Genomic DNA, 61,904 nt, shown 5'->3' on the forward strand with positions numbered 1-61,904 from the left:
AGCCCTATCACAGCTACCTCACAAACTTCGAACCAACCAATAAGAGACCTAGACCTCCTACCATAGAGAGCCTCAAACAGATCCATTTGAATACTCTAGTGGTAACTATTATTATAAGCAAACTCAATCAAAGGCAAATGATCATCCCAATTACCCTTTAAGTCAATCACGCAAGCTCTCAACATATCTTCCAAAGTCTAAGTAGTACGTTCGGCTTGTACATTGGTCTGTAGATAAAAAGCCATGCTAAGCTTCACTTGGGTACCAAGACCTTTTTTAAATGAACTCCAAAACTGAGAGGTAAACTAAGTACCATGATCATAGATAATAGATAAAGGAACTACATGCAATCTCACTATTTCCCCAATATAAAGCTTGGCATGTTCTTCGACTAAAAATGAAGTCTTTACGCGAAGAAAGTGTGTTGACTTTGTCATTAGGTCCACAATAACCCAAATTGAATCAAAATGATGAGGGGTACGAGGTAAACTCGTGATGAAATCCATATTTAAAATTTCCCATTTCCATGTAGGAATGATAATGTCGTGAGCCAAAGTGCTCGTTTCTGATGCTCAACTTTTACTTGTTGACAATTAGGACATTTAGCTACAAATTCCATGATATCTTTCTTTATTCCATTCCCCAAATAGACCTCCTACAAGTCGCGGTACATCTTGGTGGCTCCGGGGTAAATAGAATACCGAGAACTCTGAGCTTTCATCAAAATCTGATTTCTTATTTTGCCAACATGTAGAACATAGAACCGGCCTTGGTAATGAAAGACACCATCTACCCTTTTGGATAAAGCCTCAATGGATTTTTTAAAAACAAACTTCTTCAAATTGACCATAACCAGATCAAGATCTTGCTTAGCCCTCACATCAAATACAAGAAACAATTTTGAACCATTTTGAACAATCACACCACCCTCATTAGAATCAACCAAGCAAACACCCAACTGGGCCAATCTATGAACATCGTGAACTAGCTCTTTCTTACCATCCTCAATATGAGCAACACTATTCATCAATAGTTGACTAAGATCATTTGCCACCACATTTGCTTTACCTGAATGATAAAGGACACTCATGTTGTAATCCTTCAATAACTCAAGCCACCTCTTTTGGCGAAGATTCAAGTCATTTTGAGTGAACATATACATCAATCTATGGTAAACACATCTACATGAACATCATATATGTAATATATGCCTCCAAATCTTTAAAGCAAATACTACCGTTGTTAACTCCAAATCATGAGTCAGATAGTTCTTTTCATGCACCTTTAATTGTCTTGAAGTATAAGCAATGACTTTTCATGTTTCTTCAAAACACAACGAAGACCAATTTGAGAAGCATCACAATAAACCACAAAATCATATGATCATTTCGGTAATGTCAATATGTAGGCTGAAGTGATTCTATCCGTTAACTCTTGGAAGATTTTCTCATAAGCTTCTGACCATAGGAATTTCACCTTCTTTCGGGTCAATGTCGTCACGGGGAAAGCAATAGATAAAAATCCTTTCACCAATATTCTATAATAACTTTTCAAACCCAAGAAACTTGGTATGTCTGAAGCGAACAAAGGTCTAGGTCAATTCTTAATCACCTCGATCTTCTTAGGATCAACTTGAATACCTTCATCGGAGACAATATGGAAAAGGAAATCCACAGACCTCAACCAAAACTCATATTTGCTAAACTTAGCGTACAATTCACAATCCTAGAGAATTCACAACACAATCCTCAAATGCTCAACATTCTCCTCCTCACTCCGAAAGTAAATCAAAATATTATCAATAAACACAATCATGAACATGTCAAGATATTGTCTGAAGACCCTATTCATTAAGCCCATGAATGTTGCTGGGGCATTAGTCAAACCAAACGACATCACCAAAAACTCATAGTGACCATACTGAGTCCAAAACGCTATTTTTGGGATGTCACCTTCTTTTACCCTCAATTGGAGATAACCTAACCTAAGGTCAATCTTGGATAAGAAACTCGCACCTTGGCGTTGATCAAACAAAACATCAATCCTTGGAATATGATAATTATTCTTATGGTAACCTTATTCAATTACCGATAATCAATACACATTCAAAGGGAGCCATCCTTATTTCGAACAAACAATACCAGAGCACCCTATGGAAAGATACTCAGTCTAATAAAACTTTTATCTAACAAATCTTTCAACTGATCATTTGATTCCTTAAGTCTTGTTGGGCCCATACGGTAAGAGAAATAGAATAGGCTACGTATCTGGGAGAAGGCCGATACCAAAGTCTATTTCCTTTGAGGAGAAATACTGGAAGATCATTGGGAAACATTTCTAGAAACTCATTTACAATCGAAACTTAATCAAGATTAGGGGTTTCAAAATCTATATCCCTAACCTAAAAAGGATGATAAGTGCAAACCTTTGAAATCATTGTCCTAGCCTTTAGGCAAGATATGAAGTGACCTTTAGGAGCAGAATTTCCCCCTTTCAATTCTAAGATAGGTTCGTTCAGAACCTGGAATGTGACCAATTAGGTCCTACAATCTATGGAAGCATAGCAAGAGTTGAGTCAGTCTATACCAAGAATAATATCAAAACCTAACATATCAAGCTCTACAATATCAACATGAGTGACTCTATGAGAAACGGAAACAGGAAAATTTCTATAAACTCATTTAGCAACAATAGAATCACCAACACAAGATATAAAAAGGGATTAGAAAGGATTTTGGAACCAATATCAAATCTCATGGCCACATAAGGAGAAATAAATGAAAATGTAGCACCTGGATCAAGAAAAACATATACATCAAGATGAAAGACTTTCTTCCACATATCGGTCACAAGATTTGGAGAACCCTTGTGATCCTGTCAAGTATGAAGAGCATAGAATTTGTTCTGACAAGGAGCACCCAAATCAGAACAATTAGGCTGAGCTTTCCTACAATCCCTTCTCTTAGTAGCAAGCAACAGAAAGATTATCATCTTGTGACCATTTTTCCCATAACCAAAGCCACCATCCATACTTGCTAAACATTTTCTTGAGTTACTGTTGCCACACTTTTGGCAAGAGAGAATAGAAGATCCACTACCACCACCTCTTTGAGACTTAGGGTTAGGCAAGCTATCTTTATTGAACTTAGGAGCTGGAACATCAGAACAACCTTGACCAGAAAAATTTTGTCGAAATTGAGCACGACCATGTCCACCGGACCAAAAATGAGAAAATTCACCATCATTGGTCCTTGCCCTCTTTAAATCCCTATATTTCTCTTATATCTTTTCCTCTTCAATTTGTTTGGCATGTATCATCAAACGAGAGATATCAATCTTCTTGATCAACGTGGTGGTACGATACTACTTGACTACCATTTTGGACACTCTTGATACAAACTTGCTCATCCTTTCCCTAGAATCGACAACCATAGTTGGAGCATACTTATCCAATTGAATAAACTTAAAAGCATACTCCTTCACACTCATATTTCATTAAAGAATATTAATAAACTTAAGAACATTTTCCTTTCTCATATCAAGAGGAAAGAAATGATCAAGAAAAGCTCATTTGAATTTAACCCAATCAAGAGGACCCGCATCAATAGCCCTCTCTTCCTTCCATTGGTTGAACCAAACTTGAGCAACACATTTGAATTGATAAGCAGTCAATTCCTCCTTCTCCGCCATTGAAACTCTCATAATTACCACTATCTTATAAATCTCGTCAATAAACTCTTGAGGATCCTCATCAACTTTCAACCCATGAAACTCCAGGGATTTATCCTAGTGAAGTCCTTCATCCTTATCACCTCCATACCCACATTTGATTTCACGGGATCAATGGTCTCTCTATTAGCTTGGGGTGTCATATCTTGAGCCAATACTTGGAAAGAGTCTCAAAATTTGACATTAATCACTTGCTCAGGAAACGGATCGATCGACATTTAAGGAACCTCGGGAACCTCGGGCTCCACATTCCTTCTTTCGTTATCTCCTTGAAGAGGCATATCCTAAAAATAATCTGACAAGAGTAAGGAGGAAGACCTTTATAGAGATGAACTCTATGGCACGACTTTAGAGTAGTGAAAGAAGTAAAGTTTCCAAAACGCCTTGTAGCCTCCATTCATAAATGTGGCACGTTGCAAACTCATTTGTGGAAATGCATAAAAATATAGGCATGACAACATGATGAGCTTAAACATGATATGCAAGACAAAGTAAAATACAGTAAGAGCCTTTAAAGAGAAATCAAAAATTATATACGAGGTCAATGCATACTTAAAACCATTTAAGAAGCATTCATAAAATCTTTGAAGAAAAAAATAGTTCATTTGTGGTATATTTACCACTAACTGACAATAAGACTGTGTGAGCTATAACATGGAATCTGACATGACCCTCACACCGAAAAGGAGAATCTACTTGCCAAGGTAGAACTTCTCCATTCATAATTTCTATTGTGGATCCACTAGCTAGGTCATTTAAGATAATCCTAAAGGGGAACGTAGTTTGGGATAATGATATTTCTTCTACAGACCTTGCCTCTACTAATGGGAAAGCCTCTATCTCTGTAACACCCCATATGCTAAAACTACCAAAATGCAGGTTTCAGGAGTTTCAAGTGGCACCAACGGGCACCACCCATAGACCGTAGGAGGACCCACAGTCCGTTCTATTGGTTCGTGGTTCACAACCTGCGACCCTTCCCCTAGATCCCTCCGAAATTTTGGCCAAGTGTCGACCCACGGCTAGACCTACGGGCCGTAGGCCAAGCCACGGACCGTGGATCGAAGCCCCAGATTCCAGTCCCAGTCACTGATCGACAGTTGACCAGCACGAACCGTCGGTCGATCCGCGGTCCATGGGTCTGGTCCATCGGTTGGCCCCAACAGCAGTAAAGTCAGGGGTCGTTTGGTTTTTTTCTTATGCGTTGGACCCCTAAACTATGTCGTTTAACCCCTAAACTATGTAGTTTTGGTCAGTTTTAGCCCAGCAACTTGAATAGAACCTACCCTAGTCAATTCTTTCTCAAAATAATTGATCAAACCAGAGGAATAGAGGAGAAAAAGTCGACCAGCTCTAGTTCCAAGAACGCAGCAGGTTTTCATCAGATTCTATTACATTGACCACATCATCAGTTATAGTTAGATTTCAGTTTCAGCATGTTATAAACTTGGTCATTGTATTTAGTTATTTCATGTGCAGTTTTCTCAGTTAGTATCATGCTTATCTCATTTCATTGCTCAGACCTTATGCTTTGGTTCAGTTATGTTACTGTTCAGCTTTACTCTATCATGCATGCTCACTACCTTTCAAGTACTGACGCATATTCTACGCTACATCTTCTCGTGATGTAGGTTCAGGTTCTCAAATTCCAGATCACGCTTAGATCGAGTTCCGATCTTCAGTTCAGCAGCATCAGTGGTGAGTCCTCATTCTTCGAGGACGGTTGAGATGATTGTCTCTCTTTGCTTTCAATTTTGTTAGATTTAGCTAGGGCATGTCCCAGTACTTCTAGTCAGTTAAGAGGCTTATTTCAGACATAGTTAGATTCAGCTATAGTGTTAGAGTTTGACATTTCAGTTGTTGTTTAAACTCTCAGTTTTCATTTATTCAGACAGTGTATAGGTATTCCCCATCATTTCAGATTATTCATGATGATTTAGCTTCCGCATAATATTTACCTTTTCAGTTCATCTTTAGTATGCTTATGATATGCCAGCATGGTTAGCTTGGGGTAACTAGTGATCCTAGGTCCCGTGTCCGCGTCCAGGGATAGCTTCGGGGCGTGACAAACTTTGCATGAAAGCACTAGGTTTAAGAGTCCTAGGATGTCTGAAAATCCGCACTAAGTAGAGTCATTTTCATGGGTGTGAAATGCACCACATCTAATGAACAGGAGGCTGTGAAGTGTTTTAGGAAAACTCAATTTCTTGTTACTCTTATCGTGCGTAAGGTATGATCTAATTCCTCATTTCTAACTGACGTTATGCGTTTTAGATCAAGCCTCCTCGTAGAGCTTATGGAAGGAATGCGAATGCACAAAATGCTTATGCAGCTCCTTTAGTACCCAGATCAGAATGTTTCTAATGCTGAGTTTCGGAACGCCATTCAGCTTTTGGCTCAGAGTGTGACTACCCAGAACAACCAGTAGGTTCCAATTCCTGCAAATGCTAGTGGTGGATCAGCAGCAACCAAGGTTCGTAATTTTGTTAGGATGAATCCACCTGAGTTCTTAGGATCACAGATTGGTGAGGATCCCCAAAACTTCATAGATGAGGTCAAGAACGCCTTTGGAGTAATGCAAGTGACAGGTAATGATAGGGTAGAGTTGGCATCCTATCAGCTGAAGGATGTAGCTCACATATGGTATACTCAATGGAAAGAGAACAAGGATACAAATGCAGTTCCTATCACTTGGGAATGCTTTAGTGAAACTTTTCTAGACAGGTTCTTCCCAAGAGAGTTAAGAGAGGCAAGAGCTCAGGAGTTTATGAATTTGAGGCAGGGTTCCATGTCCGTCTAAGAGTACGGGCTCAAGTTCACCCAACTCTCCAGGTATGCTCCACACATGGTTGGTGATTCAAGGCTCAAATGAACAAGTTTCTTTATGGGGTATCTGACCTAGTGAAACAGAGTGTAATAATGCTATGTTGCTGGAAGTTATGAACATCTCTAGGCTCATGACTCATGCTCAGCAGGTCGAGGGTGATATGCTTAGGGAACAGGATGAGGAGAATAAGAAGGCTAGGACAGGCAACTATGCTTATTCTCAATAAATCGAGTGGTGGAAATTGCTCGTAGTTTCAGCAGAAGTCTTCAGCTCTGGCACCTTCATCAGCTAGTGTTCGATTCTCTAAGTTCTGAAATGATCATAAAGGTAGGGCAATAGGCTCTAAGTCTCAAGGTAGTATTTCGGCACCAAAACCTACCCAACTTGTCCAAAGTATGGTAAGAACCATCCGGGCGAGTGTCTCGCAGGAAAGGAAGGATGATTTAGGTGTGGTCATTTTGGTCACAGGTTGAGGGATTATCCTTCTGCTAAACAAGGTCAAGGGGACAACAATGGTAGAGCTCAGACTACAACTTCAACAACACCAACATGTCGCCCGACTCAGCAGGGTAACTCATCCGGTACAGGTGGCGGACAACACCAAAACAGGTTGTATGCTCGCCAGGATCAGGAAGATTCTCCTAATGTAGTCACTGGTACGTTACGAGTTTTAAACTTAGATGTGTATGCATTGTTAGACCTAGGGGCTACTTTGTCTTTTGTAACTCCCTATATAGCAGTCAACTTCAATGTTAGTCCAGGAACTCTTTCAGAACCCTTCGCAATCTCAACTCCAGTTAGTGACCCAGTCATAGCTAGACGGGTATACAAAAATTGCCCTGTCACAGTCTCCCAGAAAGTCACCTCAATAGATCTTGTAGAGTTAGAAATGGAAGATTTCGATATCATTCTAGGCATGGATTGGTTACATTCTTGTATGCCTCAGTTGATTGTAGAACTAGGATTGTTTGTTTCAGTTTCCATACGAACCAATATTAGAATGGAATGGTAGTAGCTTAGTGCCTATGGATTGATTCATTTCTTACCTTAAGGCCAGAAAGATGATCTCTAAGGCTTATCTCTATCATCTAGTTCGGGTTAAGGATTCAAGCTCTGAAACCCCAACTCTTGAGTCAGTTCCAGTAGTTAATGAATTCCTAGAAGTGTTTCCTGGAGTTCCTCTCGAAAGGGAAAGTGACTGGAATTGATCTCCTTCCAGATACCCAGCCTATTTCTATTCCTCCTTACAGAATGGCTCCAGCTGAGCTTAAGGAATTGAAAGAGCAGTTGAAAGACCTTCTGGATAAGGGCTTCATCAGACCCAGTATTTCACCATAGGGTGCACCAGTGTTATTCGTGAAGAACAAAGATGGTTCTCTCAGAATGTGCATTGACTATAGGCAATTGAACAAAGTCACAATTTAAAATAAGTATCCTATCCCCAGAATTGATGACTTGTTTGACCAACTTCAGGGTGCTAGTCATTTTTCAAAGATAGATCTCAGATCCGGTTATCATCAACTCAGAGTCAAAGATAGTGACATCCCAAAAACAGCATTTAGAATTCGGTATGGTCATTATGAATTTGTAGTTATGTCATTTGGACTAACCAATACTCCTACAGCTTTCATGTATTTGATGAACAGAGTTTTCAAGAAGTATTTGAACTTGTTCACTATCGTCTTTATTGATGATATCCTCATTTACTCTAGGAATGAGGAAGAACATCCAAATCATTTGAGGGTTGTTCTGCAAACTCTCAAAAATCTCCAGTAATTCGCTAAGTTTAGCAAATATGAGTTTTGGTTGCAGTGTGTTGCTTTCATATAGTGTGTAGCGAAGGGATCCGAATGGATTCTAAGAAAATAGAAGCAGTGAAACAATGGCCTAGACCTACCTCTCCTACAGATATCAGAAGCTTCTTGGGTTTGGCTGGATATTACAAAAGGTTCGTGGAAGGATTTTCATCCATAGCTTCTCCATTGACAAGGTTGACTCAAAAAAAGGTCAAGTTTCAGTGGTTAGATGATTGTGAGAAAAGCTTCGCAGAACTTAAAACTAGGTTGACTACAACTCCCATTTTGACTCTACCAGAGGGTTCAGACGGTTATGTTATCTATTGTGATGCATCCAATCGGCCTAGGTTGTGTGTTGATGCAGCGAGGTAAGTTTATAGCTTATGCTTCTAGATAGCTTAAGGTGCATGAGAAGAACTATCCAACTCATTACCTCGAGCTCGCAGCAGTGGTATTTGCACTTAAGATTTGGAGACATTACTTGTATGGTGTTCACATAGATGTGTTCACAGACCATAAGAGCCTTCAGTATGTGTTCACCCAGAAGGAGTTGAATCTTCGCCATAGGAGATGGCTAGAGTTCCTCAAGGATTACGATATGAGTGTGCATTACCATCCTGGTAAGGCTAATGTAGTAGCAGATGCTCTTATTAGAATATATATGGGTAGTATAGCACATGTTGAGGAAGAAAGAAAGGAACTAGAGAAGGATGTTCATAGACTTGCTCGCCTAGGAGTTCGTCTTATGAGCATATCATATGGGGATGTAACAGTCTAGAATGGGTCAGAATCGTCATTGGTAGCAGAGGTTAAGGGAAAACAAGGCAGTGATTCGATATTGCTCCAACTTAAGGGTGAAGTCCATCAGCAGAGAGTTGAGGTTTTCTCCCAAGGGGGAGATGGTGTACTATGCTATCAGGGTCGATTATATGTTCCTAAGGTGGGTGAGTTGAGACAGCAGGTTCTTCTAAATGCCCATAACTCCAGATATTCCATTCATCCAGGCACCACTAAGATGTACCATGATCTACGGGAGGTCTTTTGGTGGAATGGTATGAAAAGGGATATAGCGGATTTTGTGCCAAAGTGCCCTAATTGCCAACAAGTGAAGGTAGAACATCAGAAACCAGAAGGTATGACACAATAGATCAACATTCCTACTTGGAAGTGGGAAGTGATCAGCATGGACTTCATCACAGGTTTACCTCGTACTCGCAGACAGCATAACTCCATTTGGGTGATAGCTGATAGGGTCACTAAGTCTGCATGTTTTTTGGCTGTTAGGACTACAGATTCGGTGGAGGACTACACCAAGCTTTACATTAATTAGATAGTCAAGTTGCATGGAGTTCCTTTGTCTATCATCTCAGATAGAGGTCCTCAGTTTACCTCTCATTTCTAGAAGTCATTTCAAAAAGGTCTTGGTACTCAGATTAATCTTAGCACATCATTTCATCCACAGACTGATGGCCAGGCAGAGCGTACTATTCATATCTTAGAGGACATGTTGAGAGCTTGCGTGAATGACTTCAAGGGTAGTTGGGATGATCACCTTCCTCTCATAGAGTTCGTCTACAATAATAGTTATCATTCCAGCATTCAGATGGCCCCTTATGAGGCATTGTATGGGTATAGATGTAGATCTCTAGTTGGTTGGTTTGAAGTAGGTGAAGCAGCCTTGGTAAGTGCCAGATTTAGTTCATGATGTTATGGAGAAACTGCAACTCATTAGAGATAGACTTACGATAGCCAGAGTCACCAGAAGTCCTATGGAGACGTAAGAAGAAGGGAATTAGAGTTCCAAGTTGATAATTAGGTTTTCCTGAAAGTGTCACCTATGAAGGGGGTGATGAGATTTGGCAAGAAAGGGAAGCTCGGTCCTAGATATGTAGGCCCTTACAAGATCTTGTAAAGGGTTGGTAAATTGGCTTATGAGTTAGAGTTGCCAACAGAACTAGCAGCAATGCGTTCGATTTTTCACATTTCGTTGTTGAAGAAGTGTGTGGGTGATCCAACATCTATTGTACCTTTAGAAAGTGTGGTTGTGAAGGATAGTCTCACTTATGAAGAGGTACCAGTTGAAATCCTTGATCGTCAGGTTCGAAAGTTGAGAAACAAAAAAGTCGCTTCAGTCAAGGTATTGTGGAGGAGTCAGTTCGTAGAGGGAGCTACTTGGGAAGCAGAAGCAGCCATGAAGACCAAGTATCCTCATCTCTTTCCTTTCGATTCCATTCCAACTTGAGGTAATAACTCCTCTTCCATTTTTTAGTCATTCATGCGCAGTTTCAGTCTTAGCATCATGTTCCTTCAGTTTGTACTTGCATTTTCAGCGTATTTGCATGTCCTTGGAACTTAGTTCAGACAGAAATCAGTTTTCAGTGTTTAGTGGTAGAGGTTACAACTTTCTCCCTCCATTTCAGCTAGTTTAGTCTTCATTCGAAGACGAATGTTCCCAAGGGGGAGATAATGTAACACTGTGTATGCTAAAACAACTAAAATGCAGGTTTCAGGAATTTCAGGTGGCACCACCCATGGACCGTAGGAGGACCCACAGTCCGTTCTGCTAGTCCGTGGTTCACGACCTGCGACCCTTCCCCCAGAACCCTCCAAAATTTTGGCCAAGTGTCGACCCACGGCTGGACCTACAGGATGTAGGCCAGGCCACGGATCTTGGTCCTAGTCGGTGGATCGAGGCCCCAGATTCCTGTACCAGTCACCGATCGACAGTTGACCAGCACGGACCGTCGGTTGATCCACGGTCCATGGGTCTGGTCCGTCAATTGGCCCCGACAGCAGTTAAGTCAGAGGTCGTTTGGTTTTTTCCTTATGCGTTGGACCCCTAAACTACGTCGTTTAACCTCTAAACTACGTAGTTTTGTCCAGTTTTAGCCCAGCAACTTGATTAGAACCTACCCTAGTCAATTTTTTCTCAAAATAATCGATCAAACCAGAGGAATAGAGGAGAAGAAGTCGACCAGCCTTAGTTCCAAGAATGCAGCAGGTTTTCATCAGTTTCAACCTTGAAATCAAAAGATTTTTCTGTGAAATTCTTCACTAGGTATGTGGGATTTCACTAGTGGGTTCCTTTCACCCATTAGGTTCTTAGATTTCAGTTAGATTCTTGATTCCCTTAAGATTATGTAGATCTAGGGTTTCTAGAATTTCAGTGGATTATTATGAATTAGTTACTTTAATGTTCCTAATCAGATTATCATGTTGTAGTATCGTTTTTACCCAGATTCATGGATAAACTCAGAACCCTAGATATATAGTTCTTTTAGTTCATGAATTACACATGCTAGGTCAGATATTTCAGTTATACATGCCTCAGATTTAAATGTTTCATTATCAGCACATTAATGTTGCATTCTAAGTTAGCATGTCATTATTTTGAGCTTTCCAGTATTACAGAACTTCAGTCATGAATTGTTAATTACTTAATCAATTTGGAGAAGCTTAATACCGAGTGGACTAGGGTCATTCACCCTGAAGTCCCAAAACTACGTGCCCCGTAGGTTGTAAGTCCCCTCTGTGGGCATTATTTTAGTGATCACGCCAACATGCCTCTATACCTCTGGCCAGGTACATTAGGTCCTCTCGATGGGATATATACATCGGACTCCACATTTAGCTTATGTGGTTTTATGTCGGTTATTAGTAGCTCCCTTACAGACAGATTCTATTACATTGACCATGTCATCAATTAAAGTTAGATTTCAGTTTCAGTATGTTATAAACTTGGTCATTGCATTTAGTTATTTCGTGTGCAGTATTCTCAGTTAGTATTATGCTTATCTCATATCATTGCTCAGACCTTATGCTTTGGTTCAGTTATGTTATTGTTCAGCTTTACTCTATCATGCATGCTCAGTAACTTTCAAGTACTGACGCATACTCTGCGCTACATCTTCTCATGATGTAGGTTCAGGTTCTCAGATTCCATATCACGCTTAGATCGGTTTTTGATCTTCAATTCAGCAGCATCAGTGGTGAGTCCTCATTGACATGATTGTCTCTTTTCGCTTTCAGTTTTGTTAGATTTAGCTAGGGCATGTCCCAGCACTTCTAGTCAGTTTTGAGGCTTATTTCAGACATAGTTAGATTCAGATATAGTGTTAGAGTTTGACTTTTCAGTTGTTGTTTAAACTCTCAGTTTTCATTTATTCAGACAGTATATGGGTATTCCCCATCATTTCAGATTATTCATGATGATTTAGCTTCCGCACAGTGCTTACCTTTTCATTTTATCTTTAGTATGCTTATGATATGCCAGCAGGGTTAGCTTAGGGTCACTCGTTATCCTAGATCCCATGTCTGCGTCCAGGGGGCATCCTCGGGGCGTGACAAACTCAAAGTCCTCTTGGTGCTAAGTAATTCCCAACAGAAAATACATAATCATATTCATATCAAAATACTTGGAAAGGCAAAATTAAACTATCAAGCCAATCATAAGTCATCATAGAGTAGCTCCTTTCAAATAATGATTTCATAAACTTCTTCATAATAGACACTTACCCTTCTAAGCATCTAAATCTTTATTTCATTTATATATAAGAAAAACTTTCATAAATCATTGATACTTATCTCGAAAGCATCCATAGTTCATAAATCATTCTTTTCATAAAACATGCATAGCAATTTAGAAGTTCATAAGCATAATACATAATTCATGTTCATAAAGTAGACATGGGCATGGGTCCATATTAAATAAATTGAAAACCATGTAAATGAATCAAATCATGCATAATAATATTGAAAATAAACAATTGAATCATAATGAATAGGACCCATGGAGATCTGCATGAAATCCTAGATAATTAGGTGAAATTAAATTGGAGATTAAGATTATTTTGAGATCCAATGGATGAAATGGATGCATTGGTGAATACCCACATACCTTGATAATCAAAGTCCAAAAGCAATGGAGAATAAGACCTTGAAGCTCTTGAAACTCTAACCTTCACCTTGAGAGCTCTTGAGAGAATTTTGAGAAGAAGACTTCAGAGATTTTTGGTATAGTTGTGAGGGTAAAAACATTATCGGGGTTGTTATATGTGAGTCACATACCTTTTTTCTATCTTTTCATAAAATATGTGGCGTAGTGTGGCGTAGTTATATGACTTATGACTTGGTAAAGTAAATTCAAGAATAAGACTGCAAATGGGTGGCAATATCAAGGAACTAAACTAGAGCTTTAGGTCAAAGAAATCCCTCATACAGAGGTTGGGGTTAAAGAAATGGCTTGGGTAGCACCTCACCCGTTTGAAAGGTTTAAATTAACTCATACCACCGGAATAAGCCTATGAGTTTCTAATATGCAAAGAATATTATTTTATGAGGTATTATAATATCAAAATGGTCGTATGTTAAGTTTTGAAGTCAATAAAAATAGCGAAACAAAGGTCGGCAAATATTATCGAAATTTCTTTAATAAAATTTTCTGAACTTTGGGTCAAATGTCTTGGATCTCTTCTACCAATATATAAAAAGTTAAAAGGCCCATTACCTATAAAATAAAAGTTCTACAAGTCTAGTTTGCAACGTACAAAACCTCACATCAAACCGACATTGGAGTAAAAAGTTATGAGTGTTGTACTACAGACTGTCTGGGAAAAATTTGTGTCGCGAACTAGGTCGGGTAATAAAATATGGTATATCGTCTATTCGATGTTTAACCATAAAATCATTTATTTTTAGTTCCTAACCAGAAAGAAAGCTTATGAAGGGGTTCTAATAGAGTTCTTTGATGATGAAGGTTTGTGATAGCATATTCTACCATTAAAGATTGCCCCCGTGCCTAGAAACGTGATCTCTACACTTGGAAATCATTTTCCCCTTTTATTAGCTGCGTTTGGAGCTAGTTTTGGAAGACAGCTTGGTAATTATTGAGTTTTGTTCAAAGTTTACACTTGGTTTGCTAAGGTAATCATCTTGGGACTCTTTTATTATTGTTTTTACGAAGTTCTATGGACGTTTCGTCGACTTAGGACCATATGGAAAATCTTTCGATTTAAGGTCAATTATAAATGGTTTATAGGTGCGTACAAGTATAGGAACTAAGTGAAGCACCTTAAGCTTTTTATGAATATCTTCAAGGTTAAGTTATCTTTCTAAAAGTTGAGTTAAGTTTTCAAGCTTATTCAGAAAAACATGAGGTTTCATGACACATTTACATGTTATACAAAAGTGATTAAGGAATTATGAGAACAAGAGTACAAATGGACCAAGATTGGCAACATGATTATGGTAACATACATGCATTATGAATCCATGACATGACAAGGCATGTTATGCATTCTACTCCTGAGCTATAATTAGGAGGTATGGGGCCTATTGCCTATATTTATATGTATGAGACACAGATGGCCACAAGTTGGTGAATATGATGTTGGTTAGCTATCGGGAGACACCCCCATTGGTAGCATTTGGTTGGCTATGTCATGCATTTGAATCTATATATATATATATATGTATGTATACATGACATACGATTACATGAGCATATCATACATATTTGAATAGTAGGTCAAATGTTAGCTATGGAGATTATTTGAGTTTCAGTTTCAGGTGTATCTCTATTACCATTTTTATAGCAGCTCTTTATGATTCTACTTTCTGCCTTACATTCAAGTACATTTTTCTTTGTACTGACATCCCATTTCCTGGGGACGCTATTTTTTTGTTTCGTGCAAGAAGTTCCATGTAGGGATTCTAATCGACCCACCCGCTAGGATTCAAGTTCAACTGTGAGTTGGTAAACTTCATCTTATCTTGGGGATATTAGAGGATGTTTACTTTTGTTGTACATTTTGGGTATAGTCGGGGCCTTGTCCCAAAAGTGCTTATGTCACTCGTACAGGCTATTGTGGACACAGTATTCTGGGTTTCTTCTATAGGTTTCAATCTTCAGTCCATAGGCTTGGCATGTATATATATTAGAGGATGTTTACATTTGTTGTACATTTTGGGTATAGTCAGGGCCTTGTCCCAAAAGTGCTTATGTCACTCGTACAGGCTATTGTGAACACAGTATTCTGGGTTTCTATTATAGGTTTCAATCTTTAGTCCATAGGTTTGGCATGTATATATGTGTGTATGTGTGTGTGTGAGTATGTATGTCTTCAATTGTAGGCTCGTCATCAGGCTAGTACTTCTTTATTTTTGGCTTGTCTATCATTGTTTATATGGTTTACTATTATGTCATGACCTTAATGGTCTAAGCTTCATATTTCAGATGTTGTGTTTCCCAATCTTTTGAGCCCGCAGTTTAGATAGCTAGTATGTTTCACAGTTTTAGTGGCTAACTCGATTGAATACGATATCGAGTGTCAATCGCACCTCTCTATTTTGGGACATGACAAACTTGGTATCAGAGCAGGTCGTATCCCAAGGGTCCACAAGTCGTGTCTAGTAAAGTATTGTTTATGGATGTGTTGTGCACCACACTTATGATCAAAAGGCTACATGGCATTTAGGAATGGTTACATTTCTTTCAATTGATAGATGGTGCTATGGTGCAAAATTATAAGAACATATGAAATCTAAATCATGTTTTATGTTTCTTATCTAACAGGCTACACACGCTCTGGAGATGGCACAACGAGAGATAGGTATGGATCCAGGGGAAGATACTAGTTGTTCCCCACCAAGTCAAAGGGATAGATTTCCCTTGGAGGCACAGAGTGAATCTCCAGTACCCCTAGTACCAGCTTCCCTGGCACATGTTGAAGCTCTAGGAGATGCAGTACCCCAGCCCTACCAGTTCCATTGTAACCCAACGAAGCTAGGGACACAGGACCTCCAGAGTACCTGTTGTTCCTCCACCAGAGACTGGGAATAGGGGATAAGGGAGGTTGTTCAGTTGCAGACTAGGATGGTTTCTATTCATGAGTGACAGCTAGAGTTTGAAGGTATGTGAGTTTCTTCATTTGGCCCCTCCATTATTTACGAGATCTAGTTCTACTGAGGATCCCCAGGACTTTAGAGACCATATATACAAAGTATTGAGGGTGATGCATGCCTCCGCACCGAGGCTGTTGAGTTGGCTTCTTTTCGGCTACGTGATGTCTACAACATCCGATAGAGATGCTACCCTGCAATCTCTGATCAAATGATCTGCCAAACCATCCACATAAGATGACCTCTGGCTCCCATGGTACGTACAATATCTAGTACATATCTGTCAAAGAGTTAAATATGTGCCTATAATTCTTCATACTCATGTTCCCTTGCTTCAAACTGATAAGCTGGTCAAGACGGGCCTCTCGAACCTCTCATGGCAAATAGTGGAATATGAAGGCCTTAGAGAAGTCCTTCCACTACCGAAGCATCAGGTCCTATAGATCTCTCACATGCCTCATTGAAAAAATCTATTATTTTGGTATCAAGTATTGAAGCATTTTAGAGATGGATTTTCAATCTTTGTTTGACATTTTCTTGTTCAGAAAACGTATAAAAAAGATGAAATAGTAGTATTAGGGTGTTATTTTTGCGTAACAACATGAGTTCAATGAATGCTTCAAAGATTGTTGGTCTTGTTTTTCTTTTTATTGATTTGTACAACATTTTTCAAAGAGGTTTGAAGAGGGAATTCTTGTTTGTTTGTTGTTTAGGTGGCTGGTGGCTTATTTAAGCAGAGGAGAGTTATTGTGGATGAAAGGTAGGGATGGCAATGGGGCGGGGCAGGGCAGTCTCTAAGCAGGAGTGGGGTAGGTCAAAGCCTTAATTTTTTAAAAATTATGGGGTGCGGGCATCCTCCCTTCTTGTTTTCTACTGCTTCTGGTTCGATAAAATTTTCAAATAACATAAGTCTTCTTGCAGGTCTCATTTTATATTTCACTTGCCAAAAATTTAGAAAAAGATTTATATGCATTTGGCTATGGCTGGCACTTCAGAATTTTTTATTGCACAAACTATCAGGTAAAAAGTATCAAATTTTAGAGAAAAGATTTTCTTTTTTTAAAAAAAATTCAAACCTCAATTATAAGCAAAAGCTTCTTTGTTATAAGACCAAACTATTAGATTTAACAAGTATTTATGATTTCAAAAGGATGAAAAAGTCATATTTTAAAAATCCTAATATGAAAGACAGAGGTCACAAAAATGGAAATCAACTTTAATTTGTTTTCAATATCAACGTGCAAAATTTACTTTTGAGTTTAATTTATTAGAGTAAAATCATTATTTTTTTTCTCGTTAATTCAACAAATCTCATGGAGAATTTAATGAAAATATAATTTACTTTACGTATGTAGCAACAATAACTTAAGTAGGGCGGGGCAGAAAACCAGGTTCAAAATTTGATTTGGTGGGTCACGGATCAAATGTAAATTGAGATCCGTTCAAAATGGGTAATTTTCAATTGAAGCGCAATTGGGGCTGATATGGGAGAAATAGTTAATTTTGGGGTATATCTGTTGAATTTTGAAACAGCAAGGATAATTTTGACGAAATAATATAACGACGGATAAAGCCAACCAATAAATCATTTCGACCCTTTTTCCCACATAAAACATGTACACTCTATTCTTCCAAAATAAAAACATCGTCAGGTTACTGCATAATGCTCTATTCAAAAGACCAACATCTTCAGCAAGTGGATCTATCAGCCTTAAGTTCATGCCACAAATAAAACAATGTATCAAAAAGGTCATTGTCATTGTCATTGTCAAATCCACCATCCATCTTCGAGATATCCAGAAGAGCCATGAACCATTGCTCATGCAGTGTTGAAAAGTTAGCTCTTTGTTCACATGACTTAAAACTTTCTCCGTTCATTTTCTTCATTACTTGCCCTGCACTCGATGCAGATTCAACCACAGTTTTCGGTATTCCAGCCATGAGGGCTACTTGCATCCCATAGCTCTCCGGGCATGCTCCAGAGGTTAGGCGGTAAAGGAACACCAGTTCTTGCTCTGTTGGAGATGAACTTTGAGATTTCAACTTGAAAGAGCAGGCCATGTGTTGTAATGTCACATGAGGATGAGAAGCAAACTCTTTAGTGAGTGGATGATAATGTGTGGCAAACAGTAAGCGGCAGTTCACCATCTCAACAAGGTGTCGGAATACCTGGACAGAATTTATAACATGTCAAAGAGTACACCTCACAGTTTGAATGTATGAAACAAAACCAAAGATGTCATGACCAAAATGACTCAAAGACAATCAACAGTCTCTTTCAGTAATGACTAATGCAGAGAATCTTAAGGTCATTGGGTGACCCCCCCACAAGTTTGCTCCATTCTATATCTTGTGATCTTATACCTTTGGAATAGATCACATACATAAAAAGCTAATTCAGATGGAAAAAATGAACACTTCAGTAATTGCACACAAACTAATATAGTATTTCATACCATATCTTTAGGTAATACTTATTCTGAGTGACTCAATTAAGCTCAAGATATTATACTAAAAAGCTGCTAAACTATAATCATGTATATGTGGTAGGCACCTATCATTACACCAGTTTACTGGGAAAGACAGATCAAGTATCAGGTAAACAAATGCAAAAAAAAGAAGACTCCCACAATCTATCTCTAGAAAGAAAATAGAACTCTTGCATGTAGCTAATCAATCATCCAATAAAAGAAAATAATGGGGAATCTCACAGCATATGCAATAGCATATCCATCAAAAGTGCTTGTTCCTCTACCCAATTCATCCAAAAGAACAAGGGAATTATATGTAGCATTTTGAAGAACTGATGCGGTCTCCGTGCATTCAATGAAGAAGGTACCTGCAAAATGTATACAAGATAATCAAATAAATTTTATCCTGCATATTTGGTATAGATGTTTCTTGCTTAAGCTTTACACAGAACACGGTATATTTTCTTCATGATGCACTAAGAAAGTGGATGATAAATGTGAAACCACAACCATCTGGTGTCATTGACTTAAACATCATCTTTATCTGTGATGCAAGCCAAAAATGAAAACGAAACCCTAAACTATGTTAGAATATAAATAAGTATTTCCTACTTAGAATAGGAACAAGAATAGGAATAGGAATCCTAGTTGGAAAAGGATTCCAATGTAGTGTCTATAAATAGGGTTTCAATGTAACTATTTAGATACACAATTCAATAATATTTTTCCCATATATTTCTCACACTAAGAACAAGAAAAGAAAGAAAGATAGCTTGACACAGGAAGATTCAAGCTTGACTTCATGTTTTGAGGCCTTTTCATCATAAAGTCCAATTCAATTTCTTACCACACGATTTTCTTGGTACAAATCTTGATAATTTAGGTTCTTATACATCTAATTCTCTTTTTTGGCTTTGTAACTTGATTTAAATTAAATCAAGTTATGTCTGACTTTGTTTCAAGCAATTTTTCTTTCTTGGGTTTATTTCATTTCTTTTCATTGTTAATTTTATTGATTCAAGTCTGTTAGATTTTCTTTGAGTCGTCCATTTTGACTCTTGGCAAGCCGTTGATCGAATTGAATAGCAATTTTGGCCGAACTCTTGAGTGGTAAAAGGCTAAAGTGTGAGAGTATATTTGAGTGGTGCTAGCCAAGCACAAAGGAGTGCAAATATGAGTGATAGTAAGGAACTTTAATTACTAATCTTGTCTGTTCGTATTGTAGGTCTTGGAATTATAAGATCCCAATTTAAAATGGCCTACCTTGTTTATGGAAGCTAGTGGAGAAAAGTATGAAAAGTGGGAATCCATGATGGAAGTGGCTCTTGGGACTCTTTAAGAGAAGCTTGTTATTTATTGGAAGCATAATAGCAAGAGAACAACGAAGGTGGGAAGCCCGATTGAGACATGGGATGCATTGAAAAGGAACTTGAGGTACCATTAGTAGGGGCATAGAAGAATCAAAGGCACTTCCCAAAAGAAGAAGCAAGATTTCTCAAAAAGGATTTTCGGAGTTTCTTCCAATGATAATGAGAGGCAAAAGATAGAGAGGAGCAAGGGAGTGAATCATGGAAACTCTAGAGTGGAAAAAGGAGAGGATGTGAGGAGTGAAGTGACTAAGTTGGCACAAACACCATCTAACATTTTTGCTTATCCTCTCTTTATAAGGATTCTTGTGTAGGTATAAGCTTGGCGAATGGAGGAATACAAACTCCAACAAGGAGCCTACACTTAATGATGTGATCAATATGATAGTCTCCTTGAACAAATAGTTTGACATGCTTGAAAATATGTGAGTCGAAGCTCTGCTCCAAGGTAAAGAAAATCCTTCTTGTGAGACTGAAGTTATCATAGCTAAACTTGACACGTTAAAATTTTCAAATGAACAAAGTGTGAGAATAGCTTGTCTTCATGTGAGCTTAATGATTCTTTATAATATAGTGATAATTTCTTTGTTGAGAATGTTCATACACTAGTTGATCCTATTGATGACCGGATTGATCCTTCTTGCAAGATTCATTTGTGTCCACCTAGTGTTGACACTTGTGCTTTGAATGATAGTTCGTTGTCATGTGATGAAGAGAGTACATAGAGTGATTTGTTTGAAAATAAAGATAGCATACTTGAAATTCACTTGTTCTCCTATTTCTTGAAGTCCATTAAGAATTTAGGGTTGGCTGAAGATTGTGCTAACTATCCAATTGTTGATATCGATCTCTCACTCTTGAAAAAGGATGATCCTCTGGGTAAAGATAACCTTGATTTGCTTGATTATTTGAGAAAGCCAACTAGTGATGGTCTTCATTGTGACTCTTTGTATGACACCCCACCTTTGTTTGATGAGGACAAGGATGGATTACTTAATTCATGTAATGACTTGAGTTATAACCACATTGATGTTAGAGGAGGTTTGTGTCAAATTGGGTATTATTCTTTTGAGGAGGGTGACACTTGTTTTGAAATAGGGTACTTCTTTGGGTTGTCCTATTCTTGATAATATGCTTGATGATATTTTTTAATCTAATAGTGATCTTATGGGTGAGGACCCCATGGATGAAGTTATTTTGCTAGACACTTATCTTTATTATCTATTTGCATATGATGCTCTTATTTGTGTTGAGTGTGTCTCTTATGTTGATATGAGATCTAATGGGGTAGATGGTTGTTGTCTTGACCATGATATGTGGATCTCCTTTCCTTTTGACCTCGGTGATTCCTTAAATTGTTGTGATTGGGTCATGGTATCACCTTGGAAGTGGCTTTATCTTGAAATAGCGGATCAGTTGTGTTTTATGTCTCTCTAAACCAATGTGATATTGCCTTCTTGGTATTTTGACACCATTAGGACTTTTAGGACATTCTTATTGCATGATCGTGGGAATAGCCAAGCATTTTATGCTTCATGTGAGGATTTGTTCTTTGTGAGTAAAGTTGATGCTTGGATATATCACAAATTTGTGCATCCTTGACATGTTGGTAGGTTTGTTAACCCTCATGCTATGAGGTTCTTGTTGTTGTTTGTCTTCACTATGCATTTGCAAGGTTTGGATTCAAGGACAAATCCTTTCCAAGAATGGGAGAATGATGCAAGTCGAGTTTCATTAAAACCTTGCACACGAAGCCAAGCTAAGGAGTTTGTACATACGTCTGAGTTGTTGCTTTGGAAACTTGGAGGGTGCTTGGAATGGAGAGTTGAAGCTCAAGAACATGCTCAAGTCGAAGTACAAAGCTCCACTTAGAACACTACTCTGAAGAAGGGAGAAAGAGGCTAAGTATGCAAAGTGGCTATTTCTAAATTGCAAGTATTTTGTCTAAGAAGAACTTTATTTCACAAAGGGTATTTTGTAATAATTAGCCTAGGCTATAAATAGTGGAGAATAGCTCCTATAGAATTAGATTATTTTGGATATCATTGATATTCGATTGAATAGTGATACTCTTGAGGGAGTCACGGCGAAGGCCATTGTTGATTGAAATGTTGATGGGATTGCTTGCTTGAGGATCATTCCTCTTGAGGATGTTTCTATAGTATAGGTGCTTGTTTGGTGTTCTTAATAGGAGGTTTTGGATTTAATATAGTCATTGATGCCTATTAGTCCCATGCTTGTGTATTGCTTCCTATAGAACTGGTGTTTTGAAATATGGTAAATGGGGGGAATTGGTTGTCATATAACCATTGTTCTCAACTATGTTGCTCGGACTCTTCAAAAATGTCAATAGGTGCGTGTCAGATCCTCCAAATTAGTGCATTTATGGAGGATCCGAGCCGGGTGCAGAAGCATTCAGGAGAGTCCGAGTAACATAGGGTCTCAATTCTTATCCACCTTCTGTGTTTCTTGTATTTTTTATCTTTTGTTCATCTTTGTTCTTGTTCTTAGCATTAATATTTTGATTTCCACATCTTGATATTGCATCAAAGGTAATATTTATGATATGGAATCCCTGAGATGGCATCAAAGTGTGTTCAAGTACTTCCATCTTCATGAATAATCCTTGTAGTGCTTAGAGATCTCGAGTTTGACTCCTCGTGAATGGCCTTGATGCAACTTAGCTTGCATCAACGAGAGCAAGGAGCTTTCTACTTTCCAGCCCAAGTTCACAGCTATACTTCGACTCACTTAAAAATTCTGTGACAAAGTAGGAACTATGTATACATAAGAAGACCACCTATCGCATTGAAAAGAACAGGCACCATTTTATCATTGTGTTAATGATGGGATGTTCACAAGCTTAGTCATGACGAGGAAGACTATCACTTGAATATTCAAAAAGCAGCAAATTATAGGCCTCTTCGGGTCCAACTAAATTGTCCTTTACCTCTTTTCTCTTTTATTTTTCTGATTTTCATTCCATGCAGACAGTGGTCCAGTACAACTTGGAGACGGTGGCTGACATCTTAAACTAGACTTTTCCTAGTAAATTAGAAAACACATTCGTCCAAAGAATGAATGACTGTATAGATAATAAAACAGAAGGTAAAGAGGGGTAGGACAGATAGTTCAAATTCTTTTATATTACTCACTTTCACCAGTCATGATTCGATCAGTGGCTCCAAGACGTGTAAAGATGATGTCCACAAGTGAAAGCACACATGTTTCTCCAGGCACATAGCAACCCAACTGCAATAAAACAGATATCTTTAAACTCCAGAAGCCAAGTACTATTTAAATAAATAAGTGAGAGAATCTCTAAACCTAGAAAAGAATGAACCTGAGCCATTATGACGGCCAGACAAGTGGCACGTAAAAGAGTCGACTTTCCACCCATATTTGGTCCAGTCAATAGTAAAGTACGAGGATAGCGGATATTCGTATTCCCTCCAAGATGGAGATTGTTAGGAACGGGAAGTCCCCCACTTTCGCCAAGAGCATATGGATGCCACAATCCTTTGATGTTTAGTGTTGGTCCACTAGTCTCATTGCAGAAATTTGACGGCTTTGAAAGAGGAAAGATCACTGGTCTACACATAACTCCAGAAGAATATTTTGCAGTAATGGAAAATGATCTTAATACATCAACACAACTTATGGCATAAATGAATTGAGACCACTCAGTAGCCTTCTCAATAAATAACTCCATCAAAATGGATAGCGTTTCAGCATCAAAATCAGTACCATTATGGTCCTGACACAGCACAAGAAAAATGAATTACTGACACAGCCCTCTGAAGTCTGCAGCATGAGGTTAGTAAAACAAAAGGTTCATCATAAGGACACACTCTAAGCATTGTATGATTAGATTTACAATCCATATAACTACGGCTAAGCATCAAACTAAAGTACTGAACTGGTTATGTGTTCCTTTTTTTTTATTTTGCAGGGGGGGATATAGTGGTTGTTGACAGCTGTGGGGAAAGGAAGAAATTCCAGAACAAAAATGATGCTTTTATGTGGAAGCAGCAGATTGTTATTCACACTGGGGTTTGAAGACATGACCACCAAGCAAGGTTCCATATTATACATACAACTTAACGAGAACCTAACCTGTCCATAGTATTTGTCTCCAATTTGCTTAGGCTAGCTAATCCATAAAAGTTTCGAAAAATAAGCATAAACAATATTTTGATTATAGAAAACAAGAAATAAAGTTGTGAACTGTCGAGTATAAAAGCAGATATATAGGTCAATCTTACATTATGTTTCCTAAAGCCTTCAAACACCTGCTTCTTCCAAAAATAAAGGATTGTGAATGTAACAGTTCCTTATCAATCACATAACTTGAAAATGCAGCTTTAAGAAAACTGTGACTAGATCAACAGCCAGACTCTAACACACATAATTAGACAATCAACAAGCAAGCACTTTTTCTTTTCTTAGAGGGTAGAGGGTCGAGGCCAGGCCTACATTCTCTGGAATTTTGAACCTGTATGCTGACTAGAGTCTGACTAGAAGCCCAGAGGAAATCTCCAATACTTACCAAAAAAAGGTGAAAAACAGAAGAAAGGAATAGTGAGCACATTCACATACATTGAAGATTAAAAGCGATTTAAATATAATTGTCAAAATATTCTTGACATGGAAAGAGCCAAAAGTATATTGTATCACCAACCTGAAAATTGGGGAAGTCACTATCAATTGCTGCTTCAAATTGGGTGAGGAACTTATCAAGGCCATTGTCACCATCTAGAACAGGCAAGGATACAACTTTAGCTAGGGAAGAGGTTAGACATTCCTTCTGCAACAATCTTAGCAAGTCCAGCCCAATCCGTAGCCCTTTAACGAGCAACCCAAACACTTTGACCTGTAGTAACAAGAAAACAAACTTGGGTGAAACAGAGGTTAACTTGACTACATCAATATATATGAAATGGCCATTTTAGGTGATCGAGAAAAATTCTTCATTGAGGAGAAAAATACCATGGAATAAATCGTGCAAAAGCACATAGAATGTCATACGAATATTCATTATTTATATTCAATGAACATATGAAATTTTTAATTAAAAAGAGAAGAAAGCTATTAACTTATAACAAACCAACCCTTAATCTGAATGCCCCAATTTACGGTTTGAGACTCTGTACAAGTCAATATTACAATTTGGGACTTGTTGGGATGGTTCAGGTTGGGACACGAGAGGTCCGGGTGAGTTTTGGGCAAGAAAACCCAGATTTAAACTGTGCATATTTTATTGTTTTCCTGGTGCCAATGCGATCACGCTTGGGGCACGATCATGCTGAAGGATTTCTATCCTAAGGGTCATAGCGCCAAGGAAGTGCCATTGCACTGTTGGTCTCAGTTGATCACCGCAATCACGGTTGCTTGGGTACTATAGCACTGTTGGTCTAAAGGTTGTACATGCGTATAAATTTCAGAATAAGGACCTTTTGCTTATTTGACTATTTATGGATCTTGGGAGCTCAAATCAAGGCAATTTTCAAAGGGGCATTCATCTACAATGTTGGGTAAGTAAGCTAAACACGGATGTTATTATATTTCATGATTACACATTGAATCTAACACCTAAAAGACGAATTTGAAATGGTGAATTTGGGGATTCTGACCTATGTTTAAGAGTATGTAATTTGGAGATTAGAACACCGAATTGATGTAGGATTGAAAATGTTATTGAAGGTTCAGGCATATTAGATTATGTCAAACAAAGAAGAAAAATATTATTGTTAAACTGAGAACATAATTTATTTCGATATTTGACCACGAGGCTTGGGGTAGACCTTTTGGGTTTATTTTGAATTTGACCGAGACAAAATATTTAATTGACATCAATGGATTCATCTGGCAATTCGATAAGGCTAGAGTTTCTTCAGACTCAGGTAAGCTAAGGCTTTGACCTCAACGGGGGAATTTTCCCAAATTGATATTCCCTTCTAGTCCATATTAAGTGAATTGTTGGAACTTTTTTCATAGTTCAAAATAAGTGAACTATTCAAAGTTCAAGAGAATTGTTAGAACTTTTTTCTACTTTATATTTTCTAGGAGAATAGTTTGATAATAATCAAAAGGGTAATAGTGGAAAGTAGCTGTTGATTTATGTCATTAAATATTATTCTTAAGGGGTGTGTCATACTCCAACAATTCACTTTATATGAACTAGAGGGAGTATTGTTTGACATATACTATGTATATGGGAGTACCATAAATGTGAGGTGACAAGCATATATACGACAACCAGAATTATGATTGTAATACGAGGTATAGGGTATTATTGTCATACATGCTTTACATGTTCTTTTTTATACCGTGACTTTTTTGACCAATATACCATGCTAGAATAATGTAATAAGCATCGTATTTACATGCTAAATTAACATTATGAGCTATGTCCATGTTTGATTACATGTGTAGTTGTTAGTGATAAATTGTACATAAACAATAACATGCCTAGTGTAGTCCCACACAGTGGGGTCTAGGGAGGGTGTGTATGCAGACCTTACCTCTACCTTTGAGGTGATGTACAAAGGCTTCCAATAGACCCCGGGCTCAAGACAAAGATAGTCTAGGAAAAAACTTTATGGAAGTACAATAGATAATAGATAGTAACTGTCAGAAATATAGGAGAAATATATTATTGAATTGTGTATCTAAATTGTTACATTGAGACCCTATTTATAGACACTACATTGGAATCCTTTTTCAACTAGGATTCCTATTCCTATTCTTATTCCTATTCATATTCCTATTCTAATTAGGAATGTATATACTTATTTCTATTCTAATACTCCCCCTCAAGCTGGTGCATACAAATCATATGTACCTAGCTTGTTACAGATGTAATTAATACGAGGACCTGTGAGGGACTTGGTGAAGACATCTGCAAGTTGATCATTTGACTTCACAAATTTCGTAACAATATCTCCTGAGAGTATCTTTTCTCTGACAAAGTGACAGTCAATCTCAATGTGCTTAGTCCTTTCATGAAACATTGGATTTGATGCGATATGAAGAGTTGCTTGATTATCACACATCTGATCAATTTCGCCAAATTTTAGTTCTCCCAACAACTGTTTGATCCAAACTAGCTCACAAGTTGTTGCCGCCATTGCTCGATATTTTGATTCTGCACTAGATCGAGCAACCACACTTTGTTTCTTACTCTTCCACGACACCAAATTACCTCCTACTAAAACAAAATATCCAGATGTCGAACGTCTATCAGAGGATGATCCTGCCCAATCAGCGTCCCAGTGATATGCTCATGGCCTTGATCCTCATAGAGTAGTGCTTTACCGGGAGCTAACTTTATATATCGCAAGATACGAACAACTGCTTCCCAATGACTATCACAAGGGGAAGCCATAAGCTGATGTCAAGTCTAGTCACTGTGAGATAATTCAACTTTCCAACGAGCCGTCTATACCTTTCAGGATTACTAAGTGGCTCCCCCAGTCCAGGAAGGAGTTTAACATTCAGATCCATAGGAGTGTCAATAGGTTTACATCCCATCATTCCAGTCTCCTCAAGAATGTCTAAGGCATACTTGCGTTGAGAAATAACAATACACTGAGCAACCTCAATACCTAGAAAATACTTCAATCTGCCAAGGTCTTTAGTCTGGAAGTGCTTAAAGAGATGTTGCTTCAATTTGGTGATACCATCTTGATCATTACCAGTGATAACAATATCATCAACGTACACAACCAAATAGATACACCGATTTGGTGCAGAATGCCGATAAAACAAAGAGTGATCAGCTCCACTACGAGTTGTGCCAAACTGCTGAATTACTGTACTGAACTTCCCAAACCAAGCTCTAGGAGACTTTCAGACCATAGAGTGACCTACGCAATCGACATACAAGGCTACTAGACTCCCCTTGAGCAACAAAACCAGGTGGTTGCTCCATATAGACTTCCTCCTCAAGATCACCATGCAGAAAAGCATTCTTAATGTCCAACTGATGAAGAGGCCAATGACGAACGGCAGCCATAGATGGAAAAAGACGGACAGATGCTATTTTAGCCACATGAGCGAAAGTGTCACTATAATCTAGCCCAAATATCTGAGTATACCCTTTGGCAACAAGGCGAGCCTTAAGCCGATCAACCTGACCGTCTGGACCAATATTGACTGCATAAACCCAACGACAACCAGCATTAGATTTACCTGCAGGAAGAGAGACAAGCTCCTAAGTACCACCCTTATGCAGGGTAGACATCTCATCAACCATAGCCTGCCTCCATCCAGAATGAGAAAGTGTTTCACCTGTAGTCTTAGGAATGGAAATAGAGGACAAAGACGATACAAAGGCATAATGGGGGGATGATAGACGATGATAACTCAAGAAGGTATAATGAGGGTTAGTATTTCGAATGGATCGTATACCTTTTTGAAGTGCAAGCGGTTGGCTAGTAGGAGGCAAGTCCGCAGTAGGAGCAGGGTCTAGCACATGACATGAATCATCTGGGACTAGGGTTGGATGCGGACGGCGATGATAAGTTAGAAGTGGTGGCACTACAACTGGAGATGTAGAAGTTACCGTAGATTCCTCAAAAGTTGGTACAGGTAAAACTTGAGGTATGGGTAAGACCATAGATACATCAGGATGATTAGAAGATGTATAGTAAGGCTGAGACTCAAAGAATGTAACATCAGAGGACATAAGGTATCGATGAAGATCATGTGAATAACAACGATACCCTTTTTTGAACTCGAGAGTAACCAAGAAAGACACATTTGAGGGCACGGGGGGTAAATTTATCTTTCCCTGGGGCTAAGTTATGAACAAAGCATGTGCTCCCAAAGACACGAAGGGGGATAGAATAGAGATGTGACTGAGGAAACAGTATGGAATGTGGAACCTGGTTCTGATACCAGCATAATAGTACTATAACAAAATAATACTACAAATAAACTACACAGAATAATAGATAGTCACAGAAATTGAAGAACAAGAAACTACAAGAGTAGTCCTACTACTACTAGTAAGGGCAATTGGCAACAAGACAAAGCACTCCTATCTACTAGCATGGACGCACTCTTACATACTAACCTTCAACCCTAATTTATGTCCTTCACACCTTCCAATCTAAGGTTATGTCCTTAGTAAGTTGCAATTGTGTCATGTCATGTCTAATCACCTATACCCAATATTTCTTTGGTCTACCTCTACCTCTCTTGAATCCATCCATAATCAACCTCTCACACCTCTGCACTAGGTCATCCATGCATCACCTTATCACAAACATGAATCATCTCAACCTCGCTTCCCGCATCTTGTCTTCCACCAAAGTCACCCCCACCTTGTCTAGGATATCCTCATTTTAATTGTATCTCTCCTGGTATACCCACACATCCATTGCAACATCCTCATCTCCACCACTTTCATCTTTTAAATGTGAGTTTTTTTACTAGCCAACACTCCACACCATACAACATAGTTAGTCTAACTACCACTCAGTAGTACTTGCCTTTAAGTCTAGGTGGCACTTTCTTATCACACAAGACTCTGAAAGCAAGCCTCTATTTCATCCACCATGTACCAATACAATGAGTGACATGCTCGTCAATTTCTCCATTTCCTTGGATAATGGACTCAAAATACTTGAAACTACCTCTCATCTGGAAGATGTGTGTCAAGTCTCACGTCCACACCAGCTTCATACATCACGCCATTGAACTTGCACTCCAAGTAATAAGTCTTGGTCCTACTTAATCTGGACCCCTTTAGACTCTAGGGTTTGTCTCCAAATCTCCAACTTAGCATAACTTTGTTGCGAGTCTCGTCAATCGAAACTACGTCATCCACAAATAACATACACCATGACACCTCACCTTGAATATGTTCCATTGTTGGCTAATAGAGGATATTATATCTATGATTCATTCTCCTTATGTAAAATATATGATTCTGTATAGTCCCAGATTTCATGGAATTTAGGTAATTTGGTTCCACAATCTCTTATGTATATAGTCATGTATATGCAATAGAAAGATGTTAATGAACCTATTCAACTATCTTACTTCACATGGTATCAGAGCTTTAGGCTTGTTCCTAACCAATTTTATTCATCTTGTCTTGAAAAATCCTTTTTTTTTTGCTATCTTTATCTGCCCAAAGATTGAAACCATTCAAAAACCATGATCGAAAATGGTACTGCTACAAATATTCGAGCCTCGGGAAATTTTTCAGCAATCATAGAGAATAACTCAACAGTTGAACTGGAGATTTGCAAAACATTCAAGCCTCTTATTGGTTGAATGGAAAAAATTACCAAAAAAGGGCACAACTAGTTTGTACTTTTTAAAGGGTAAAGGGAAATTATGACACCTTCTCAGTACAGGACCATCTAAAGAAGACCTAAGTTTGATGAATGGGATTAACATGATGCAATGGTGATGTCTTGGTTATGGAAAGAAATTAAGGCACAGTAAAAGAAGTTCAATAGGAAAGAAATTAAGAAACAGATTATGTCCACAACATGAAAGTGAATGGGATATGACTAATTGGTGAATTTGAGGTAAAGCGCCATTTGACAAAGAAATATTAGTCGTTGTCTTTCTAGCATTTTTCCAGAAGGGCAAAGTAATCAAAGCTAAAGTTGAGTTGGCCAATTTAGTATCATCAACATATGTAATGCTTTTCAATAATCAGTACATGCAGAATAGGACTATATTCATTATATAATTATCACTCAGTCGTTTATTTATACTTTTCATATGATAACAAGTATGAGAAAATCTGATGAAATGGCTATGGAGATTTGCATCACAGGAACAAGCACTGTGGAAGGAGACAATCAAGGCTAGGTTTGGAATGGAGAACAAATGGACTACCTACATGCCCACACAACCTAATGGGACTGGAGTATGGAGGTCTATCAGAAGTCAGTGGATCAAGTTTGCAAACAACTGTAAAATCAAGGTGGGAAATAGGGGAAAAACACTACTTTGGGAAGATGTGTGGGAAGGACAAGAAACTTTGAAGAACAAGTATCCTGACTTGTTCAACCTGAGCCTTCAAAAGGTATCCACAATTAGAGAAATGAGAGATAATCAAGAATGGGATCTCAGGTTTAGGAGACACTTGAACGACTGGGATATTAACAAAGTGGTTGAACTACTCAATACTCTGGAGCAATACAAAGATTTAACTCCCAATGAGGACAATCTATTTTGGCTACCAGACAAGCAAGGTAGATTTTCAGTTGGTTCAGCTTACAAGAGATCACAGAGATCAGTCGATCAGTCTCTCAGAGTAGTGGCTGGCCCTGGAAGATGATCTGGAAAGTCAAGGTACCATTCAAGGTTGCATGTTCCACTTTGCTACTAGCCAAACAGGCCACACTCACCCAGGACAACCTTATGAAAAAAGGTCGTCAAATTTGCTCTAGGTGCTCTTTTTGTGAATGTGAGATTGAGAAAATAAATCATCTCTTTCTACATTGTAGAGAGACAGTGAAGTTATGGCAGATTTTCATCAATTTAAGAGGCATAAGCTGGACTATGCCAAGGAGGGAGATATGGAAGATTGTCCCAGCCTGCATTTGATGGACTACATAGATGGAAAGGAACCAGAAATGTTTCGAAAACAAGTGCTGCTCTCTGCAGAAACTGAAGATGAACTGTCTAGTCCTTTTCTTTTTTTGGTGTTAACACGAATATCCTCAAGAAGAAGAGGATATTCCTAGTATTTTAGATTATTTATGAAGCTTAGTAGGGACACCTCTCCCTCTGTAATTTTGTTGTAAGTATTATTGGAATACTTTTCTGAGTATTCCTTTTGTACATAATACAAGTTACCTTCTTCAAAAAAAAAAAAATGAACAAATTTGAGAAATTTAAAGGTAACAACAAAATTGCCTCCAACCTTACATGGATTTTATAATAGAGGAAGAAGGAAATCTAACTGAAGTAGAAAAAGCAAATAATAGAATGCCAAGGAAAATCATTTGGATGGATGCTTGAATAGAAAGAAATCCAATACAAATGCCAAAAAGGATATGTATTAAGAGTTGGCAGAAGTGTGAGAATAGTGGAAGGATATAGAGGAGCTTACCTTTGAGCTCCTACGTCTTGTAACTATTGTTACTCTCCCACAATCTTATTCTTCGATTTTGTTGTTACCTGTTGTTTCGTTTTCTTCAATTATCGTATTATTTGTTGTTGCTACTGTTCGTTTCTCCACTACTATATTTCCTGTCATACCCGGTTTGTTATGCTTTTCTTGAGCCAAGGGCCTTTTGGAAGTAGCCTCTCTATCCTCACAAGATTGGGGTAAGATCTGTGTACACACCACCTCCCCAGACCCCACTTGTGGGATTACAATGGATATGTTGTTGTTGTTTGTAAAATTAGGTCTTAGGCATAACTCACACCCCAAAAGCTAGCTCAATGGAAGGACTGCCCAAGTCTTATAAGGAGTTCACCCATCTCATTAACCACCAATGTGAGACTTTTGTCATTCTCCATCACCCGACCTCACGCCCAATGCTTAGCATCTGGTGCGTGGGCAATTTTTATTTTTTGGGGGGCACCAACATTGGGTGAGATGGGGCCTGCTCTGATACCATGTTAAATTAGGTCTTAGGCCTAACTTATACCTCAAAAGCTAAGCTCAAAGGGAGGAAGACTGCTCAAGCCTTATAAAGAGTTCACTCATCTCATTAACCACCAATGTGGGACTTCTGTCATTCTTTAAAATTGTTGTTATTGTTGTTGCTGCTCATTTGTCTAAAAAGCAGGAAATATGCAAAAAAGACACATAATTTCATCCAACACGCAATGAATAGATAGTCAGTCCATTGTTTCCCTGGTAGGTAGAAAGGTGTGAAAATTGCAAGTGATGCTCAAATACTAATTATCTGGTAGTCTTCTTTCTGGAAGCAGATTGAACTACTGTGTGTGTAACCACACAAACTAGTAATTCAGGAAGTGAGAACTTCTTTTGGAGAATAACTGCACCACAGACTAAGAAAACCAAATTATGATATCAAATAAGACTTACCCGCTGCTTCAATATCTTGGCACCAATCAAGGGCAGAAGGAGTGCTTCAGAAGATTGAATGCTTGCCTTAACCCGTCCAAGCAGCCTATCCAAATCTGGAAGCTTGCGAAGATATTGAGCAGTGGATAATGTAGCATCTGAATTGTTAACAAGTTTGTCAACTACATCAAGCCTATGGTTGATTTTCTCTACATCTTTGAGGGGATGACAAATCCATTTTCTTAAAAGTCGCTTCCCAGGTAATGTAACACAGTTATCCAGATACATGTATAAAGTACCTGAAACACAAAGAAGAAAATACAATTGCCAGAACTGCCCCTTAGAATGAGTACAGAGCTTTGATTTGACAAAAAAATATTGTACTTGCCTGATGGACACCCATCGGCATTATTGTTGAAGATTTCAAGATTGACAAGTGTCTGTCCATCCATTCTGAGGCAACCCTTATAGACTTCATATGACAGAACATCACCATTATGTAAGACCTCATCTAACTGTTAAATTCAGAACAAAATATTCACTAAAATAATACGATAAGTATTACACACAGAAAATAGGCCATGCTTCTGAGACTTACCATCAATCGCTCTAAATGATTAACAAGAATCCCAAGAGCACATAAAGCAACATTATGGTTCTCTCCATCAAAGGTGTGATCCCACTTATTACAAGATCTTTTAAAGTAACCTTTCAAGTCGAGGAAATTTTTCACTTCTGCAGGATCAACAAAATCTGCACCTGGCTGAACTGGAGATAGGAGTGGTGCTGCAGGACCTAAATGGACAAAGAATATTTATCAAGAGATCTAAGAAAGTGAAAACTCTACCCTCCCCCACCCCCAGCTTTTTCTTTTTGCTCAACTTCTCCTTTTTCTTTTCCTATTCTTTTCTTGATTGCCCCATGTAAATAAAAAATGATACTGTCAATGAGTTTATAGCAGAATTCACGGTGAAGAAATTCATCCACATGTCAGCATTTTAGAAATGCAGAAACAAAATAAAACTCAGAATTTGTTTATCAAAGAGATCTGATGAAGTGACCACTCCATCAACACCATCATCCCTCCTCTCTATTCCTAAGGCTCATTTCTTATCGTTTCTTAAAATTTCTGAAGTTAGAAGCACCCATATCTGAAAAGCAGTTTCAGCCCTAGAGAGTTGCAACAAGAAAATAATTAGGCATAGAAGTGCAATTTAAATTTAGAGATCTTAGGGGCCGTTTGGTTGTTGGTTAGAGTTATGCAGGTATTAGTAATATATCTATTAGTTATGCAGGTATTAGTAATGTAGGTATTAGTTATGCAGGTATTAATTATGCAGGTATTAATTATGCAGGGTAAAATAATTTCTTTGGGTGTTGATTTGTTATATTGAAAATTAATAAAAATTATATATTTCTTAAAAATAAAATATTTATTTACAATTATACCCTTGACCTTTCTTACCTTTGTATTTCTTTTTTCTTTTTTCTTTTTGCATTTTGTTTAGGCAAAATTATAGAAAGGAATTGGGTGTCACATTTTTCAACTTCCTCATATAGTTGAACCAACGTGTATATATATAAATAAGTTTGTTCTTTCTTTTTCATAGAGAATGTCATGGCTTTTTTTCAGACCAATGCTTCCAGCCATATTTATAAAAGTAATCCGTGGAAGCTCTCAGATAATGAAGAAAAACATCTTGTTAGCTGTCAGCAACTTCCCAGTTGATTGCCTTCTTGTATTGCCTCCATTGTAAGATGAAGTAGAGGAGGAGTCATTCTAGATCTAGAAATGCGCAAAGAGGATCTGAATGTCTCCTAAAAAAAGTGGAGTATATTTGATTGAAAGTGATTAAGGGTAAAGTTGTCAATTACTAGTATTATTATTTAGGTAGAACTTATTCCATCTTCTGCCCCCACATAAAATAATACATAGATTAACTCATAATTTATACATGTATATGTATTAGTTATGTGGTTTTCTAATTTTCTAACCAAACATAGTATTATGTGTGTTGAATTTTATACCTGATATAAAAATGCTACCAAACACGGTAAAGCTTATGCAACATTTTATACTTGAATAACTCATCCCTTATCAAGTAACCAAACAACCCCTTAATTCCCACTTTTTTGGTGGAAAAGTCAGAAGAATTAGCCTAAATTAGAACTCTATGTACCCCTCCTCCCCCCGAGCCAAACAAATATATAACAACAAGAAAAAGTTGTGGTTAGCTATATGAATCTTTACTGACCATGATTCTCTATTTCAATTCATCTAAGACCACGGTAATACGGGGAAAAAATAAAGAGTACTAGAAGTTCTCTATAATTTTGTAGCATCCTAACACTTTTGGGATCAAGTTGAACCTTTAAGTTATTTTCTCCAATTATTGTTTTCTTATTTTAGTCTTTTGGGATCAAGTTGAACCTTTCAAGTTATTTTCTCCAATTATTTAAGTTATTTTCTCCAATTATTGTTTTCTTATTTTAGTAAGTATATATATATATATATTTTGCAGCGCATAGGTTAATTTATTAGATAGGTCAGTTTCTATCTTCAGGGTCGGTGGCATTGTTAGCTGGCATAGAAAGACTTAGAAAATCAATACTCCCTGTGTCCCAATTTATACACTTTTTATTTTTCAAGAGTCGAACAATTTAAGTTTGACCAGAAATTTGTGCATGGAATTATCAATTTTTATGATATGAAATTTATATATTTGTAAACTACTTAAAAAGTACCATAAGTCACAATAATTGACAATGCAAAATATATAAATGATATATGAAAAATTTATGGTCAAAGATAGACTTGTTTGAATCTCAAAATCCGAAAAGTGTCACATAAATGGGGACAGCAGGAGTATTATGTTAAATCGAGAGAGAGTGTGTGAGAGTGAGAGAGAGAAAGAGAGTCTATATATACATAAAGATAGCTATACACTTAATTAGAAGTATTATTTACGTATGTATGAGATAAATTATAAGAATAGAGACATACATATAAAAGAGTTTATGCACTAAGCCCAAATCACTATTACGGACTATAAGTTTATGATCTTGAAATGGAATTAAGTTGACATGTTTGGTAGATAAGTCAGCGACATAATAGGGTCTTGATTGTCTTCTTGTACAGGAATTAAGGGAATGAACAAAGCTGAAAATGCTATGGAAGGTCAGCAATGGAAGTGGGAATTTTTGTGGGAAAAGGGAACAATCGTACAACAAACTTAAAGGATTTTATGGAAAGGAAACCAATCAATTGCTTGGTTACAATAGCAACCAGTGGATGAACAAACTAAGCTCAAGGCACAGATTTGTTCAAGCACCACCATCAACATAAGGAATTCAAGCTTGGCTACAATAAGCTTCTATAGCAACTCAACTCTTCGTTTTTGAGTATTTGCGTTCCATTTCATGTTTTGAGGCCTTGCATAGGTTGGTATTTTGTTTGGAACCTGTTGGTACAGCTTGGGTTGAGACCTGAGGGGTTTGAGTTGGTTTCAGCACATTTTTGAGCAAAAACTAGTGCTGGTGCAGGTCCGAAGTTGGTGCGCTGGAATTGCGAAGAACTTGCTCATGGGCTTGGTCCGCAATTGCGGAGAAAAGGACCACATTTGCGAAGAACCTGGTCCATGTATAAGGACATAATTTCAGAATTTTTCATTATTTCACCATTTTGGACGAACTAGCTATGAGATTAATGGGATTTTAGTTTGGAGACCATTATTTTTTTTAACGACCATGGTGTCTGAGCCAGCTTTTCCGCACATCGACTGATTCCACGAGATACCTCCCACCACCATAAGGTACCAGGTAGGGGTGTTCACGGTTTGGATAAAAATCGATCCAAACCGAAAAATCAAACCAAACCGATAAAATAAAATCGATTTTATTTGGGTTTGGTTTGGTTTGGTTTGGTTTTAGATTTTTGAAAACCGATAGTATTTGGTTTGGTTATGGTTTTATTCAAAAAAACCGAAGAAATAACCGAACCGATGAATTATATACATATATTTTATTAATATACATACTTAATATATTGTTTTTATAAACAATTTTAAAGATCTTATACATATTTTCATTAAAATTTCTTTATAATTTACTTATTGAAAGCAAAAATGCCCAAGATAAAACATTTATCTTATTGATTTCATGTATATGAGTGTGTGTGACAATCCTTTGTGGGACTGAAAATGTTATTGTCTCTTCCTTCTAGGCCAATATAATGAATTTTAAAGCTTTATTGATAGTAAATTTAGTGATCGAAAGTTCAGTAATTTAAGACATTCTAACTATTTTTCGTTTTGAATGGATTGTTGTCACTTTTTTCACATTTTAAATGAATTGTTTCTTTTATTTTTGTGTATGGTTAATAACCGAATAACCGAACCAAACCAAACCGAAACCGATAATCACCAAACCGATAAATGTATATTATATTTGGTTTGGTTTGGTTTTGATAATTTTAAAACCGATTAAGTTGGTTTGGTTTTGGTTTTGACCAATAACCGATCCAAACCAACCCGTGAACACCCCTAGTACCAAGTAACTCTATCCACCAAGACTAGAACAGATGAGAAGAATAACCTAGTATTTTATATCTCCACTGAGTTTTGAATCTGAGACCTAAGGGTTCTCAATCACTTCATTGACCACTGGGCCACACCCTTGGGTGCAACCATCATAGAAACTCAAGGTAATGATTTTGCACTAACCCATGAAAACTATACATGTTTTTATTCAAAATTTAGCCATTAAAGGATTTTTTTTTTTGATAACCAAGAAATCCGTCAGTGACCCTCCCTTTGGACCAATCACAGCCTTCCAAACTTGGTGGATAATGGGCCCGCCCCTCTACCCTTCTCCACTTAAATATCAGACTTCACTTTGCATGGTGTGGGGCTTGAACCTGCGACCTAAGCCACAAATCCTCCACCTTTTGCCACTCGAGCTAGGCCTTGGGAGCCATTAAAGTAAGGAATATGGTGGAATTTGGGAGTTTTTGGTCTAAGATCTAGAAATGATATAATTGATTATGAGTTGATAAATGAATTCAAAAAACTTGGACTCGTGGGGTAATCGATAAACTGGATATGAGCTTGGTTCTGATGTTTGACCATGTGGGCTCGTGATTGACTTTTTGGTTTACTTTAACCTAGACTGCATATTAGATTATAGAATTGAGTCCAATGTCATTAGTTGAAGCGATTAAATATATATTTGAATAGAGTTGAAATGTTTGGAAGGTTCCGAACGTGGAAAAGTGATACGACCTGTAACAAAAAGGAAAGAGCAAGTGTCCTAAAGAGCAAATGAATTGAATTGCTCTTGAACAGATCACTCGAGAACCCTAAGAGTTCTTACTGAGTTGGAGAGAGTTCTTGACTTTGAATCACCAATACAAATGCTTACAATTGCTATATTCATTTATATGCTGAATGAAATATGGGAGGGAAAGTTAGTTACAATTAACTTTAGGAAAGGCCAACTAACTGCGCATATGGGTCGCACGTGACAACTAATCGACCCTGGACAACTTTTCAAACTAATTGCAGATGAAATGAATATGGAAGCAAAATGAGAAATGAAACCCCACTCTAATTGTATCATATCAAATACCGCCCTCTTCAAAAAATCTGTCCTCGAGGATTAAATGGTGTGGTCAGCATTACGTTATGGGTAACCGAAGGCGAATATTACTTTACCGAATAAGTCAAACCAAGATCTAGGGGATTGCTTCAGTCCATACAAGGATTTCTTCCGTCTGGATACCTTTCCTTGACTTTGTTCAAAATAAAATCCAGGAGGAATCTCCATGTACACCACTTCTTTTAAGTTTCCATGAAATGCATTTTTCACATCAAACTATTGTAAGTCTCAATCTAGATTTGTACAATCATAGGAGGAAACCTGATCACTTGAAGAAGCACAGAGCAAAGTCTAGTTGCTAGAACAAGTGCCAAGGCAGAATATAGAGCTACAACAAAGGGTGTTTGCTGACTTTTTTTGTTACAAAAGCTACTAGAGGAATTGAGATTGTCTGAAAAGGGAATATGTTTCTTTGTATTGTGACAGCAAGGCTCCAATCAGTATAGCTCATAATACAGTCCAGCATGATCAAACAAAGCATGAAATTGATTGACACTTCAAGAAAAAGTTATGAGTGGTGTCTTGAGTTTATTCCATGTGTCACTCTGTAAAGCAGCTAGTTGATGTGTCTGCCAAAGGCCTCAACTAACGGACTTTCCATACACTAGTTTACAAGTTGAGCATGTGAGACATCTTTGCACCAATTTGAGGAGAGTGTTGATTGATTGATTAGTGATTTCCAAGCTTAATTACAGAAGTTGATTAATATTGTAAATATAATTGATTGTGCAATATTGTCTTTCCTTATTTAGGCTTAGGACTCATTGTATAAGTACCCATTCTCATGAATGTAACATCATTGAGAAATACAAAGAAGCCTTTTCTTCTTGAAATCTTCACAAACACTCCAAATCATTTTGTAGCTCCAGTAATGCTCCAAAAATATTTAGAAGTGTCATTAGGATTGCAATTAACCCGAATTGAATATAGAACTTTTACAAGGCTTTACAAATTTCTCCCCACCAGGTCCTATTTCATTGGCAGACGTTACTTATAGCATTGAAATTGCTAAATGCTAACTGATTCCACTCCAATTACATAATCAAAGTATTCTGGGTCCCATCAATGACCAAGTAGGAATTTAAATTTTTTCATAATATTTTCACATCAACTTTAGGCCAATTTGTTGCTGCATACTATAAATGACAGATAAAGACCACATACATGGCTTTCAGGGCAAAAGTTATATGGAACGGTATGAAGATCCAGGCTTTCACATTACACAAAGAAAGAACCAGATTCTTCACATGATAGGTACGACAAACTGCTTTAGATATTCAAAGATAGAACTATCAAAATCACAGCTGTTTCATGATACAGTGAACAACTTATCAGAAACAAGAAAATCCTCACCTGTTGATGAATATTTTTTCAGAGTTTTCTGGGCATCTTTTGACAAACCTGTTAAAATGGAGGCGCAAGACAAGGAAGTCAGGCTCAACATAATTATTTCCAGAGAACAAAATAATCCTCCCAAAGTCTAATTTAACAAAAATATGTACCCCTAGCATTGAATATAACTTCCTTCGGTGACACCTACACATGCAACAGAGAGCAAGATACAATTATCAACCAAACAAATCACACATATTAAGTTACTCAAGAAATATATTAGATCTTTAAGTGTCGTACTTGCACCAGCAAAGCCCCCAAAGCTGCACAAGATGCATCATCGTCAATGGAACCAACCCAAACTTTCAGAGCAGCACAATCGACAAAAGCAAATCCAATAGTGGTTGAACCATTCCCCAGCTCATTGCAATTCTATGTCATAGTGAAAGAAGAACATTAAATCATCTGCCTCAGTTGAAGCCTCATGCTGTAACACAAGGATAACCATATGGACATCAAAAGATTTTAAAGCTTTCTTTTGATCATTTTGCCAGAGAAAGAAAACAACATAAGATTGCACAAAGATTTACTCTGCACTTATAATAGATAACTCTACTGCCATGTAGAATTAACAGACTCTATCATGTCAATGTCAATTTTATTTAAAAAGATGCTGACCTCCTTGACGGCAAGAAGATGAACTGCATCAGCCCCAATATTACCCTCACTTGTCGTAGAAGGGGTGAGTACATGAACTAGTTTTCTACGAATAACCTGAAACCGATATTTCTCATTATCAAATCACTCAATGCCATGATGAACAAAGAGCAGTTTAGTGCTCATAGGAGAAACAGAAGAAATTATGAGCGCTAAACGAAAAGATCCATAAAACTATAAAAATTCAGAAATTTTTGATGCATTAATTGCTTCAATGTATCTTCTGTTGCTTTGTTATCACATTTAGAACAGTTAAAGGACTATCACCAACCTCACTGCCCCAAGCATTATAAATATTTTTAAGAACTACATAAACCCAATGAATTCATGCTGCACTTACAGAAGTAGAGCCTCTAGATTTTGCTTGCTCGGATGTTTCCAACTGTTCCATCCGTCCAACTTTGTACCTTCAAATTTGTTAGATAAACTCAACATAAATGACAAGATACCATCAGATGAGAATAAGACACTAAATAAGAAATTATCAACAGGGGGTCAATTCCATTATCAATCTATTCCATCTTTCTCTAACTTTCCGCGCAACTGTTTTCTGTCTCTAAAGACTTTCTCTCTTTCTAGATTTCTTAGCTTTCTGTGATGGAGATGATCACATGACCAGGTTCCCATTGATGAATCTCGACTGGAGACCAAGAGAGAGGGCGCATCTGGGCTGGGATGTTCTCCCCAAGTAACCTAAGGTATTACATCTATCTTCAAATGCGATCTGTTTATTATATCTTTTTTCCCACTTTGGCATTGCTAGATCTGATTAAGGTTAGGTTGTTTTTCGCACCAGGTATGATAGAGACTCAACTCTTTATGTATTCTATATAGTATCTTGATTAAATCTATTGTGTTCTTACTATAATCATATGGTACTTTTAGCTGGGTTTTTGTATTTCAGTGTTAGCATGAGCAAAAAAATTACTATATTTTATCGGATCTTTCTTTTTCTTTTCTGATAATCGCTTTATAATTAGATCCGACATGAATGATCTGTTTTCGAAATTTTGTGATTAATTATGATGCATCAATTAGATCAAATTGGCTTTTTTTTACCAAAATTTTATGTGGAAGTATGTCATAACGTCAATACTCAATTGAAAAGCTTTCATGGATTTGATTACAAATTCAAAAAGGGGGTGGTCAATATTGATTGTGCTTCTAAGATGGTTTTTATTTGAAGGAGACGTTTTTAATCCAGTTATGTAAACTCACCTCATGTTAGGAATTTGCTTTTTCAACTGCACTTTTACTTTTACTGCATTATATTAGATAAGACTTAGTCAATTAGTTGTTAGCCATTTATTCCTATTATTTACGAGTAAGTTAGTGAGTTAGGAATATGCTAGTAGTGGGTTTACTGCTTTCTGTTTTTTATTCCAGTCTTATAAATGAAATCTGAAGACATCAATAAAAATGTTCTTCTACCAATATTCTTCTTGACTTCTCTGCTTTCTAAAACTCATACTACTAAAATTTACCAACACCTCATAAATCATAGTTGTGTTAACAACTGTTTCCCAATTGGCCAAAACTCTATCCAATGCTAGGACAAAAATAAACACTTGCTTCTTCCAGAACCAGTTCGTGCAGAAGTCATCGGCAGGGATAGTTTCGAGCTCTGTCCAGGTTATATCTTCCAATTTACCCTGTCTTTTAGTACTTGTTCTGCCTATTCAGTTCTTGATTTAGCCTCTATTTATTTAGTTCTTGATTTAGCCTCTCTTTATTTAGTTCTTGCTTTAGCCTCTATTTTTAGTTCTTGGGCCTTTGTTTTCTAGTTCTTGTTCAGCCACCTGTTTGATGTTCTTGTTCAACCTATTTAGTTCTTGATTTAGAGCCGGCTTGGATTGGCTTATGCCACATGTTCCTCACCCTTTTTGGCCTCAGATGGTAATGCCTAACACTATCAGGGAAGTTTTTGAATACTGGAGCCACTGGAATGTTGACAGCACCATCAAAAAGATTTGGAAGATGATACCAGCTGCCATCTTTTGGACTATCTAGAATGAAAGAAATAGAAGATGTTTTGATGGCCTCTCAACTAGACAATCTATGCTCAAAGCTAAATGTCTTTTGTATTTATATAGTTGGGTTTTTTGTCCCCAATGGATTCCCCTGATAGCTTTTTAGATTTTGTTTGCTCTATGATAGTGTACTAGAGATAACATACTACTGCTCACTCTTTTGTAACTGCTTTGCATCGTCTTGATGCCATGAATGGAATCAATTACTTCATCTAAAAAGTGTTTTTAAGCCAAAATAGGTTTTAAGCATTTTTGGAGTGTTTGGGTAAATTAAAAAATGGCTTATAAGCACTTGATATTAAGCTAAAATGATAAAAATAAACCAAAAGTCATAAAGTTAGAAATTCAACCTTATGACTTTTGTCTTATAAGTCAAAAATTAAAAGTCAATCCAAACTTGCTCTTAGCCACTGCTTTTTAGTTCTTGTCCTTATGTAGTTCTTGATTTAGCCTCTATTTTTAATTATTGTGCAGCCTTTATTTTCTAGCTCAATTTATCTTATGTCTTGTTCAGCCTTTGTTTTTAGTTCTTGATTTAGACTGTTTATTCTGGAATTTTAGTACCTATGTTAGTGGCTTCGGGGTTTGATGGTAGTTTCCAAGTCCTTGGTTGGGAGTGGGAGCAAGGAGCAAGGGTACCAAGGGAGCTTTTAGGTTGAGAGTTTGGTCTTGGAACATAGGGACTGTAACACCTCGCAAATTCAACTCTAAGGATCCAAACCATTCGTCGTAAGTGTATCAACTTGGGCCAGATGATATGCTACTTGTACACATGTGTTAAGGTCCATTCTTAAGTGTGAAAAGTATATCGGATGTGGTTGAAGGTCATAAAGGGCCTTCAGTACTAAGTCGAGTTCAAAACCTTCCTATCGGATAAGTTTTTCACATTAGTTCGGTCAACTTCAAACGATGACATCTCTGTTAGGTGGCTCACGACCTAACAAATTAAAGGTCTATGAGTCTTCTTTCCAAAGCCACCAACCATTCGTGAATCCGAGTCTGGAGTAAAAAGTTATGACTGATTACTAGAGATGTTCCAATCTGGCAGTGAGTGATGGTCCGTCACAAGTGTGATGGCCCGTCATAAGTGGGCTTCACACTTAACCAGTGAGCTCATTTTTTTGGCCTAGTTATGACGGCCCGTCACCCAAGCGACGGCCTATCACTCAGACGACGGTAGGGCGTGAAATTTCATCGATTTTGTGTTAGAGGAGGGTATTTTTATCCTAAAACCTTTGGGGAAGTTATCTAAATGACCTTACAACATCTTAGGACGATTAGACAATCAGTTTTCATCATTGAAACCCTTTCATTCTCTCCCCAAACATCAACACTCAAGAATTTTCAAGAAACACCAAGTCAGGGTTCCTCTTCCAAGGTTCTTCATCTAGCTTTGTCACTAAGGTATGTAAGGATAGTATATTGAGAAACGAAGTTCTTCCTCATGCCCTACATCTATAATCTAAGTAGGTAGATCAAAGTTAAGGTTTCACCCCAAAGTTCATGATTTTTGAATTCTTTTATTTCGAATATGCTCATTGTTGATTCTATTATTGAAATCATTATAGTTTATGTTGTTAATGATCCTTGATTAATTTAGGGTTCATGCTATTCCACCACATGACCCCTTCTTAGCTAAAGTTATTTGAGAATCTTGTCATCCTATTTCTTATGCATTGTTTTCATGAGCAAAGTATATTTCATGAAAGAAGTATTTCAGGAAGAATTTCAAGAAAGTATATTTTGCATTCAAGATGCATATTTTCAGAAAGAAGATCTAGATAGTTTCTTAAAGAAAGCATGTCAGTTTGAAAGTATATCTCATAGTTGAGAAAAGTATAACCAGATTTTCAAAAAGGCATAGTCAAGTTTTAAAACCATAACAAGATTTTCAAAAAGGCATAGTCAAGTTTTCAAGTTCAATTCTAAAGCAGTATTAGTGAGCAGAGATTCAGAGTAACAGACTTTCAGTTTTTCCCCTAAAGTGGGATACTTTCCATGAAGTGGGACATCTTTAAAGTTATTGAGCATTATTGCATTATCTTGGGAGTTTTTTGAGCACCAAGTTGGGTAAGGGTTCATATAATCCAAACCCTAGAACTGCACCGCCAGTATAGGATAGGATCGTGCCGTTGATTCGGACAACTCCTTAGAAAGCCCCCGATAAGGACTTAGAGATTGGATCCATTAGTTCAATTTTTCCTTTGCCCTGGTAAGGAATTGGATGGCTCTAGCAACGTAGGCAAGACGTTGTATCATCGTGAGGCTCACGTGATGGTTGTTGGTTAGAGAAACTCCTCAAGAAAAGCAAATTATAGTATTTTTTAGTATTTGCTACTATTGCATACATATTCAATTGAAAAGCTTGGTTGTTAAAGTACTCATGCATGCGTTACTTTTCAGTTGACTATTTTACAATCTACCTCGGATTTACTCTTTCAATTTAGTATATTTAGTTTAGCAAGTTGTTTCTTTCAACTATTTTTACATACAGTACATTCCATGTAATGACGTCATTTGGTGTTGCATCTTTAAAAGATGCAGATCCAGGTTTTCAAGATCGGCAACAAACGCTTCACTAGGATCTTTCTCCATCAGCATTTGGTGAGGACCTTCTTGCTTTCAGAGGGATCCAGTTCATATGGTTATTCAGTACATAGTAGACATTGCTAGTGGAATATTCAGGTTGTCGGGGATTTTGTCCTGGCACCTATCTTTAGTTCATTAGAGGCTTCATAGACGAGTTAGATGAGTCAGTCAAGTCATTGTTTTCAGATGTTTTCAAACACATATATCATTATTATTTAGACTTCTAGATAAAGTTGTTGAGATGGTTTTATTTTTGTTTAATCATTGTGATGCTCATCTTTTATAAAGCTTCCACATAAGTTGTTCAATCTTCTGCATATTAGTAAGCCAGGACAAGAGATCACTTGGGACCAACAATGGTTCTGAGTGCCGACCACATCTAGGGTATAGGCTTAGGGCATGATAGAGACCTTGATAGGGAAGTAAATAGAGTTGGTGAAGATTCTCAAAAAGAGGAATGTCACTGTAGCATGTGTCCAAAAAACCTAATGGTCGAATGAGTGGGAACTAAGGCTAGGGATGTAGACATGTTTAAGTTGTGGTACTCAGAAAGCTCAACAAGTAGGACGGGAGTAGGCAATTTAGTCTATAGGGATCAAGTGGTAGAGGTTAGGAGGGTTAATGATAGGATGATGGTCATTAAGATAGTTGTGGAGGGCTGACTTTTAATATAATTAGTGCATGCGCACTGCAAGCTAGTTTAGATGAGGAGGACAAATGCGAGTTGGACGAGGTTATGAGAGGTATCCCGCACACCGAGAAGCTATTTCTAGGATGAGATTTTAATGGTCAAATAGGGACCACTTCGAAGGATTATGCATGGTTGTTATGGCTCTAGGTATAGAAACAAAGAAGGGGGTTCGCTTTTAGATATTGCTAAAGCTTTCGATTTGGTTATAGCCAACTCGAGCTTCCAGAAGATAGAGGAGCAATTGGTGACCTACCATAGTGAGGTAGGCAGAGCAACTAAAACGGCAACTTTTGAGACTTGTATGAATAGCTCAAGGCCAAAGGTGGGGATAAGAAGTTGTATAGACTCGCAAGTCGAGAGGGAGGAGGGCCCATGACCTAGACCAAGTGAAGTGTATCAAGGACAAGAATGGAGAAGTATTAGTAGAAGAGGCATACATTAGACGGAGATGCATGTCCTATTTCCATAAGCCCTTGAATGAGGAAGGTGACAGGGTTATTGCATCGGGAGTTAGAGCTTTCCGAGGGTCGTAGGGATTTTAGGCATTATAGATGTATAAAGTCTGCTAGGTTAAGGGGCCAAGTCAAAAGATGAGGAAGCAAAAGCGACCAAGCCACACAAGATTATGGTGGAATTTGGGAAGAACGCTGGCAAAATAGGTAAGGAGTGAGCTAATTGGGTTGTTTAATGTCATTTTTAGCCCAACTAGAATGTCAGAGAAGTGGAGATGGAGTAAAATGATTTCATTGTACAAGAACAAAGGTGATATTAAAAGTCGCAACAATTATGTGGGTATGAAGATACTAAAGCCCCATAACGTAAGTTTGGGAGAGGGTGGTCGAGATGTGAATGTGGAGTGGTGTGTCTATCTCGAGAACCAAATCGAATTCATACCAACCGATCAACTACAGAAGCTAGGAGATTGTTGGAGCAGTATAGGGATAGGATGAAAGACTTGAACATGGTATTCATTGACCTAGAAAACCATAAAGCTCCTAGGGAGTTTTATGGAGGTATTTGGAAGCTAGAGGTGTTCATGTGGCATATATTTGGAGACATGACTCGGGTAAGAGCAATGGAAGGTGTCTCAAAACACTTCCCGATCAAAATGGGGTTGCACTAGGGATAATCCCTTAGTGTGTTTGTGTTTGCCTTAGTGACAAAAGAATTGACGCACCATATTCAAAGGGAGTTGTCATGGAATGTCATTAGCAGATGACATACTATTGTTCGACAAGATGAGTGATGGAGTTAACAATACGCTAGAAGTTTGGAGACAAACTCTAGAAAGTAGAATCTAAAGATCTTAGATTAAGCTGGACTAAAACAGAGTACCAATGTGCACAATCAGTGATGATACGCATGAGGTGGAGGTGGAGTGAAGATTGATACACAAGTCATACCCAAGAGGGGAAGTTTCAGGTATCGTAAGTCTATAATTCAAAGAAACAAGAAGATAGATGATGATGTGGCACATCATATTAGAGTGGACAGATGAAATCAAGGTTCGCATCTAGGGTACTATGTGATAAGAATAAGTCATCAAGACTTAAAGGTTAATTCCAAGTGGCGGTTCGACCTACTTTATTGTATGGGGTAGAGTGAGGCTAGTCAAGAATGCAAACGTTTAGAAGATGAACGTGCCAGAGAGGAGAACGCCCAGATGGATTTGTGGGCATAGTAGGAAGGATAGGATTAGGAATGAAGTTATACGAACAAGGTGGAGTGGCCTCTGTGGCAGACAAGATAAGGGAAGCAACGTTGAGATGGTTCGGGAATGTGAAAAGGAGGTGTGTGATGCACGAGTGAGCAGGTATGAGAGGTTGGCTATAACAGGTTCTATGAGAGGTAGAGGTAGGCTGAAAAAGAACTGGGGAAGGTGATTAAACAAGACATGACCATAGATATGGAAGTATGGAAGTATGGAAGTCAAGGAATAGGGTAGAATGGTAGTAGGTGGCAGAGTGTTGTCATACTTTTATGCGGGAAAGGCAAGGGGCTAGTCTCTTCTACTCATCTTCTCCTTATTTAGTAGTATTATTTAGTATTCGCATAGTATCTTATTCTTCATTTCTTCCTATAACCATTGTTTCATTTGCTTTGTTTATCCCCAGACCCACCTGATTACACTGGCATGTTGGTGGTGAAGGTGGTCAATTGTAAATTGTTACTAAAGAATAAGTCATAAGTCATGCTGAAAAGGTGACATAGCTATGACCATGAGTGATGACTTGTTAAAAACTGACTAATACAAACAAACAGATCAGCAATTCTAATTACAGATAAACTAGCAGAGTCATTAGTAACTAGGAATCAGAGATCGGTAGCAGCAAAAGCTGTTATCCTGTTCCCCTGAAAAAAGATACAGATCTCAAAAATGAGATTTCTAACTCACCCTCGCGCTAGGAGCTTCTGAACAGCTTCATCAATTCCACTTTCAGATATACCAACCTGAAAGAAAAGCAAGAAAATAAGTACATGAATCAGATTCCGAAGACTAAGCTAAACCTGAAAATGATCAAAACTCCCTCTTCAAATATCCCAAGTGAACTAAGTACAGCATACCTGTCGACATTTTCCCACGCCACTTTGCGTCATTTTCCAATCAAGCTCCTTGTGACCAATTTCAGCATCTAGCTCATACAGCTCATAAAACTTTCCCTTTTAAAGCATTAATGTTTTAGAGAGCTATATCATATAAGTAGCCTTGTGCACAATTGTTTCGAATTGAAGGAAAATAAACAGATAAACTTATTGCAGTATAAAAATTCAGATAAAGACAAACCATAACTCACCAAAGGTAAATATTCTCTTCTTCTCAAGTCTAACCATATATAGGGTATCTATCCTAGCACTTATGGTGCAAGTATCTTTGCCAATATTGCCCTTAAACTAATAGGAATAGATCCACATTACATTCCAAACACTTATTGTTCCCTGTTTTTTTCTCCAAAAAATAAATTGCAAAATGTCTTAAAACTATTCAAATATATGTTGCCCAAGCATCAAAATCGAATGAATACATGTTCCAAAGGATTTTCACAAGTAAATCCCGTCATAAAATTGGTTGGAAAATCCACATCTAATAAATATTTAGACCCACAAGTCATGCTTTGCATGATCAAAATGTGCATGTTTCAAACTTCCAAATGATGTTTTCATTATGCTAAGGTTTTCCCATGAATTTAGAAGATTCTATGGCTTTCAAAATGTTAAAAGTAAAGGTTCATGAAATGGGAAGAGAATGTTAAGATTATATGAGTTTTTCTTGATGTTCTCATATCTATGGAACTATGATATTTGCTTCATTAATCGAAGGTTAAGAATATTATTGAATTGTTGTTGTTTCTACATTATTACATTGAGACCCTATTATAGACCCTAGAATACAATCCTTACCAAGTAGGATACTATTTAGTATTCCTATTTCTATTCTATTCCTATTCCTATTATAATAGGATTGTATAAATCTATTCCTATTCTAATAGAATTGTATAAACCTATACCTATTCCTATTCTAACACTCCCCCTCAAGCTAGTGCATGCAATTCATGTACCTAGCTTGTTACAAATGTAATTAACACGAGGACCGATGAGGGGCTTGGTGAGATATTTGAAAGTTGATCACTCGACTTCACAAAATTGACAATCAATCTCAATGTGCTCAATCTCAATGTGCTTGGTCTTATCATGAATTATTGAATTTGATGCATAATGTCGATAAAACACAGAGTGATAAAATTACAGTGTTGGACTTTCCAAACCAAACTTGCAAAGACTGTTTCAGACCATAGAGTGACTCACATAATTGACATACAAGGCTACTAAACTCCCCCCGGGCAACAAAGGCTCAAAATCTAGTATAAAGTATATGGATCATGTTGGAATCAATGGATGAGTCGATATTAAACAAGTCACCGAAAAACTGGCCAGAACATGCTCATATGCCGGAGTATTAGATTTGATTGCTAAAAGTGGTCACAATCAGAAATAAAATTATATGGGTAGGGTCGAAATGATGTCATGACCCAACTAGAAAATAGAAATTATATAGGATAGTTCGAATTGATGGAACGACCCCATTTAAAAAGAGAAATAATATGGGTTGGGTTGAAATGATGGCACGACCCTGCTGAAAAAGAAAAATTATACGGGTAGGGTTGGAATGATGGCACAACCCTACGCAAATCAGATTTGAGGAGTCACCGGAAAGACGAATGGAACTATGCAAATCAAATCTACGGAGTCACTGAAAAGACACATGATGCCATGCAACTCAGATATGAGACAATAGTTCGGAAAAACCCACGATACTACACAAATTAAATATGAAAAGTAGTCCAAAGAGATGCACGGTGCTACACAAATAAGATATGCAAAAAAAAGGTAGTCACCAGAAGGATGGCATGGTGCTACCCAAATTAAGTATGAAAAAGTAGTCACCGGAATGATGGCACAGTGCTACACAAATTAAATATGAAAAAGTAACCACCGAAATGATGGCACGGTGCTACACAAATTAGATATAAGAAAGTAGTCACCGGAATGATGGCACGGTGCTACACAAATTAGATATGAGAAAATAGTCACCGGAAAGATACACGGTGAACCAACTTTTGCTAACATAATCGTTGGCCAGACGGGCGGCATATATGGATAATAGTCACCCGCCGGCAGCGGAAGCTCTTTGATTGTTTACCAAGATCATAGAGGCTCTGCTACCATGTGAGAAATATAAGAAAAGAATATTATTGAATTGTTGTTGTTTCTACATTATTACATTGAGACCCTATTTATAGACCCTAGAATACAATCCTTTACCAGGTAGGATACTATTTAGTATTCCTATTTCTATTTCTATTCCTATTCCTATTCTAATAGGATTGTATAAATTTATTCCTATTCTAACAGATACTTATTCCTATTCTAACAGATCATACGTATTTTATAAGTTTTCCACTAAAATGCAACATGATTTGAAACCTAAAGAACTTTATGTGCAAGGAGTCGAATGCTATGATTTTTCAAACGGGCCAAATCTGCCAATGTGTTAGGGGGCACTACTTAGTCGGCTGAGAGGGTATTGTCCACAGGGCCAACCACGGGGCGAAGCAACTAAAGCAAAGTCTTCAGGCCCCAATTTTATTTTTTCATGTCGTGCTTGATATTTTTATTGTGGAACCCAATTAATTTGGATTCCCGCACTTAACGACCATTAAGGAGAGAAGCGCTTTCAAGAAAGACTATTTTCCATTTTGGAGCTCGAGCCCAAAACTTTTGGTTAAGTAAAGATGAGGCTCATTGTTTACCAATAATAGATTTATCGATTAATATATGTTTTAAAAAGGGGAAAAAGGTCTGAAATATATCCGAACTTTGACCGATATTGTTGTAACGATACCGAACTTTGGAAAGGACCTTTTACCCCCTACACTATTTAATTGTGTATTTTAAAGGTATATATGTGCCCACGTGGACATCATAAATATTGCATAATTATAAATAATAATGTGTCCACGTGGGCACATATATACCTTTAAAATACACTATTAAATAGTGCAGGGGGTAAAAGGTCCTCCATAAAGTTTGGAATCGTAACAGCAATTTTGGCCAAAGTTTGAGTATTTTTCAGACCTTTTTCCCTTTAAAAAACATTGAGCATTTAAAAGTAGAAAAGTATTTTACTTATTAATAAAAAAGGAAAAACGACATAATTAGACATACTTCACTACCATATATACTATTATCACCTAAGTTGCTCGGACTCGGGTGTGGGTATCCAAGACGGATGCGAATCCGAGAGTCGGATTGGCAAAATTTAAATTTTAAGATTCGGGGATGCGAATCCGAGAGTCGGATTGGCAAAATTTAAATTTTAAGATTCGGGGGTGCGAATCCGAGTTTGGATACGGGTGCGGGGATACGGCTAATTGGTATACCTAGTATATATGATATAAGGTGCAATATTATATATACATGGTATAATAGCTTATTATTTTTAGCGTACCTCTAAAAATAAATTATATCAATAACAACAATAATAATATATCTAGTATAATCAAATAAGTGGATATATATATATATCACTAAAAATATTTATGAAATATATATAATAACTAATTGCATATTTTGGTATAATTGCATACAAAATAAAAGGATTATAATTGTTAAAGAAGAGAGAGAATATAATAAACATTAAAAGTATAATTTATTTTATAAATAAAAAAGAACACTTATCTAGAGAAACCCTTCGTCTCTAGTTTTTTTTTTATAACTGAGAAATTCGTCTGTGACCCGCCCTTTGGACCAATCACAGCCTTCTAAACTTGGTGGATAATGGGCCCGCCCCTCTACCCTTCTCCACCTAAATACCGGGCTTCGCTTTGCATGGTGTGGGGCTTGAACCTGCGACCTAAGCCACAAATCCTCCACCTTTTGCCACTTGAGCTAGGCCTTGGGGGCTTCGTCTCTAGTTTTCTATTTCAAGAAAAACTGAAAAGACTCAAGAAAGATAAAAAAGCTCAGTACTTCCTGTACTTTTTCAAGAAAAAACTCCTCTTTCTTCTCTGTACTTTTTCAAGTTTCATGTACTTTTTCAAGCTTCATCATAAAAAGTAGCTCCTCCTCCTCTCTGAAGACTTCTCCGAAACTGATCTCTTTTTCCCCAAATCTTTTCTCGGCTCTGGTCAAAGTGTCCGGATCGGATTGACCGAATCCGACCCGCACCCGCACCAGTGTCGCATTGAGACGGGTTCACCTGCAAAAATGAAGAGTCGGTGCAACATAGATTATCATATATACTTTCAAAATATTACGTATCTTACCACTAATTAAGAGTTTCCTACGTGTCTTACACTTAGCTACGTGTATTTTTGCTACCAGATACACATAAATAGGGAGAGAGACGAGCGAGATTAGGAGGGAGGCGAACGAGATTCGTATGTATCCCAGATACATGCGAATCACACTAGATACACACTAGACACATGTATCTATATGTATCTAAAGTGATTGACGTGTATCTAGGATGGCGAGTGAGATGGGGAAAAGGTGAGGGAGATTTGTTGTGTATCCCAGATACATGTGAATCCCCTATGAATGGCTATGAAGCTTATGTACCTACCACTTTCATTATGAAAAGTGGTCCTTCATGTTCCATCTCTTTATTATCCTCCTCTTTTCTTCCGTAGCTACATTGAAGACAAACACCAACCACTTCATGACATTAATGCTAATAGTAACTTGTCTCATTAAATATCTGTTGCGCTTGATCCAGTCGAACCATACTTCTGAATCTTAATATTTCATAGTAATGTCGTAGGTTTTAAACCCTACATTATAAAAAATCCTATCTCCCCCCATATCTATTGAAATACTCCAGCCAAAGCAGCTGGAGAATTTCTCCCATGGAGACTGAAAAATCAAAAAGGACTAAAATTGACAACCTCAAAAAAGTGCCTAATAGCATTTTTTTAGCTTCAACTAGTTGTACCCGATCAAACTCAGGTTTATCATAGAGGTTCCATATACACACTAGTATTGTTAAGTTCTTTTTCATTAATATCTCATCTTGCACGCATGTATCCTTGTTTTGAATATGTAAATATTAAAAGCTTATGAAAGGAAGACTCAAGACGTTTAATGAAAGAAAAGTACTTCTTGGAAGGAAAAAGGCAATATTTTTCCTCTTATGCATGTATCACGTTTCATAAATCATGTAAGGTTAATTCGCTCGATTAAGTCAAGGCACTGATCGTCAGTCCGTCCCTACCAAAGTTTTGGGGTGTGGCATATCCCTCCTAGTTCACAACACAGCTAAAGAGATTTGGAAATTTACTCTAGAAACTCTCATCTCCATTCCAAACATCTAACCGGGTTTTGATTCTAGCACCATTATCAACCACCAATCTTGTGTGTTGCGAGAACTCGTCCCACCCTTCACTTATTTTTTCCATTACCCACATAGTTTTAACAATGTAGGATTTTGTCACCAATTTTGCTTTTCAGGTAGATTTTTTTGAAATAGGTAACTTTGTATTCACACAAAAGAACTCATCAAGAAACTGATGAAGAGAGATTTACAAACCCCCAAGGGGTGCCTCATACTCAAAATCCAAAAACAAACTTTCAAAAATTTATAGTTGGTCTGTAAACTCCATTAAAATATCTACTTCGCCCCCTAAATCTTGCTTACACCAAAAATATAAAAGACCAAGACATTTCATCTTGATCTTCTCTGTACTGCTAACCTTCTCTTTATAACATCTCTAATTCCTTTCTTTCCATAGTGTCCACCAAATGCAAGCAGGGATATTTTTCCACCAATCTTCCTTTGATCCTCTCTTTCCAATTCCTTGCCAGTGTGTTGGGACCTTAAAAGTGGTTTTGGGCATTGTCCAATTTACCCCGAGTATACAAACGAACATGTTCCACAAATTTGTAGTTGTCATGCAATGCAAAAATAAATGGCCATTAACTTCAGCCTCTTGTCCGCACAAATAACACCTTGAACAAATTTGTATACCTCTTCTTTGTAGCACTTCAAGGATTGGACAAGCTCTTCTAATTACAACCATGTGAAATTAAAGGGATCTTTATCTTCTAGATTAATTTCCAGGGCCAAACTATTGCCAAAGAGCGATTGGTATTCCTCCCGAGTTACAGGACTTCACTCTAAAAAAAAACTCCTCTGCTATGCAATTTCCAAATTGGTGTGTTGAACTCTGTGGCAATGCCTGAAAATTAGTTTAAAGTATGTAGTAGGTTTTGCTACTCCTCCAACCTCCCAATCATTTAGAGTCCTATTGAACATAAGGTCCTAACCTTGAGGGCACCAAATCTACGTTATAGTGGCATTCTGTTGTAGGCTAATAATGTACAAATCAGGGAAAAGTATCCTCAATTTCACATCACCTAACCAGATCTCATTCCAGAAACTAGCCTTCAAACCACTCCCCACTCTGAAGGTCACCTTTGCATTGAAAGCAATCCACATTCTCCTGATAGTTTCCATACGGAGCACCCAAAAGTGTCATTCCCCTCTTCAATTATCAAGTTGCTCTATAGGCCATATTTCTCAGCAATGAACCTCCTCCATAATGCCATATCTTCACAACAGAATCTCCACAACCATTTTTTGCAGCAATTTAGTGATTTGGATACTCAAGTTCTTAATGCCTAGACCCCCTCGTGTTTTGCTCATTGTCACCTCTTTACATTTAACCAAGTTGTATCCATGCTTCTTGTTGGCTGATGGAGGATTTCCAAGAAGATATTCTTGTCATCAAAGATGTGATCCTAGATGAGAAGATATTCTTCATATCAAGATATGATCCTCTAAGATCTTAGGATAATTGTGATAATCTAGAATATCATATCTTTGATTCTTTCTCTTAATGTAAAGATTTAGGTGATTCTATTCCACAATCTTTTATGTATATATAAAGCCATGTACATGACATAGAACGATATGAATGAAATTATTCAATAATCTTATTCCACACTTCTCTTTATTCCCTTGCTAGAGAAACACCCTTCTCAGTTTGTTGAGTTTCTTTTCAATTCTTTTTGGCAAAGGAAAAGGGCTTAGCATATAAGTTGGAAGGGCATCCAAAACTAATTTAATAAGAGTCAATCTACTTATCTACCTCCCAGGAATAGATATTTTTTTTTAAATTGGCCTCCTAGGGATAGATATCGACTCTTCCACCTTGTTAGTTTCCATTTACTTCTCTCCAAGACGACACTCCATACTTCCAATTCTTCGTTCTTGGCTCATAAGGGCATCCCTAGGTATATGGTGGGAAGACAAGCCACTTGACAGCCCAAATTTTTATTTTTTTATTTTTTTTGATAACCGAGAAATTCGTATGTGACTCGCCCTTTGGACCAATCACTGCCTTCTAAACTCGGTGGATAATGGGTCCGCCCCTCTACCCTTCTCCACTTAAATACAAGGGTTCGCTTTGCATGGTGTGAGGCTTGAACCTACGACCTAAGCCACAAATCCTACACCTTTTGCCACTGCAGCTAGGCCTTGGGGGCCACTTGACAGCCCAAATTGTCGGCAAGGCTTTGCATATAACTCCATATTCTCTATCCAGCTCAAGAAATCAACCATTACATTGGTTATTCTATTGCATCCTCCCCTTCTGCCATTGTTCTAACAGTATTGAAGTCCCCACAATGGGAATCATGCAACTCCATATCCTCTATGTTTTTCACCATAGATGGCGTCCAACATTTTCTGCCACTTGCTCACTACTCCTATTATCTCTTGATAGCCCTTTAAAAGCAAGCTTTTGTTGTGTAACTTCAGATTCCTCACTCCTAAACCTCTCTTTTCCTTCAGGTAAATTCATTGTTGGTTGTCATTTGTTCATGCCGTCAAAGTTGGTCTGAACGGCCAAATTGATCGGCTTAAGACTCATCTTATACCAAAGGGTATACTCAGATATTTGTACTTGATTACAATCTCATGGATAAAATAGCATATGTCTGCCTTTTTCTATCCATAGTTATTGTTGGACAATAATAATGCTTTCGCACGATGACCTGGAGGATTAAGTTTATATGAAGCAACTAACCTAGTTTTGTTGCTCTGAGGGAGCCTAGTAGAGCCTTACATGCTGATTGTGCCGGTCACTCTATGGTGTGAAACAAACTCCTTGAGTCTAGTTTGGTAAATTCAACACAATAATTTAGGAGCTTGACAGACTCGTATTTAAGTTGATTAATCTATGTATTATCAACATTCTGATTCAAATCTGTGTATTCATTTGGTGGTTTATATTTATGATATCGTTATCACCGGCAATAATCAAGATGTATCACTTATTTAAAGCAACATCTCTTTTAGAACTTCCATACCAAGGATCTTCACAGATTGAAGTATTTTCTATATATTAAGGTGGTTCAGTCCAGATCATGCATTGTTATTCACAACAAAAGTATGCCCTAGACATTGTTGAGGAGAGAGAACTGGCAAAGTGTAGATCCATTGACACATAAATAAATTCAAATGCTAAACTACTATCAAGACGAGGGAAATCACTTAGTGATCTTGGAATATATAGGCCATTGATTGGTAAATTGAATTACCTCACAATGACTAAACGTAACATTTCTTTTCTTGTGAGTGTTGTAAGACAGTTAATAAATTCTACCAGTGATAGTCATTGGATACAATTGTCCACATTTTGCGATATATAAAGTCAATCCCAAGCAAGGGGCTAATTTTCAAGGATTAAGGTCATGGCAGATCGTTGGAGATAAAGCTGTTGAGCAGGCAGGATCACCTCCTTATAAATGTTCTACATCTAGATATTGTATTTTAGTAAGAGGTAATCCAGTGTCCTTGTATAGCAAGAAACAGAATGTGATTGCTCCATCAATGCAGAAGCAAAATATCAAGCAATAGCTACAACAACTTATGGGCTAGTTTGGATCAAACAGTTGCTCAAACTCTAGAGAGATCAGTTAGATAAACTTGTGTGTGATAATCAAGTAGCCCTTATATTACATCAAATTGATATACCATGAATGGACTAAGCACATTCAGATTCATCGTCACTTTATTAGAGAAAAAGTAAAATGATCAGCTTCCAAATGTTTTCACCAAGTTCCTCACTGGTTCTCATGTTAGTTATATTGTAACAAGCCCAGTATGTATGACTTATATGCATCGACTTGAGGGGAAGTGTTATATAGTTAATGTATATAGTAGACTTAGTGTCCCACATTTGAGAAGGTGTATACTGTGTAGAATATAAGTATAAATAGGGCAAATACAGTAAAGCTACGCATCTTAATACTGATTTCCCCATGCCTTTACTTCTCATATATATAACCTACAGAAAAAGAGAAGACCTAAAAATGTTGATAGAGAAACTTGAAAGCCAAGAACTAAAAACAAAACCATGCTTGATGGATAAAATTACACCAAGAGAAAGAGCAAGAAAACAGTCAGAATTCCAAGAAAATCCTAGAAGTTATACCATCTAGCAACATCTTGTTAGAAATTTAACCTTAGAGTAATATGATAAAAAAAAATGGATGACCATGGTATCTGGGCCAGCTAGACCATCAGTTTTTAAAAGAAAATGATGGATCTTCTATGAAGAATGAGTCAAAGATTTAGAGATTGGATCAAACCTAAAAAACTAAAGCCATGTCTTATGTGTTCCTAATAGTTGTTACTTCCCATGGACTCTACATGAACAAACTTATAAGATCATCATCAAGTGGTTCATAATCAAATTCAGGATAGATAAGACAAAGACTTTTGGGTAGTTATAGCCATAGGCACCATACAATACAAGGTTACGCAAAAACCACTAATAAAGGAAACAAAAATAAAAATAACTAGGAAAAAAATTGTGAAAATACAAAGAGGGGGTTTTGAGAAAGATACCACTGTGTAATAATTTACTATCATAATTTCCAAATATATGAAACAATACTTATGCAAATACTGATAAAGAAACTTAACCAAAAAATTATCTGAAACAAACTAATGCATAACTTAACTTGTATCTTAATTGTTACAGTAAATATCACTGTGCAGTGCATAAGAGTCCACTCATATGACAAAAATATCAAAAGAACAAGAAATAAAATTTCCTTAATGGCTTTAAACTTCAAAGTTCTTTTCCAAGGGTATACTTCAAGGCATGTAACAAGTGTAACCATATTGTCATTGCCCTGAGTACACAGACCAAGTCCTACCATAATGAAATAGAAGAATCTACATCTCAGATAATAATTATGGTTGTTCCCAAGTTCCAACTAGAAGCCTTAAGGTAATTTATTTACTCAATATTCACAAGCCTATCCATCTGAATCGTTACTATTTTCAGTTGTTTTATAGCTCAACTTCTTAAATATGATGAAGTAAAATCAGCACTTAACACTATCTAAAAGCAAAAGCTCATACAACAAAAACTTGTTGCACTAGAAAGAAAAAGAATGAACAAGCATAAAATTACGGGGGAAAGTCACTTTTGTCCAGTAAGTTGATGACATACAGCAGCTTGAAGGAAGAATATACAAGAGGGAAAAGCAGAACTAACCACTTTAAAGAAAAGCACAATGTCAATGTATTTACATTTGACATCCCAGTACTGCTTCTGAGAAGCGGACATTTTTCTCAACGCATCAGGAGGAATATAGAGTGTTTGCTTATCATAGAGTGGGTCCCCTGGCCTTCTACCATTCGCATCCTTGATTTGAGATGGATGAAGCCACTCAAACTTGCTAGTCATTTCAAACTCCTCCTCAAGGTTCTTCCTTTCAAAATTCAAGCCCTTAAGACTTTTAATCCTCTTGCTTGCATTCAATGAAAAGCAATCACTCCTATCCCCTGAGGAACAAATGTTGTCTTGGTCTCGCTTTAATCCAGGTACATAAGGTTGCATACTTGGTGTTTCTGGTCCAAAACCATGATCATCACTTGCAATAAGAGATACTAATCCTTTACCCTCTTGATTACTATTTCCATTAGAACTAACAAAACTTCTATTAGTGCCTGATTGTAAGGAAACAGAAGCATTCCCCAATCCGTCTGATCCTTCATTTTTTGTACAAACAGAGGACATCTTACATGGATCACCTTTCGCAATATTCCTGTACACAACATCAAAAGGTAGTTAATATCATACCCCATCTCACAAGATGGTATGAATATTTTGCAGATACAATAAAATCAAATGATGGACAACATTTCAGCTGCAACATAGTAGTAATAAATAGCCATCAAAATAGCTAGGAATCAGTGTGCATTCCATCACTCACAACAAAATAAATAGAACCAAAATCTAAGAGCATGGTTATTGCAACAACTGAAAATATTAACAACGAAGCATAACAACACCACCTGTAGGACTGAAATGTAAACCCTTGTTTTCAGTAGATAAGGCAGAAAGAAATAAGAAAATAGAAATAACTAAAAAAGCATCAAGTCGGCAAATTTACATAATTTCGACCAGGCTTATATTAATTAATTAGAATAGAGAGCCAAAAATTGTAACACACAGACAAAGTAGCTCCAATTAAAGCAGAATTTGCAATAGTATCAAACAATTTCACAATGGTAATTTTGACAAGGCTTTTAGTCATAGAATGTATAGTATGAATAAAAACAGAGCAGACAAAACTATAAGAAATAAAATACTTTAAAAATTAAAAATACGAAAAAGCAAAAAGTGATACCGTGGTTTTTCTCTGCTAAACTTGTGCTTAATAGAAGAGAAAACAGAAGACTTATGGCCATTGTTGAACGGGAGTGGCACCTTCTCAGGAGGAGTTTCAGTTCCCAATATTTCTTCCTTAAGGTCTATCGGAACTGCATTTTTACTTAGAAATTCCCGGCCATTGATTGTGTTATCGCCGGAGCTTTGGTCCTCCGGCGAAGGTTTCTTGAGATACGAAAGTAAAGTTTTCTGCCGCTGCATTTTCAGTGGGGAAGAGAGAATTGGCGCCAAAGGACTTTGCAAGCTGTCAACACCAAAATCCCAAAACTTAAATACTAAACCCTTCCCAATCCCACATTTTCAATTGCTCGTGCTCATAAATCCAAGCAATTGGCCCCTAAATAAACTTTTAAATTAAATTGTTGTTCACTAAGGTTATAGACTTAAGTTTTTTTATTTTTTTAAATTATATTTATGTATGTTATTTTATATTTGATATAAGACTAATTTATTTTCAATTTAGATCTTATGTTATATTTTTAGTTTTCTTTGTTTTAGTAGTATTGACCTGAGACTTCACATTTCAAGTCATTTATTTTTTAGTTAGACTTGATAGATTATCAATAACACTTGCTCCCAATAACATCAATAACACTTATCGATAATGACCTCGGCATAAAAAAAAACTCATTGTCAATGACATTGGCATCAGCAATGACCTCGGCATCAATTACACTCGTCAATAATGATACTTATGTATGTTGTTATATTTGACATAAGACTAATTTGTTTTAAATTTAGAACTATGTTAATTTGCTATGTTATATTTGACATAAGACTTCCAAAATCAACACTCCTTGAATCCTTCCACTTCAAAATAGTATTGCACTGGAAATTGTATCATTTGATTGAAAGTAGTCTTGAAAATTTTTAATAAGAAAAGAGGGAAGAAAAAAGAGACTTAAGGTTAAAGAAAAAAGGTCTAACCCATTGGTAGCCCCTTAAATTTGGCACGAAATTTCACTTAGGCACCTCAAGTGGATGATGTTCATTTTAGACACCTCATGTAGGGTTTCACTGTGTCATTTTGACACTTTTTGCTTACATGGCATAGTGAGTGTAATACACTTGTTGAGCGCGCGTGAAAAACCTATTTAGTCGATTTTTTAATTAATTTTTTCTTCTTCTTTCCCATTTTCAGCCACCATTTTTGCAAACTTAAATATCCAACATGGTGAATAAAAATAGATACAGTAAAATGATGAAAAATGATGGAAACTATTTTAGAAATTTAGGAATAGACCCATTTCAAGATTAAATATTAAATATTAAATTATTCAAGAAAAGAAGAAAGAATTTAATATTGAAGAGGAGTAAGTTTAATTTTTGGTGAATTTTAAACTTACTAATTAGGGTAAAAAAGAATATTTTTTTTGAAGAAGACACTATTAAAAAAGAAAGAGTATGTAGGTGCCCAGATGTTTTAGCGAAAAAGAGATGGGGGTATTTGGAGGAGACAATGGGGTGGGGGAATGGGTATGTGCAGATTTTTCTGCAAATGAGTAGGGGCATTTGGAGAAGACGTGGGGGGGGGGGGGGG

At 37.2% G+C, this 61,904-nt stretch overlaps 1 protein-coding gene across 1 annotated transcript; it reads right to left on the bottom strand.

The window, feature by feature from the left end:
• Positions 1–17,796: 17,796 nt before the first annotated feature.
• LOC125876627 (DNA mismatch repair protein MSH7) lies at positions 17,797–60,641 on the bottom strand. The gene is made up of 17 exons (XM_049557846.1): positions 60,324–60,641; positions 59,186–59,738; positions 48,681–48,776; positions 48,511–48,566; positions 41,146–41,212; positions 40,767–40,862; positions 40,389–40,520; positions 40,259–40,292; positions 40,110–40,157; positions 33,696–33,896; positions 33,490–33,612; positions 33,123–33,400; positions 24,771–24,962; positions 23,433–23,846; positions 23,245–23,341; positions 18,963–19,090; positions 17,797–18,420 (listed from the first exon to the last, which is right to left on the bottom strand). The coding sequence occupies exons 1-17, from the start codon at positions 60,563–60,565 to the stop codon at positions 17,941–17,943; spliced, it is 3,237 nt and encodes a 1,078-aa protein (XP_049413803.1). The 5' UTR covers positions 60,566–60,641; the 3' UTR covers positions 17,797–17,940.
• Positions 60,642–61,904: the final 1,263 nt, after the last annotated feature.

The sequence above is a fragment of the Solanum stenotomum genome, chromosome 9 (assembly GCF_019186545.1).
Source record: "Solanum stenotomum isolate F172 chromosome 9, ASM1918654v1, whole genome shotgun sequence".
Taxonomy (NCBI): Eukaryota; Viridiplantae; Streptophyta; class Magnoliopsida; order Solanales; family Solanaceae; genus Solanum; species Solanum stenotomum.

Excerpts from the sequence above, each read along its gene's own strand:
- LOC125876627 (XM_049557846.1), bottom strand. The coding sequence starts at position 60,565 with ATGCAGCGGCAGAAAACTTTACTTTCGTATCTCAAGAAACCTTCGCCG. Across the intron at positions 23,847-24,770 it reads GTGACTTCCCCAATTTTCAG|GACCATAATGGTACTGATTT; the intron begins GTTGGTGATACA and ends GTGCTGTGTCAG. Across the intron at positions 19,091-23,244 it reads TCGAATCATGACTGGTGAAA|GTACCTTCTTCATTGAATGC; the intron begins GTGAGTAATATA and ends TACATTTTGCAG.